We start from the raw sequence: 72,089 nt of genomic DNA on the forward strand, positions 1-72,089 counted from the left end.
AGACATGTGGCATCTCTCCTCTTGAACATCAAGCATCTGGGATCCTTGAGTATTTTTCTCTCCCTGGAGATCTCTCTCTCCCCCTTAACAACATCTGGGATCCTTGAGACTTTCTCTCCCCCTTAATACTTTTTCTCTCTTGGTGTGATCTCTCTTTCCTACAAGCTTTGATGTGATCTCTCTCTCCCCCTTTGACATCAATTTCCAAGAAGGTTTTTCCTGGAATCCGTCGAATGGGTTTGGTCCTTGAGATTCAGCACAAAGCAGAGGATAAAATTGTGATGCTTGTGGAGGACAAGATTCATTGAGTGGAGCTGGATCATAAGAAATGTAGAACAAGTGGCAAACTGTTTTTCTGATTGCAAAGTCGGTGGCACCGAGTGGCACATTTCGGTGGTACCGAAAAGATTCGGTTGGACCGAAATTTGCAAGTCGGTGAAACCGAGTTTACACAGAGAAAAACACTTGTCACCTCAGCTCACTAGTCAAGTAAGATCTCACAAAGATTTGCAATGAATTAGCTGAAGGATTTGCAAGAAATTTGATGCAGAAATATGCAGAACAAAAACAAACAGGAAAAAGTGAAAGTTTCTAGATGAAGTTTTTTTGTTTTGTTTGAGAGAGAAGGAAACACATATGCAAGGAACAAATGCAATAACTCAGAAAAGGACACAAGAGAACTTCATCTAGAATTGGGCGGTGACATAGTCACCTATGTTAGAGTATATTGACTTAGGAGTCAAGTGAGGACACTTGATCATAGGTCATACTCATCGTTTAAGCTCAAAATGGGGTTACCATTTTTCGTTTAAGCATCTTGATGTATTCACATCTTGTTGAGTTGCTTTGACTCATGTCTTGGAGTAAAGCTTCTCTAAGATGGAATGACATACCTTGGGTGGTGGTGTGGTTCTTGCTCATGTAGTTGAACTTGTGTGGGTGCTCAAGGTTGATGTAGTTCATCAAGAGTTGGGAGCACCACTTGGAGTTTGAGTTCATCTACCTACATGGGTTAGTTCTTGCAAGGAAGAGCACTTGTGTATCCAAAAATGACAATCATGAAGCTTAACATAGAATTTGTCAAAGGATATGTTTGAATGGTTTTATGCTTCCTTGTCTTCAACCACTATTGTGTAGAGTCTTGGTGATGTAGAGATTGCTCAATATATGAGTGAGTCGCAATCTCATGGAATTAGATTCAACCAAGCACCTACATGGGTTAGACAACATGCAAGGTGCAAATATATCCAAGACATAAGATAGTTATCATAAGAGATATATCATGGATTAGTCATAAGCTCATGTCTTGCATGTATCCAATGGAGTTTCTACTCCAAGTTCGAGGCATCAATGATGTTCAATTCTCCTCTCAACCTGCAAAACACTTTCTCATCAAGCGGTTTAGTGAATATATCCGCTAATTGCTTATCGGTGCGAACATGCTTAAGATTGATGTCACCCTTAGCAACATGATCTCGAATGAAATGATGACGAACTTCAATATGCTTAGTTCGAGAATGTTGTACAGGATTATGACCAATTTTGATAGCACTTTCATTGTCACAAAGTAGTGGAACATGTCTCACATAAATTCCATAATCTTTAAGAGTTTGGGTCATCCAAAGTAATTGAGCGCAACATGAACCAGCGGCAATGTATTCCGCTTCGGCGGTGGATAAGGATACCGAGTTTTGTTTCTTGGAAGACCAAGACACAAGAGATCTACCAAGAAATTGACAGGTACCCGAAGTGGACTTTCTATCAACCTTTTCTCCGGCATAATCTGAGTCGGAATAGCCAACAAGATCAAAAGAAGACCTCTTAGGATACCAAATGCCAAAATTTGGTGTATGGATTAAATATCTCACTATCCTTTTCACAGCCTTAAGATGACAATCTTTAGGAGCAGCTTGATATCGAGCACACATGCACACACTTAGCATAATATCGGGACGTGAAGCACATAGGTATAACAATGAACCAATCATAGAGCGATAAACCTTTTGATCAACAGGTTCACCATCTTTGGTCAAATCATTATGTCCACTAGTGGGCATGGGTGTAGACATACCTTTGCATTCTTTCATATTGAACTTCTTGAATAAGTCCTTGGTGTACTTTGTTTGAGAGACAAATGTACCTTACTTAGTTTGCTTGATTTGCAACCCGAGAAAGAATTTGAGTTCACTCATCATAGACATCTCAAACTTCTCTGACATTAGCTTTCCAAACTTTTCACTAAAGAGAGGGTTAGTTGAACCAAATATGATGTGATCAACATAAATTTGGCATACAAATAGTTCTCCATTAACCATTTTAGTAAAAAGAGTAGAATCAATTTTACCAATTTCAAAACCACCTGTAATGAGGAACTTGGTCAAGCATTTATACCATGCTCTAGGAGCTTGTTTAAGACCATAAAGAGCTTTGTGAAGTTTGTAAACATGATTTGGTTTCTTAGGATTGACAAAGCCGGGAGGTTGTTTGACATAAAATTCCTCCTCTATTTCTCCATTTAGAAAAGCACTTTTAATGTCCATTTGGTACAAGGTGATATTATGGTGATTAGCATAGGCAAGTAAGATGCGAATGGACTCAAGTCTAGCAACGGGAGCATATGTCTCACCATAGTCCATACCTTCGACTTGTGTGTATCCTTGGGCGACGAGACGTGCTTTGTTGCGAACCACTTGTCCATCTTCATCTTGCTTATTGCGAAACACCCATTTGGTACCAATGATGTTGTGGTTGTTGTCGGGCTTCTCAACCAATGTCCAAACTTGGTTTCTCTCAAAATTATGTAGCTCTTCATGCATAGCATTTATCCAATCCGGATCTTCCAATGCTTCTTCAAACTTCATTGGTTCAATGCTAGAGATGAATGAATAGTTTTCACAAAAGTTAGCTAAACGAGTTTTTGAGCGAGTGATTCTCCCGGTTTGTATATCATTGAGGATTTGCTCGACGGGATGATCTTTGGCAATTCTTGCTCGAACTCGTGAGAGCTTTTTCTTGGGTCTTTGTTGAACATCTTCTTCATCTTGTTCTTCTTCTTGGCCTTCTTCATTGTTGGCGTCGTCGTTCTCTTGTCGTGGTGGAGAAGGAGGTTGTTGATGTTCATCTTGACGTACTTCCTCGTTTTCTTCATCTTGGTGTGTCCCACTTGTGGATGCTTCCGTGTCGATTCTTGGTTCACCTTGTTGTGAAGTAGAAGCTTCCACTTGGACGGATGAGGTACTCTCCTTCACCTCCGTTGGACGAATTTTGCCAATGGACAAATCTTGAATTGCTTCTGAAGGGTCTTTGTCTCCTACATCAATTGGCAATTGCTCTACTTGCGAGCCATTAGATTCATCAAACTTCACATCTACCGTCTCTTCAACCTTTCGGGTGAAATTGTTGTAGACACGGTAAGTGTGAGAGTTTGAGCCATAACCAAGTAGAAAACCTTCATGAGATTTAGGAGCAAACTTTGAACGACGATGCTTATCAAGAATGTAGCACTTTGAGCCGAATACTCGAAAGTATCCAAATTGAGGCTTGTTACCGGTGAGGAGCTCGTATGCTGTCTTGCCGAGTAGCTTGTGAAGATATAAGCGATTTGTTGCGTGACAAGCTGTCTCAACCGCTTCTGCCCAAAAGTGCTTTGGCGTCTTGTATTCATCAAGCATTGTCCTTGCCATTTCGATGAGCGTCCGGTTCTTCCTCTCAACAACTCCATTTTGTTGAGGTGTGTATGTAGCCGAGAACTCGTGTGAAATCCCTTCTTCGTCAAGAAAGGTGTCCACATTTGCGTTCTTGAACTCCGTTCCGTTGTCACTCCGAACCTTCTTGATCTTCACATCAAACTGATTTTGGGCTTTCCTAGCAAAGTTTCTGAAGATCTTCTGGACCTGCGATTTGTCATTGAGGAAGAACACCCACGTAAATCTTGAAAAATCATCAACTATAACTAGACCAAAGGAATTTCCACCGAGACTCTTGTAGGCATTGGGACCAAAAAGATCCATGTGAAGCAGCTCGAGTGGCCTCCTTGTGGTCATGATGTTCTTCACAGGATGTCTTCCTCCAACCTGTTTACCTGCTTGACAAGCATTGCAAAGTCTATCCTTATAAAATATGACATCGTTAACTCCAAGGATATGATTTCCTTTAATAAGCTTGTCAAGGTTTCTCATGCCAACGTGACCTAGTCGTCTATGCCACAACCAACCTTTTGAGGATTTAGCAACAAAGCAAGTTTTAGGTTGTGCCTTTTTAGAGAAATCGACGATGTAAAGATCACCTCTACGCATACCCGTAAAGACCATTTTATGATTGTCTCGACGAAATACTTGGCAATCTACCTCAGTAAATAGGACATTCAAACCGAAATCAGCAAGTCTAGATACAGAAAGTAAGTTATAGCCAAGAGATTCAACGAGCATGACATTTTGAATGGAACTATCATGTGAGATGGCCACCTTACCAAGGCCAACCACTTTACCCTTTGAATTATCACCAAAGGTGACATATTTCCGAGGGCCGTTGTTTTCAGCAAGCTCACGAAACATCTCTTCATCTCCGGTCATATGATCAGTGCATCCACTATCAAGAACCCATTCCTTTCCTCCTGATTCATATCCCCGAAGATTTGCCATAAGACCAAAATGTCTCATTGCATTATCAAGATCGGAGTCACTATCATCATCATCATAATATTCATGTTCATCATGGTCTTGTGACTCATTATTTCCTAGAGAGGGTAATTCATTAGATAAATGATCAAAGTGGTTACTTTTATGAATTCTTATAGCTTTGAGTATGATATCATTAATGATTCCAACATCTCCTTTAGCATGCTTAAGATTGGCAAGTTCAAGAAGACATTTACCAAAACTAGGATCACTGGAGTTCATCTTACTCAAGGTAATAGATTTATGGAGAATTTCATCCAAAGTTTTCAAGGAGTGATTGGGAAACCGTTCCTCAAGAAATTTCCATATAGTATAGGCGCAATTTTGAGTAGGCAAACTAGCAATCAAATCTTTGGGCAAACCTCTAATGATGAGCTCAATAGTTCTAAGATTGCGAATCATGTCAATATCTTCATCTAGGGTAGGATGCAAGGGATCAATATGGGGTGCACAAGGGCTAGTAATATACTTGTTCAAATGATATTGATTGAAGATTACAAGCATCTCATTTTTCCACTCATGAAAATACTTTCCATCAAGAATAGGCACTCTATGTCTAAGACTCCCTAGAGTAGACACATCCATCTTCCTCCAATGGTGATTAAACCAAGGCAATGGAGACCAAAGCTCTGATACCACTTGTAGGATCTAGAAGTAGATGTGTCTAGAGGGGGGGTGATTAGACACTTAGTGCAAAAGTAGCAATTTTTAATCTTTTTAGGTTTAAGTGGAGTTTACGCACAATTTCAACACACACAATACATATCAAGCAAGCATGCAAAGAGTATATGAGCAGCGGAATATAAAACATGCAACTTGCAAGAATGTAAAGGGAAGGGTTTGGAAAGATCAAACGCAATTGGAGACACGGATGTTTTTCCCGTGGTTCGGATAGGTGGTGCTATCCTACATCCACGTTGATGGAGACTTCAACCCACGAAGGGTAACGGTTGCGCGAGTCCACACAAGGCTCCACCCAAGGGCAACGGTTGCGCGAGTCCACGAAGGGCTCCACCCATGAAGGGTCCACGAAGAAGCAACCACCCACAAAGGGTCCATGAAGAAGCAACCACCCACAAAGGGTCCACGAAGAAGCAACCTTGTCTATCCCACCATGGCCATCGCCCACGAAGGACTTGCCTCACTAGCGGTAGATCTTCACGAAGTAGGCGATCTCCTTGCCCTTACAAACTCCTTGGTTCAACTCCACAATCTTGTCGGAGGCTCCCAAGTGACACCTAGCCAATCTAGGAGACACCACTCTCCAAGAAGTAACAAATGGTGTGTAGGTAATGAACTCCTTGCTCTTGTGCTTCAAATGATAGTCTCCCCAACACTCAAGTCTCTCTCATAGGATTTGGATTTTGTGGAAAGAAGATTTGAGTGGAAAGCAACTTGGGAAGCCTAGAGATCAAGATTCTTATGGTAGGAATGGAATGTCTTGGTCTCAACACATGAGTAGGTGGTTCTCTCTCAGAACATATGAGTTGGAATGATGTGTGTGTTCTGATGGCTCTCTCACTAAATGAGAAAGAGGTGGAGGGGTATATATAGCCTCCACACAAAATCCAACCGTTACATAGTTTTCCAATCTCGGTGGGACCGAATCAATAAACTCGGTCGGACCGAAAATGTAAACCTAGTGACCGTTAGGAATTTCGGTGGGACCGACATGCAACTCGGTAGGACCGATTCGGTTAGGGTTTGGGCATAACGTAATCTCGGTGAGACCGATTACACAAACTCGGTGAGACCGAATTTGGTAATTAGCTAACCAGAGATTTGGTCAGGTAAACTCAGTGGGACCGATTTGCTCTTTCGGTGAGACCGAGTGGAACTCGGTGAGACCGAAAAGTTACAAAGGGGAAACACTGAGTTTACATTGCAATCTCGGTGGGACCGATTACACAAACTCGGTGGGACCGAGAATATTGCAATGGGTAACAGAGAGTTTGCAAGCCCATCTCGGTGAGACCGAGATCCTTATCGGTAGAACCGAATTGCTAGGGTTTGGCAGTGGCTAATGACAAGTGAAACTCGGTGGCGCCGGATATTTAGGTCATATGTGGATATGGGAAAGTAGTTGAGGATTTTGGAGCATATCATTAAGCACATGAAGCAAGAGGCTCATTAAGCAACACCTCATCCCTCCTTAATAGTATTGGCTTTTCCTATGGACTCAATGTGATCTTGGATCACTAAAATGTAAAATGAAGAGTCTTGAGCTTTTGAGCTTGAGCCAATCCTTGTCCTTAGCATAGCCAGAAGCTTTAGCCAATCCCTTGTCCTTGCATCTTGAAGGAGTTCCCACAACCTTTAGTCCATGCCACTCCATTGTTGAACTTATCTGAAACATGCTAGATAGAAGTGTTAGTCAACAAGAGATATGTTGTCATCAATTATCAAAACCACCTAGGGAGCACTTGTGCTTTCAATGTGGAAGGGGAATTGCAAACGCGATGAACCCAAGTTCTTGGGATAACAGCGGAGAGTATCATCGGGGTCTTCTAATGAATCAGGCCATCATCTGGAATGAAAGGGCTCTACGGGAGGAAGTAGTTACGAGATCCTAGTTTTAGAGTTAGCAAAATCGTTTAACCCGAATAGAAGAGATGTCAGAGTCCCAGAGTATAGGTCGAGGAATAAAAGATCCTACTACCACCCAATGGCGACGTGGGCCCGTAAGCCACACAACCATGTTAGTACAAGTTTTGCAATGACTAGACTCAACTTCGGCCAAGGAGTTTGGAAGGGGATTCCTACAGGCATTCGGCTATGATACCAACTTGTGACGCCCTCGATTTGACTGTACACTAATCATACACGCAAACGTGTATGATGAAGATCAGGGACTCACGGGAAGATATCACAACACAACTCTACAAATAAAATAAGTCATACAAGTATCATATTATAAGCCAGGGACCTCGAGGGCTCGAATACAAGAGCTCGATCATAGACGAGTCAGCTGAAGCAACAATATCTGAGTACAGACATAAGTTAAACAAGTCCGCCTTAAGAAGGCTGGCACAAACTGGGATACAGATCGAAAGAGGCGCAGGCCTCCTGCCTGGGATCCTCCTAAACTACACCTAGTCGTCGTCAGCGGGCTACACGTAGTAGTAGGCACCTCCCGAGTAGTAGCAGTCGTCATTGACAGTGGCGTCGGGCTCCTGGGCTCCATCCCCTGGTCGCAGCAATCGAGTATAGAAAGGGGGAAAAGGGGGGAACAAAGCAACCGTGAGTACTCATCCAAAGTACTCGCAAGCAAGGAGCTACACTACACATGTATGCATTGGTATCAAATGGAAAAGGGGTAACATATGTGGACTGAACTGCAGAATGCCAGAATTAAGAGGGGTATAGCTAGTCCTATCGAAGACTACGCTTCTGGTAACCTCCATCTTGCAGCAGAAGAAGAGAGTAGATGGTAAGTTCACCAAGTAACATCGCATAGCATAATCCTAACCGATGATCCTCCCCTCGTCGCCCTGTGAGAGAGCGATCACCGGTTGTATCTGTCACTTGGAAGGGTGTGTTTTATCAAGTATCCGGTTCTAGTTGTCATAAGGTCAAGGTACAACTCCAAGTTGTCCTGTTACCGAAGATCACGGCTACTCGAATAGATTAACTTCCCTGCAGGGGTGCACCACATTTCCAAACACGCTTAATCCCCTTTGTCCGGACACACTTCCAAACACGCTTAATCCCCTTTGTCCGGACACACTTTCCTGGGTCATGCCCGGCCTCAGAAGATCAACACGTCGCAGCCCTACCTAGGCACAACAGAGAGGTCAGCACGCCGGTCTAAATCCTATGATGCAGGGGTCTGGGCCCATCGCCCATTGCAGACCTGCACATTGCGAGGGCGGCCAGAGAGCAGACCTAGCAACCTCCATTACAAAGGAAGTTGCGTTACGCGGTCCAACCCGACGCGCGCCGCTCAGTCGCTAACGTCACGAAGGCTTTGACCGATACCACGACGTCGAGTGCCCATAACTGTTCCCGCATAGTTGGTTAGTGCGTATAGGCCAGTGGCAAGACTCGAATCAAATACCAAGATCTCGGTAAGCGTGTTAATTTGAAGTAACCGCGAACGCCGAGCAGGGCCAGGCCCACCTCTCACCTAGGTGGTCTCAACCTGCCATGTCGCTCCGCCACAAAGTAACAGTTGGGGGCCGTCGGGAACCCAGGCCCACCACTACCTAGATGAAACCACCTGCCCCTTCAGCCCCCACATCGGAATCACCTGCGGGTACTCTACGAGCCGACTCGACTTTAGTCACCACATGTATCACATATAATATATATAAGAATATACCCGTGATCACCTCCCAAGTGATCACGGCCTGATAGTATAGCATGGCAGACGGACAAGAATGTAGGGCCACTGATGATAAACTAGCATCCTATACTAAGCATTTAGGATTGCAGGTAAGGTATCAACAACTATAGCAACAATGACAGGCTATGCATCAGAATAGGAATAACGGAAAGCATTAACATGCTACACTACTCTAATGCAAGCAGTAGAGAGAAGAGTAGGCGATATCTGGTGATCAAGGGAGGGCTTGCCTGGTTGCTCTGGCAAGAGAGAGGGATCGTCAACACCGTAGTCGTACTGGGTAGCAGCGGCGTCGGTCTCGGTGTCTAGCGAGAGAAGAGGGGGAAGAAAAAATGAATATAATGCAAACAGATGCATAGTGATGCATGACATGACAAGTAGCGGTGCTAGGGGTGCCCTAACGCGGTATGAGGTGATGCCGGTGAAGGGGGCAAACATCCGGGAAATATCCCCGGTGTTTCGCGTTTCCAGACAGATGAACCGGAGGGGGAAAGTTGTGTGTTAGCTATGCTAGGGGTGCGTGGCGAACAAACGGGCTGTGAATCCGGATTCGTCTCGTCGTTCTGAGCAACTTTCATGTACAAAGTTTTCCCATCCGGGCTACGGTTTATTTTATATTAATTTTAAAAGATTTAAATCATTTTAGGATTTATTTAATTATTTTAAATCAACATTATCCAGAACAGTGCACGCTGACGTTAGCATGACGTCAACAGTTGACCGTTGACCTGGTCAACCTGACAGGTGGGTCCCACTTGTCAGCGACTGTTTGACTAATTAACAGGAGTTAATTAGATTAACTAGTTGTTAGGTCAATTAATCTTAATTAGTTGATTTAAACAGATTTAATTAAGTTATTAAGTTATTAATTAATTAATTTTATTTTTACTATTTATTTTTTTAATTCTTTTTTTATTAATCGTTCTCGTTTCGGGGGCGCGGGGCCCCTAGTCAGTGGCCCAGAGGGCCATAGCGGGCGCCGGTCAGCGGTCAGCGGTTCTGGGCACGGTCGCCGGGTCGCCTGGACCCAGGCACGCGCGGGCAAGTCGGCAGCCACGGCGCACGGCCAGCGGACCGGAGCGACGAACGGGAGGGCGGCGGCTGTGCGGGCAAGCGCTGCGGGCGCGTGGACGCAGCAAGTAGAAGCGGCCAGCGGCAGCAGGCGGGCGAGCCGCGGCAAGCAGCATGCAGCGGGAGAGGTGCCGCGGCAGTGGTGGGGCTTCGGCAACCACGGCCAGCGTGAGGGCACGGCCGGGGCGGCGCGTAGGAGTGGTGAGGGGAGCAAGGAAGCAGCGGCGCAACGATGATGGTGGCCGGAGGCGGCGGGGCGCGTGCGGGCGGCAAGCAACATCAGCGATGGCGGGAGACGAGCAAAGGGGCAAGCACGGGCGCGGGCAAAGCACGGCCATGACGGCCTCAGGCGCGGGAAGGTGGCGTGGAGCGGCGGACACGACGAACGTGGCACGGGCAGGTGGCTGCGGACGCGCAGCAACGGACGTGGTGCGGCGAACGACATAGAGACGGGGTGAAACGGGGATCGAGGGCGCGCTCACCGGGCCCTGTAGACGTGCAACAACGTGCTCGTGGAGGGATTGATGGCGGCATGCTCCGACGATGGGGACAGCGTCCTCGGGAGCGAGCAGATCCGTCGAAGGAGAGGGGGATGGGAGCGCGAGGTGGCGGGTGACGGAGCCGGTGAGGGAGAGTCGGGGTCGGGCAGCACAACGGGAAGGTCCGACAAATGGCGGGGCGGCGTCGGGCGACGTCAGGCGGCGAGATTGGGACGATCCCGATCTAGATCACGGGAGGCGAGGGGAACGAGCGACGTGGGGGGAGTGGGGCGTCGGTGGGTAGGGTTAGGAGTGGGGGGGGGTTAGGGGGGACCGGGGTGGGCCGGTCTGGCGGCCCATCGGCCTGCTGGGCCGAGGCCCAGATGGGGGGTTCCTTTCCTCTTTTTTTTGTTAGTTTGTTTTCTTTTTATTTATTTACTTTCCTGTTTTAAAACATTTTAATTTATTTAGGAATTTTATAAAATTGTGTCTTCTACATCATAATTATCTAGGTAATATTTAGTACAAATCAAACATTTTTATTTTAATGTTTGAAAACTTTTATTATTTAACTGTATTTTAAATTTGAATTTGAATCGGTTTTGAACTAACCCGAGATTAACTACAGTGACAGAGGTGACGTGACATTGTTAACGTGGGATTACTGTAGCATGATTACCCAGGCGTTACAACAAATGTACGGAACACATTCCCATTCGTTAAGAAATATCATTTCAAAATAGGTCACAAGATATGCACATGAAAACATGTAAGCAAAAATAAAAATACCGATGCAAGAATGAAAATGCACCATTGCAATAAGAAGTATTATTTTGCAATACACACTCAAAACCATTGTTGCAACACACTTCTCATGTGTACGCAACAAGAAAACATGTGCTTGCAACACATCCACCTAACCTTTGAAACATAAAATTTTCAAAAATTCTAGCCCAACATCCTCCACATCTCTATGATAGTCACATCACCACAGCTTGCCATAGGATAATTTTGGCTCGATGGAACTCCATACGTCACGAAGTATGATAAAGCTTGATTAATCCATCTGGAGCACCACCATGGAAGTGAGCTCCACTATGGAAGTGAGTTTATGATATCAATCTAGGGTGTCTAGGCAATGCAAGAGGAGTGGTGTAGGAAGGACACCGAAAGAGGAGGAACCAAGGTTGTCAGAATTGCGATTTTGAATCGGATCGGAGCTCTGATGGTAGGATCGCAAATCGTAGAATCTTCACTATCGGGATCGTAGAAACGTAGATTCTATGAACTAAAATCATAGAATCATAGGGGGTAGTTTGGATCGTAAAGTCGTAGAACCGTATAACAGAATCACGATTCTAACAACCTTGGGAGGAACCACTATGAAGTGGAGGAGAAGCATACCTTCATGGATAGGACAATGAGGTAGAGTTGGAGAAGAGGTTACCGGGAAAGAGATGACAAGGAACAAAGCGAAGAACTAGAATACATGGACAATCATGGTCGATTCAGTAAAGATCTAGTAGTTGGATCCGTTGGATGGCAAGAATCATTTCCATCATTAATATTATTCTTGTATTACCAATCCTCACATTGACCCATATGTTCACAACTAAAAGTTGGCATCGCTCGACCACCAACTAATTTTTTTATATACTTATATAAATTAAAAAAGCATATTCTTGATTAACCCTCCTACTATAAACCAGCATAAAACATTTTTACTAACCAAGAATATTTTTGAGATAGTCCTAAACTATTCAAAGGAAACAAGTGAACCTATGACCATCAGTTGACGTATATACTATATATCAAGGCAAATCATCTTATCCTTTATCTAAAGAAATTAATCCATAATGACATACTTGGTTGACTTGCTTCAAGGCAGCCAATACATATTCTTTTTCCTAGTAGTCTAGCAAAGAATCATCATCAATGACCTAGGGGCATTCTTGACCTCGTCATGAAGCATCGACGATAGTAATGTTGGTTAAAATTCACGAGGATCATCCTGCCACAATATCTTCTCAATCATAATGGATTTTGTATCTCAGGTGTCAAGCCATGACCAACTAAGCTATATCCAATCAATATAAGGGGCATTGAGCATTATTAGGTTGTCGCTTGAATCAACAATTCTAGGTGAGATGATAAATGGGTCACTAGAAGGTGAGGATACCAAGCATTGCAAGCATGCCAAAATCTAGAGAACTATAAAAAAAACTAAAGGTGTAGGATGCACAAGGGTTTTACATGGATTGTGGGGATGTAAGGAGATAGACAAGTTTAAATGCAACTAATGGCACGTACATCCTTTAATGGTGCAACTAAGTGTGTGCATCTCGAGGGGGGGTATAACCATCTCGATGAATATAGTGTAATGACTCGTTCCCTTTAGGTGAAAACTTGATGTTCATGCCATGAAACCCCAAATAGAAAAGGATAAAAGGTAACTCCATAAGCATAAATGTGGTTATGCAAATTGTATCAAGTTTGATGACCCTATGAGCAATAGCTAGCTGAAACATTATCCATCACATGCATTCCAACATTAATTCTTACACAACGTTCCAAAATTATATGCACAACATCATAGAGGTGCTGACATTGATACACCACAACAAGTTGTTCACATCTAACTAGCATAGGCGTACAATAATACCCATACACATGTGCTACACCGCAGATCGAGAGATGTGCATATACAATGTGCACGTATATGTCGCTGATCAAGTTTAGTGTGTCTATTCTTAGATGACGAGTTGGGAGAGTTCTTCTTTTTCATTATCCAGAAAGGGCCTCAAATCAAGTTGCTTCCGGGGTGGGGCGTTCAGTTATTCGTAGCTAGCTTCACACTTACGTCTAATTTTGCTGCTTCGTCATGACCTAAAATTGATGAGTAGCAACAAACTATCTCATGGGCATGCTCACATTGAACATTTCAATATATAAGAAATGACTTCTTCTAAATGTACCTTTGGTATCACTTGATGTTGGATGACGAGCAATGCATAATTTTTTAGCCGTCGCAAGAAACAACCTGAAAGAAACGACAAATGCATAATTGCTTTAGTTTTTCTAACAACTTTCTAAAGTTGCATGTTCAGGAAAAAATTCGGCACAAGTGCTCTTCATATTTCGGCTCTGATTTCTTACAAAATTCACCATAAAAAGCAATAATAATATGTAGTCGGTTATGCCACCTATTTGTTTTGATCGCGCACTATTAGGGCATCTATGATACGGGGATGGTTGTTCTTTTTTACTTTTGAGAATATCAGTGAAAAACTAAAAGTTTTCCAAAAACAACAATTAACAATATCCTCTTGCGATGTTAATTCATGGCGCAGAAGGATGTATGAAGAACAATACTTACTCCCATGGGACATCCCCAACAAGCATCCGGTCGCCTTCAAAGTCTTCATATAGAAATATGAAGTCGTCACTATTTGCATAATCGCCTTCTGCAGAATCCAAACTCTGATAATCTGCAGCTGCATTTACGCAATCCAATCCAAGAATTCAATATAATTGATACATAAAAACATGAAAAGACATCGCACTCATAGCAAAAGAGAGACAATACTGCACAATTCTAACATGCCATGTGTTTCCAATGAGAAATACATGTTTAAAAATAGTTTATTTAACGAGGTTTAGAAATGGCTTTTTTACCGGGTGGGGGGCGGGGGAGGAGGGGAATAGTTAAGTGTTGTGAAAGTCAATTTAATTTCCATCTAAATAAAACTCATGCTAATTTCACAACGAATTCTAACTGGAAGAGTACATTGACCTAGGGCCCCGTGAAGCCCATGGTGTTCACATGGTAGGTGAGCGATAGCCCGGTTAAGATGAATTGCCTTAGACCCAGGAGGACAAGGGCCCAATTGGCCACACGAGGTGAACGACATGGACAATGCTAACCTCCCATTTGGGCTTAATGAGCTTGTTATAAATTTGTTGAACTCTGGTCAAAGTCACAACATACTCAATATGTTACCGCCCTCATCAAAGAAATAAAAATCAAAATGGTACCTCGTTTTATCATGGAAAATGGGTTTTATTTAACGTCGTCAACCAACCGTCAAGTTTCTTTAAATCGAGGCCCTATTTTCAACGGTAGGAAAATATACAAAAAATGCGAAAGGAACTGTAAAGATTCACTAGAAGTAGAAATCCCCTCAAACATAATAAAAATTATATCTATCTCCATTGACCACCAAACCACCACTGTTGGAACAAAGCCGCCGACAAGCCTCTATCGTTGCTCCCATACCGGAGCCAGACAGACCTTGTCGATAACGGTCAGGAAGTCTTCGTGCATGTGTCCCTAAGAACCAGTGCCTCGGAGCCACAATCATCACAATTAAGCCCTTGAATCGATCTAATGAACCTAACACCAAATCTCGTCGTTGCGTATGCATGACGAGAAACCATAACCTCGCCGCTCCAAGGAGATGGCAGGAATCTACTTAAAAGCTCTGTTTAATCCGTCCCTATGGACGAACTTGAGGAGAATCAAAGCCCAGAAGACTGACTCTAAGAAGTTTCCCCATCCATTCGAGAGTCATTCATGCCAAGAAAAAAAAAGCCTACCTATCTACTGGCCGGAGCCGAGACATTAGGATTTCTTTTCGAAGAGGCAAGCAGAGAGGAGGCGAATTCATAATCTCTTTGCCGAGATCGAGGGGCAGAAGGCTTCTGTGACTAATTATATTTTTGGTTTTGCTAAAACACATCTAGATGTGCCCTAAATATTACATATCTACATCCTTTATGTCCTTCGTTTTAGACGGAGATTCATGCGTGTATTTTTTCTTTTTTCTTTTTTCTTTTTTATGTTTGATTGAGTTACTTAGATGTACACTAATTAGGATACATGATGTGTGCCCTAGATATACTATTTGAGAGCAGTATCTTGTTGGGGAAAATAATAATGGAGAGCGGTACTCACGGCAGAAGAAGTTTCTTGTCATCTTGGTGAGCGCCCGCGAGAGGGAGTCGTAGCTGCGGTGAGCTCTCAGGTTGATCTTCCTAACGATCAGGCAGCCATCCATGTGCACCTTGGCGAACATGTTTGCCTGCAGCCGCTGCGGTTCTGCGGTGACCGTACAGCTCCTCGGCGCCCCAGCCACCTCCTTATCATCATCGGCTGGCGAGGCCGCGGCGGGTATCTTCGTGTTCTTTGGGCCGTCGGCCTGCTTCACGCCGGCGTCGGGTTTTAGCACGTGCGTGGCGGTGACGAGGTGGCGCCGGGTGGTGTGCACCGGCGGCCAGCCCACAGCTGCCGAAGGCACTGAGACCACACTAGCATCGCTGCTGATGACAAAGAATTGAATGCAAATATTAGGCGCCCATGAATACGTTGTGCAGATCAGGTGCAAATGTGTGCAATAATACATGCATGAATGCAATGCAATTTACTTGCCTGTGGTTAATTATTTTCCTAGAGTATTTAAGATGAACGTGTTTGTTGATTACTTCGTCCAGATTTATTGGTCTGGGAAGCCAAGACGTTAAGACCAAAGAGGAGTACGCGGATGTTACTCCGTTTGTTTCTCTCCTTTTAATTATCTGTCACGTCATCTTTTTTACCTATGTGGCATGCACGGTCATAACTATGTTATTCTCACTATAATAGTCCAAAGGTGAAGATGCTAAAATTATAAATGAGATGACATGAATTTCATATGGTCATCTGGCCACATGGCAACAGTCTAGCACGTCCAGCCGCCCAATTATTGGGAGCAACACATCCACGGACGGACACACGAAAGTCGTTTTTATGGAAAAGACTGCACTAGTTCTCTTTCTTTCTTTCTCTCTTTTCTGTGGGAGGATGGGGGAAAGACTGCACTGCGCTGCATGCACAATCAAGCAGAGCCATGCTGCACTCATCATTGCTGCTCCCCTGCCTGGGCCGGCCTGCGCTGAATATTCTCGCTTAATTCCTTGCAGAGCAGAGGAGATCTTCTCTATGTACGTTACTCGCTAACGGTATCTATCCGACCGCGTATGGCCGGCCGGCAAAAGCATTGTGAGAATTAACCCACGTACGTCCATCAGGAGGTTATATATACATGTTTTCCCTGTATTAGAAACCCTAGATGTCAAGGACTCCATTTGGTGCACACACATATACAATGCGTACAAGAATCTATTCGCAATCATTTCTAAACGCAGTTCTAAGCACACGAGGACCTGAAAAATACTAATCAATGCGCTCTAGTGGAGTGGTAGGGGTTCAAAATGTTCATGATTGCAATCATTTGTGCCTATGTACGTAGAGAACGTGAATTAATCCCGCACTTTTCCCTCGTATATACTTGTTTGTTTAATTCATGATTGCTGAGTGCTGAAACTTACTACCTCCGTCCTGTTTAAATTGGTCCCCATTGTATTCCATGCCAAATTTTAACCATAAATTTAACTAACAAAATATTCATGCATGTCACCAAAAATTATATCATTGAAAACTATATTCAAATACGAGTCCAATGATATATTTTTTCTTGACATGTATTAACACTTCGTTAGTTAAATCTTTGATCAAAATTTGACACAAATTATAAAGAAGACCAATAAACCAGGAAGGAGGTAGTAGTTAGCATTATAAACTCATTACACGACAGGAAATCCATATTTTGACAGCTGACACATTTTTAGCTAGCTAGAGCCGTTGGATGCCATGATGGTGAAAAAACATGCAGGAGTAGGAGTGGCTGCTAAAACTGAGTAGGTAATATGCATGTAGATGCATATGCATATATGTGTGTTGCTCAATTAACTATCAGCACATAACATTTGGCTCACCTTGTCCCATATGTTGTTGCCACCGACGCCTGCGCAATGCTCCGGTCCTGCTCCGCGGCCGCCTTCTGCTGCCGGGCGGCGAGGCTCCAGGGGTGCATGAAGCCGGTCGGGCTCGGCATGAACACCGCCGCCCAGCTGCTGCTAGGCACAATGCCATGGCAATTACCAGCACGCCCTGCGCTAAGCGTGTTCGCAGTGGCGGTACCAGCGATGACCATGTCACTGCTCTGCACTCGATCGACATCGCCGCCACCTTGAGGACCGTTGTAGCGTGCCATGGCGGTGCCACCGCAGCTGGCGGCGCTGCAGTTACCTCCGGGAGACAAGGAGATGCCGAGGCTGAGGTCTAGATTGCTACCGTGGAAGCATGCGCCACTAGAGCTCGCTTCCTTCGCCACCTTCATGCCGGTGGCTGCAGTGGCAGCGGTGCTCTCTTGCCTACCAAGAGGAGGAGGCGTCTCAAACGATATAAGATTCATCATGGCGGTGGAGCAAACTAACCAACGAAGACAGACAGATGGTAGCTAGAAGCAAATGAGATTGATGAGACAGAGGCAACAGATGTGAGAAGAAGAGCGGCGAGCTGAGTGAGTGAGTTGGTGAGCAGAAAGATGGTGTTATGGGTGGAGGAGAGAATTAATATGTCGGGAGAATATAAGAGATGGTGCAGTGGTAGTGGTTGATATGGTATGGATAGATAGATGGTGTACATATATGTAGGCAGATATATAGAGGTGCAAGCTATGGCTAGGGAGAAGGGCGGGGCAATGATTTCATACAAGATTTTGTAAAAAGATGGGAGTATCATGTGCAAGAGATATGATCAATGCCATATCTATGTACCCATGCTAGTGTAGTAGTAGTTTCATGATGTTGTTTTGTGTACCTAGATGTATAGCCATCACATGCACTTCTTAGAGCGGACTTTGTGCACCAGCTGAGTGCCTAAAGTAGTATCGAGTACTTTGAAAATATAATGTTTTAAGCATTTACAAAAACATTGCCCTAAAAGGAAACAAAATAAAAGAAATAAAACAAACTATGTCAAAAAAAACGTACATAAACTACACATTTTAGAATATGGAAAAACAAGCATATAATAGTGGAATTTGGGAAATAATATAATTTGCACACTTATTGTGTAGAACTTATGTGTATACATTTCTCATACTCAAGGTTGTTCAAACAACAAAGCCACATTAATCATCTCTCGCCACATTGAAGATAAATACCACCACAATTATGTCACAACTCACAGAAAAACCACCACTTTACAAAATGGCAGAATGAGTCGAGCGTTATCGTTGACAGTGGCAAAAAATGTTGACCAAAATTTCGAGTCACATTTTGATGTGGCAAATTGCTCACGTGACAAAGGGATACAAAACATTGACTGACGGCCGTTTAAAAAATGTGGGTCCCACTCGTTAGTCATCTTCTTTCTCTCTTTGACGGTTTGACCACTCCCTTCCCGTGGCAACTAACAAATGTTGACTCCTGCGTTGGCTGCACCTCGGCGTCCACCATGACGACGTCACCAAAGTGGTTGGCCTTGGGCGACGCCTCAGTGGTCGCATCATGGTTGGCCATGGGTGGCGCCTCAGGTCAAGGGCAGCGCCTCGGCAGTGTCGTGGCTAGCTATGTCAGGCTGGGCCTGGACATCCATGGGTAGGAAGGCATTGCCGCCGTGGTAGGATTCCTTGGGCGTCAGGGTGTGTCTGCGCCGTGGTCGGCCGCCTTGGGCGCCTCCGCCTCGACATCTAGGGGCAGGGCGTCGGCGGGGAGACAAAATTTCACGCTTGGTGCCAAGGGTGGGCGAGGAGGGGGCGATGGGGGAGGACATGGAGCAACCAGTCTCGCGCTTGGTGCCGGTGGCAGGCGAAGAGGGGACGATAGGGGAGGAGATGGAGCAGTTGGAGGAGGCGATGGTCATGGAGGTCCGGGGGGATTGGGGATCTGGAGGTAGAGGGATTCACTAGGGTTTCTTCTTTTAAGTTGCCACTGCCCATTTTAACATCCACCAGTCAATGTTTTGTATTACCTTTGTCCCGATGGCGATTTACCATGTCAAAACGAGATTCAGATTTTGGCAGTGTTTCTCGCCACTGTTAACTATAGCATTTTTTCTGACATGTTTTGTAAAGTGGTGGTTTTCTGTGAGTTAACGATTATGATGATTCTATGCATTTTACTCGGATAGATTGCACCTCACGGCGATGGTGTTGTCGCGAGTGTGCGCGCATACACACACATATAACCTATGCACACACACACACGCACATGAAAAAAAAATGAACAAAGAGGAAAGGAAAATCATGACTGATTAAACAGGAAAAATCAACCTAATTAATAGCAAAATGTTCTAAAAAACTAATAGCAAAAATGTTTAAGAAACTCTGGATACGCAATGTTAAAACTGTGAACCTACAATACTATAGATACATTTCTGTTTTTTTTAATGCATATATTTGAAATACACAATCCGTCCCAGTTTGCCTTTGCATACATGCATGTATGTAACCCGCAAAAAAAAACATGCATGTATGTCCTCTGAGACAAGTCATTCTATGGAGGATCTAACCTTGTATTTTTCTTGTTTGGCATGGATGTGCGGCTGGCTAGCTGGTGCATGGTGGGGATGAGACCATCATCTCCTCCACCATGCACGGTGCAGTACTTGCTGTCCGCTCCCTTTAATTATTGCTTCGCAACCCTACTTTGCATGCACCGGGAAATTCCAAAAGGAACACGTACAACACCCCCCCCCCCCCCCGCCCCCACACACACACACACAACATAATACGCACTAGCTAGCCGCATCAACTTCAAATCACCGCCTACCAAGAACATATCATTCTACTACAAAAACAAAAAATAACTCCTCTTTTTAAAGGAAAAATATATATACTCCCAATATAGTAACTGTAGTTGGCCGATGGTTCTTGATGCTCGAACCCCCAATATGCATGCATGCATGCATCCACGCAAGTTTGTCTTGTCATGCTTAATCCTGCAGTAATCTGATTGCGATCTTATATGAAAATATTGTTCTAGGTTCTCGAAGATCAATTGTCCTTTGTGATCCTTGGTTTGGATACGGTGCAGTGATTATTGCACGTGTTCCTTTTGGTTACTTAATTCTTGAGATGAGATTTGATTAGGATGAGATCTTTGCCTCCAAACACGGCCGGTCGGTATCTGCCTAAATTACACTTTATCTTGTGAAAAGAATCGTGGCAGGAATAATCAAGATTTAGAGGATATATGGAGATCGAAACTGCTGCAAATCATACAGCTAGGAGGTATACGTTGTGCCATCTGAAACAAGGATAATCACCGCTTTCATGTTTTTTTTTCAGAAAGGCCGAAGGCTATTAAATAAAACAAAATCTTATAAGAACTTCCTTACAAGAAGAATAAAAAATTACAGGCAGTCTTTGAAGATATGAGCATTGTCCTCCTTCTGCATCCACTTGCGATGCGTGACGCGGCATGAGAAATACTCGTTGACACCTCTCGGCCTCCATCTCATCGGAGCAACCTTGTCGAAACTCAGAAGTTTGTAGAAGGATTGGTCAGGATGTTCTCAATGTAAATCAGAAGACACTGGCAATCCCAAACTGAAAGAATTGCCGTAAAGGAGAATCCAACACCAAAGAGGGCGAGAAGATAATGCCAACTCCAGCCGGAGAGAGAAGGTGGACACAAACCTCACAAGTTACCCGACGGAGCCATATCTTGCCGAGCTTCATCGGGCAAAAATGGAAATGTAGAACAAAAACAAGTGCAATGTCATCCCCTTTGTAGGTTTGTCACTGTCGTGAACAAAAGCTAACCTCGCTAGACTGAGTGTCCGACAATCTTCACCATCCCGCAACTCGTTGATGTCACTCCGAGGAACAACATTGATATAGAGAAAGTCTAGAAACCATTATTCGCATTGTCGACGCTGCCCCAACTTCACCGATGAAGACAAACTCCAAGATCCTACGAGACACTGACCGGGAAACTCGACTAGGGGTTCCTCCATCCTCCCGCTGCCGCAATGGCAGACGGGTGCCAGGGGAACCCGCGACGCCGTCGATGGGTAGAGGGGACAAGCTAGTCGTCTCCTGATCACCTCCTCTCTAGCAAACCCTAGGAAAACATTTCATTCAGCTCTGCATGTCTTATTTATGCTCCTTATCATGTTACTGTGGTGTTCATGCATTGTGCTACGACTCACAACTGAAAGCACTGCAAGGTGAATCATCTTTATATAGCAAATGATGATTATTTTTCATTATCATGGTTTAATCAAATACTCCCTTTATTCACAAATATAAGATGTTCTACCTTTTTATGAATCAGATGTATATAGATGCATTTTAATTTGTTGATTCATTCATTTCAGTCCGTATGTAATTTATAATATCCAAAACATCTTGTGTTCACGAACAGAGGGTGTAATATTTCACCATTCGATTCTATATAGTTAAGCATTCACAAAGCCATGCTGCTATAGCTAGCCGTGGATCGGGGCACCTATACGATCACCGATCTACCCCTAGCAAAATGGGGAGAAAGGATTTAGGTCTCTGCCTGCTAGTCCAGCTCACTCGGTCACTCCATGAATCAATGATGCATGCACGTACGCACGCACATTCGTGTGGTGCCCTATGTTATGTAGAACTATGGATTGACACGACGACACAGTTAAAGGGGCGTCGAGCATGCAATCACCTGGATTCGAGACGGTCGTGTCAAAATGATGCCAGTTGAGCCATGATAATCCTAAGCTACCTAGAAAGGCACAAACATGCACAGGCATACGTGTGCATTTCACGCTGCATCAGGCTAGCCCTACCCACTCGTCTAGCCAAACATGGACGGGCAATCCTACTTTGTGGACGGTCACTGTGTCTGCCCACTGCTACGAAATGGCTTAACATTTTTATCCGAAAAGGACTTGGATCTAGCAATATAGATAAATTTAAAAAAATACATCAAGATCATCCATGGATGCATTGGCTCGAGGGCACCCCCACCATTTAAAATTTTTAGAGTCTGCTGGGTAGGCATTCTCAAGAAATGGTTGCTCTAGGACGACAAGGTGATAACCTAATTTCAGTACATTATATTAATATTATGTTGGCCAGCAAGAAAATATGTTGGTGAATTATTAGTGGTAGTTGTAGTAGCGGCTTGGAATTTCGGAAGGTTGTCTGAGACTAAAATAAAGCAGATCCGGACCGTCCGACACATTTTTGCCTTGGTTGTGAGATTTCGCGTGGAATAAGGGGGTGGTGCAAGAGGTGCTAAAGCTTGTCTTTGTCGATGATATTGATGTGTTTAGGCACATCTTGTCATTATCCCACTCTGGTCATCAGAAGTTCCACACTAAGCACAATACCCATAGCCGTAGGTCCCTATGAAATTTCACTCTGGTTATTTCAACCGGTCGTGTCCACAGAAGTTGGATTATAAAGTATGTATTAAATTTCACTTTGGTACCTGTAATTTGAGTTTGTGACCTTGTATATAAAAATGAAGGGAGTAGCATCGATCTTCATAATCGTATACACCTCTGGCGATCGTGATCATTTGGAAGCATAATTTTAGTCAACAAACGTCTGGTCAAGAAACTACTTCTCGAGGCGCCGAGAAGCGTACATGCATGAACCTGGTTAATTATGGGCATGCATTGATCACAACTGGGAACTCTAATCTCTTGCTGATAACGATGATGATAATGCCAAATCTTTCTGCTATCATGGAAAACACATGAACTAGTTAAAGCTTGAGTCACGCATGCGTACTTAACCATGAGCAAAATTTGAAGAGGATGTACACAGCACCTGGGTAATTAACTTCATGTCCCGTTTTAAGCTAATTGAGCCAGAGATGAGAGGATGATGATGAGTGAGCCTATTAACGAGGCGACATGCGTACAAGAAAACATGATGATGATCACTTTGTTTTCCTTTCCTCGCCACCTTTTGTGACCCCCTTTTTTCTCTCCTTTGTTTTGTTCCTTTTATCGTCTTTCTCGCCTGCCTTACTTTCTTAATGTTGCAGATCCAAAGGACAAAAGCTGGGCCATTAGGGCATGCATTAGGCTATGATAAAAGGGTAAAGCCAGAAATTAGACAAAAAGGTGGCATAAAGGCTAGCCTTTCTGTATTAATGTGCTACTATTTGGAGTAGTAGTATTTGCACATGTTCACCGTCGCCAAGTAATGGTTTTATGCAGGCTTTTATCCCATTTTGCACTGCGTGCATACTCCTCTATCGTCGAATGTCCTAATAGGACCCTTCGCATAATTAAAAATGTTTGAAAGTTGCTACTAAAAGTAATCAAAGGCCACGGCAAAAATAAAAGGAGTAAATTGCAGTTTGCCGCAACTAATTAAGTTGCTCACACTGAGGTTTTTTAGCGTGCTCCCTCTTACCTCCCCTTTTCACATGAGGTAAGAGTATAAAATTAATCTGAGCCGTTGAGGAGGGGTAAGAGGGAGCATGTTAAAATTGCTTGCACTACTATATAGGTTCTATCCACATAATCTCTAGAGTTAGAGAAAAATATTTTGGCATGACACAGGCAAAAAGGTGACTTTAACTCGCTGGAAACATGTTTACCAAAAGCTAGCTAGCTATCCCATGTGAAACGCTAAGAGACCTTTTACGGTACATCAAACTATTTTGGGCCGTTTATTTTTATGATCCAATGGCCCAGAAGTCGTAATACTACACCAGAATTCGGGTAGTATATTTCGGCCTCAGGGGCATTTTGGGTAGTTCATGGTCATAAACACCCGCAGCAGCAGGCTCTATCCAGAATTAAGACGAAGGGGAGATTTGGAATTCCATGTCATCTCTTCTCCAGCGTCGCATCTTCTCGGCACTACAATGGGCGGGTTACAGCCAGCGTCGTCTGGCGCCCTGCCATTGCCGTCCTTCGCCCGCACCCATGCAACACCATGTATTGACCTCTCACGCCTCCCCTTCCCTCGCCGCCCCTATCCGTTCCTCCATCGTGTTCATCTCCCCACCACCATCTCCCTGCACAGCAGCTCGGCGACCTCGGTCCAGCCGTCGCCGGGGGCATGGACACATGCACGTACTAGGGGGAAAACCGATGTGCAGTCTGTGTGGGGAAAAGAAGAGAAGGCAAGAAGACGAAGGTGCTACTAGTCATGCAGACGAGGGATCCGCCGGTTCTAGGTTCAAGGCAGCGCCCTGTATGCAGGGTACTCTTGGACTCGTTCTTGGGCCTTGGCGCGACGGTAGGCAGGGATGTGCAACTGGTGGGGGAAGGCGGCGGGATGACCGACGAAGGACATACAACTGCACCGGCGGAAGGAACTTCGTTAGTGCGTCATACAGCTGCGACTATCTCAGTTAACTAACTAGATTAATTATTAGGATAATGAAGGAGAAATTTAATCCTGTTGGGAAATTACCGATCTATCCTCAAACAAATTCTAAGCTGAATTGTGCTAGCCATTGGATCAACTCAATACCACCCATTATATCCGGTAGTATGATGTACCGTAAAAACTCTCAACGCTAAACCTTAAGCGTCTTGAGCCCTATCAATAAATTCCTATCTGTACAGAAACCAGCCAAAAGGTGACATGGAAACTCTAGTGCCAGCGCCTCGTCCTGCAGGAAGTATACCTCCAGGCAGCTGAAGGTGGACATACGGCCGGAGAAGACGTGTACCTGTGTTTGGAGGCATGGATGTATGGAGCATGCAGCTAGGCCATATCCCAAGTTTCCAACCCCACAGCAGCAGCACACACAAACGCACAAGCGAAAGAGAAAGGCGAAAGGCATGTTTGGCATCATTGCGGTGTTTAGATCCGGAAGAGACGCTAGTCGGGTCGGCCTACTTTTCTTTTTGCCACCCCCGCCGTGCATTGCTTTAGCTCCAAGTGGCACCGTATAGTCTTGCATGCACTACAAAATTCCTGGTGCATATACGTACGTATATCCCAATCTTATTTGTGTGCATTTCCGTCCGTGCTCTGTGTATATGAAACAAAACACAGCTAATTAGTCTCAAGATGTTATGTTGGCTTATTAGTCTCTCCGAGGTGCTTATAGGGATAAGGTGTGCGTTCATAAGGATTGTATGCTTATGTATGTGAGCGACTTTGATTGTACTGTGTTAAAAAAATATGAAACAAAATATAGCTAATTAGTCATGAAAACACGAGGCGTATCATTCGAACTTAGCTAGGTTTATGAGTTAACTAAACAAGGAATACCGCCTCTCAACTCTGAAGAGAAGAGTCGGTGTATCGGTGTTTACGTGACTTGTAACTTGATCTTTATTATATGAATGAGACATGTACTAATATGAAAAGAAAACTCTGAAGAGAAGGAAGGGCGTGTGGCAGAAAACATGTGACATGCATGCTCTATAAACCAATACGGCAATACGTACATGCTTTTGTCCATCATCAACAATTTTGCATTGTCTTTAATATATGTGCGTACTCTAGAAAAACAATACATGCTTTTGTCCATCAATCAATAATTTGCATCGTCTTTAATATATGATACGCACGTTCTGTGTATTCTAGAAAAAAAATACTATTTGCATCGTGCAAAGCTTCGAAGACGATGCACAGGGGTACAAATATACATACACATATACCATATATAGTGCGATCTACGTTCGATCTTAATCACCACGTACGGCCCTACTTCACGACCGGCCGGGACGCGCGCACGGGCCACCGAGATCCACCGCTCATCATCACAGCTCCACACAACCCAACCCTCTACTCTAGCTAGCCAGGCTCCAGCTGCCACCAGAAAAGAAGAACCGGGCCGGGCGAGCTTTTGCCCCGTGCGGCGTACTACGTCTTTCGGGCAGCTGCTGCATCTCCTCCGCCTCGCAATCGCTCCCAAAACTGGCGGTCACCACTCACCACGGCTCCTGATCTGATCATGGCCGCCTTGACTGCCCTACCGGTTCCATTCCATGCATGGGGTCCTTTGAATTCCAGTTTCAATTCGTGGCAGCCTTTCTTCCCTTGGCCTGCACTGGCCGCGGGAGGGGAAAGGCCCACGGATTCAGATCAGATCTGTGTGTTTCTGATGATGACGGCGAGATTATACATACATGATACGTACATCCGGGCAGACCAAGGATGCATCCACCTTGCCCCTGCTGGTGCCAGAAATTTCTTATTTTCTCTGTTCAAAATTAGTTGGCGCTCAAACAGATGTGTTCATTCCAACTTCGTCCGGTGATACAAACAGCCTCAACAGAGCAAAACTCAATGGAAGAAATCATATGAAAATTAGTAGGGGCTCGTTCGGTTTGGAGGAATTGAGTAATTGACTTGCCTTATTCCTACGCGTAAAAATAAGCTTTGAGTAGATGTGTAGTTTTCTCCAAAAATACAAAAAATGAATATTATTCCTATGAAATTCCTGTACGCATTTCCTACAAACTGAATGCATATATAGGAAATTTTCCTATGAAATCCTTGTTCCTATGTTTTTCTTATAAAAATCCTCCAAACCTAATGAGGCCTAGGATGTGAGCAGTTTCCAAAAGTTTTTATAGTCCGTGTGTATATGAAAGGGCAATGATGGTATAGTAGGTAACATTCTGAACCCTGCATAGAATTCTGAACCTGGGTGAGCATGCGACTTGAGTCCTGCCACCAATGAAAGCACCGATTGACTAACCTCACACAACAATGATTGGAAAATACTGGACTTATAGCTAGACAGAAGAAGAAAAGGGGACGGTTGAATTGGTTCACGTATGTTGGTATGGTACAGACAGACTTCTCAACAGAACTGAATTGAGAAATATATTCTGGTTTCTGCTCTTGAAAAGGTGAGAAATATATGATTTTCCTTTTGCTGATCATCTCTTTCTAATGTTCATGAACCCGCTAGACTCTGGATTGATTGTAGTAGCTCTCTAGAGGTTTCCGGAAGCTGTAAAGAAAACAATTGATCTTGTTATGGGAACCAGAAAATGATGATGGTGAATCTGTACTTAAGCACCCTACTTTCCTTTGTAACCTGTGTATATCGCCCATTTATTTGCTGGATCTCGTTTTTCTTCTCTTTTTTCACTGCTGGATGCCTGGATCTTGTTCTTAGCATGATGATGTTGTGCAAACTCATCTTAAGTGAGGTAGAGTAATTGATTTTGTTGGCCATGTTACGGTACCTGTGTTCAATGCGCTCAAAGTCGAATTTAAGTAATATGCCATCCTCTCTATACAACATGATCTTTTTTTAGATGTATACAACATGCATTTGAAAACTCTTGGAAGATAGGCTTTTGTCCCGTTTTATGAACTGTCAAACCAAGAAGGAGCTTAGGATGAAACCCCACACGGCCAAGCTAGATACATGGTGCTCATGAGCACATCTAACAAAGTTACGAACAAAGCAAGCACACAAAGGATAAAAAGGAGAAATGACGCATGACCCCACTGAAGCCCTCGCCCGCTAAAACGTTCGTTAAGATCTATATCATTTGATGATGCCATGTGAATCGCTATGTGAAGTGTATGGCTAACCAGATAACGAAGCAGACTACTATGAGACAAAAGATCATCTTTCTAAAGAGATTTGATTTAAAATTCTTATATGTCCAAGATCAACACAGAAATTTGTTCAAAGGTTTTCCCTTTGTCTATGTCAACAAACTATTTGAAATACCTCGACTTATTTAGAACCAGTCCAGAGTCAAATAGCAATGATTTGAGGCACTTCGATTAATATAGGACTTCTGGCCCTAAAGGGAGAACGAGGGAAACGGATCCTCAATTCAAAGTGGGTAAACAAAGTTCCATATATTGAAGCCGCTACATGTACTATGTGAATGGTGCACAATTACTTTAGCATCGGAGGAGTAGCCACCGCTCTACCTTATAGATGGAAGGTTAACTGTTTAGATTTATGTGATCATTTTTTACACAGGGTTGTTGAATATTAACAACTTATTACATAGAAACCATTTTTTCAAAGCAAGTTGAACATGTAAATTTATTAGTGGAGAAGAAGCCCACCACATGGAACTGCCGTGAGATTGCCGCAAGTGCGCAGAACCGCCCTGACTGTCGCACCAGCGCTCCACCAAGGCACGGCTTGATTGTCAAGGCCAAGGAAAATTGGGAGACAATGGAGAACATTGTGGAAATACAATCAAACTAGGTTAAATGCAACTGAACGCAGTAGCAACATTCCCTTGAACACTAAACTGTTATAAGCAGATTAGGTGCAATTTGAGCAGCATTACCAATATTTACTTGAATGCCTCAAGTAGAACAGAACAAACAAACAAGCATAACTAGCCACACATCAATGAAAGGTGATTTTGCATAGGCAAAAGTTATACATCATTCATAGATGATCCAGAAAATTCCAGCACTTGTAGATAACAATCTCAAGAAAGTGCTAAAACAGGACAACTGCAGATATGTCAACCTCCACCATGAGAAACGGTCTACAGTAAAGAACTACAGAAGTAGATTATACTGCAGCCAGCTGCCATCTTTACTTAACACTCGTTCAAGCATGGGGAAATATACTGGCTAAAGCAAAAACAAAACTCATGAGTTCCATCTAGCGAAGGAAATGGTCTGTGCATGCTTCAACTGCCTCAAGCCAGGATCGCCTGCCCAGGGGCGCCGTTTAGCAATGGGGCCATGGACACCAAGCAGCTGCACAAGAGTTGGAAGAAGAATCAGTACGAGACTGTGTGAGATAAATGTTACAAGTATAAGAACCAACAATAGACAAGCAATTCAATATGAAAGTACATGGAACGAAAATATACCAGCAAACAATACATAGAATTATACAAGTTCAGAATATGATGCAAGAGAACTATGACAAGCAGTATATAGGAATATAAAGATAGTTATTAAAAAAAACATATGGTCATTCAGGTTTAACTTGATATTAACCCTTAAGTAAGCATCATGTTAACATGGAACAAATTTGACCAACTTAGTACCACTGATAGATTATTATTAGGAATCAGAATATTTATATTATGATACACACAACAATAAACTGGAGCTCAGACTTGACTGTAACAAGCAGTAAAAATGTGGAATGGAATTAAGCAACCAACATTACATTTTAAGTTTTGCGAATTGTATAGTCTAGTAGAACAGAACTGAAGCAAACATTAAGATGTTTCAGTGGGAAAAAATGTATCACCTTAGCATTGACACCATCAGGCACGATTCTTCCCTCACTCTTGTACTTGATGTAATCAGCCTTGTTGAACTTGGTAAAGCCCCTGGAAAATCAAGTGCAGATTAGCAATGCTTCAATCTAGTCATCTCATAGAATTTCCGACTTTCCATAACACAATGAAACAACCAGTATAATTTGATAAGACAGGTGACATACCACTTCCTGCTGCAAATGATCTTTTGACGGCCAGGGAACTTGAACTTGGCACGGCGGAGGGCTTCATCAGCATGAACAGCATTGCTCTCCTTGCAGCGCACAGATAGGAGTACTTGGCCAATGTCCACACGAGCACAGGTACCCAGAGGCTTCCCAAAAGCACCCCTCATTCCAGTCTGGAGCCTATCAGCCCCGGCACATGAAAGCATCTTGTTGATACGAAGGACATGGTATGGATGGACCCTGACCCTCAGGTGGAACGCATCCTTTCCAGCATTCTTCGTCATGTACTTGTTGCAAGCAATACGGGCAGCCTCAAGAGCCTCGCTAGAGACATTCTCCTTTTCCCAGCTGACCAGGTGGACGCAGGAGGGGAACTCATCCACTCCCTTCTTCTTCATCCCAACATCATAGATCCTGATCTTCGGGTCAGGTACACCACGACAGTACCTTGACTTGGGGTATGGCTTGTTTTTTATCTGGCGGTAGCACCTAGCAGGTCCTGATCAGAGGAACAAAGCACCAAAATTATTAGAAACCAAATACACATGGAGGGGTCTCAATTATCAGCATTGAATCAGGAAACAAAAATTTGAATAATAGAAGAGGTAAAGCTCATATCAATCAACAAAATACATTAGCTAGGTGCAATCAGAGAGGAACAAGTCAACTTGAATGACACCTCAGAAATGCTTTCACTAACCAAAACTTCTCAGAAAATCAGCACACAGTTTATAATATGTAAGGTGGCAGCAGAAATAGAAAATATTGCAGTCATGGCTTTCCATGAAAGCAGCACAGGTAGAAATTTACTTCTTACATAACCCAAAGGGAAAGTTGTGGCTGTGTGGCCAAATTTAAATCATACAAAGATTCTCTACAAATTACAGTGAACCTACAGCCTTAACCAATGAAATGTATACAGAAGGTAATAGTTAATACCAACATTAACACAAATCAAGCAACAAAAATGGAATGGGGTGACATAGATAAACACCATCATATACTCCACAACAATAATTCTGGTTTTAACGAAGTCCACAGAAAATGATGTGGATCCTAATAAACAGACAGTGTACAACTAACATTTTTTAGTAACAACATCATACGTCACATCTGAAACCTATAAACACATTAACATATTATTACAACAAGACCCATGCAAGAAAAATCAGAGGTATTGCAGAGTAGCATGGTTACAAATTGGCAATCACAATATACACATGAAACAGAAATGATTAGGAGAGTAAAATTCCCTGGAAACCATGCCAAACGAACAGCTTTTAGACAATACTGTTGCCCTAGTTCTGAAGAGGTTAGAGCTCAACATTAACACGATATTGATGATAGCAAAAAAGATTTGTATAGACAACAGCCGATCAAAGCCACACAATCTACATCATACAACACGGGGAAAAACTCTAGGACCAGAGCATCAACTTACCTACAAGGTGTCAAATGCAAATAGAACCAGCATTGCCAAGTCTAAAGGGAATAACCACGGCATCCATCCAATTTTACCCGAAACGCATAGGCGCAGAGATGCCAAACACCGAAAACTCGACAGCGGTGGGCAGAGACGTAACCCTAACATGATACCATCTCAAGGGAACTCGCGCGCGTCGACATCTCACACAGGGCTAGACCGCTAGATCAGGCAAGACCAAGGCACGGGAGACAAAACCCTACCTCACAGCCGCGTCCACACATCGCACGGATCGAAACGTAGCGAGATTATTACAAGAAAAGGGAGGTAGGGAACGGAGATGGGACGGATCGAGCGATCTTACGTCTCCCCATGGCGAAGGCGGTGGCGATGCGACGCAGGCGGGAGAGGAGGAGGCGACGGCGGCGGCGAGAGGAAACACAGGAGCAGTAGGGTTGGAGCCGGGGAGGGCTTATATGCGGATGGACGTGGGGTGGCGTGGCTTCCGCGGTGGACCTGGGGCCCCACGCCTCGTTTGGCTGGGCCGGGTAACGTGTTAAAAAAGACCTGTTTACGGGCCCAGTGACCAGAGTAATTTAATCCTCTCCTGGTGACCAAGGAGCAACTAGTCGAGCGCTCCTACCAGGTGCGGCAGCGGATTTCCGCGTGCCATGAGGCAAACAAGTTTTTTTAGCGTTTTCGTGCTCCCCTCTCGTTAGGGTTTTCGGCTCCTCTCGGCGGCGGCGATCGATCGCGCCACCGTAGAGTCCCTCGCTCCCCTCTCCTTCCCTCTTTGCCGACGCTAGGGGCTCTACGGACCTCTAGACTGGCGGGGGCAAGGTTGTTTTAGGGACCATACCGCCCGCGGAACCAAATCCCTCGGGCAAGGGAAGATGGAGAAAGCTACTTCGGGATCGGGTAGCGGCGTGACAGATCTGGAAGCCATGATGGACGAGCTGGGCCTGAAGGAGGACGAACTCCAGGATGTGGTGATCGAGGACGATGAGTTGCCAGTCGAGGCGACCCGTTGGATGGCCATCGCTAGGGTTCATACTAAGAAGACCTATAGTCAATATTGGTTTTACAGAAATATGCGGGTGGCTTGGGACTTGGCAAAAGAAGTGAAGATTAGGCCGCTTGAAGATAACCTGTACACAATGCAATTTGAGTGCTTAGGTGACTGGGAGTGCGTGATGGAGGATGGTCCATGGAGTTTCAAGGGTAAAGCAGTGGTGTTGGAGGCATACGACGGGTTCACAAAACCGTCAACCATTGAGCTAAACAAGGTTGACATGTGGATTCAGATTCATGATTTTCCGGATGGTTTCTTCTCAAAAATCAAGGCCTTGGCGTCAACAGTGGGAGAGTTCATCTATGCTGAGCCACGGTCCCAAGATTTTGAGGGCAATTTTGCACGGGTGCGGGTGAAGGTTGATGTAACAAAGCCTCTCAAGAATGTTGTTTCATTGGTGGTGAAGAAGAAAGATGCTATACATAGGGAAATATACAAGGTGAAGTATGAACGTCTCCCTGACTGGTGCGCCGTGTGCGGATACATGGGTCACCTGTTCAAAGAGTGTGGGGATGGAGTTCACGATCCAAAGGCATTGGTTTTTAAAGATCTGAAAGCATCATGGTTCAGGGGCCCGGGCAGTGGACCTGGAGAAGGAAGAACCAATGGTGACAACTCTGGAAATAGGACTGGCCGAGGAGGTGGACGGGGTTCTGGCCGTGCGGGAAGAGGAAGGGGTCGTGCAAACGACCATAATATGTCAGCCACCAGTGAGAAGGATGGGACGCAGGAGAGGGACACATATATGGAGGAAGGAGACAGAAACAGAAAGAGGGGGGCTGTAGTGGCGGATCCTGTCCTGCTGCTACCAGCACCCGTGGACAACTCAATCAACCCTGCTGCGTCGTCCTCCATCGAAATCCCACCGAGTCCGTCATCCAAGCAAGAGGCAAAGAGGAACAAGACCAACTCCATATCCAGTGAGAAAAACAGCGGAAAGAACACAGCTACGAGCAAGAACAATGATGCGCGTTTGGCGGGCCTCCCAGTGGGGTCGCGCCTAGCGCAATGAGTCTACTCTGCTGGAACTGCCGCGGGGCTGGCAAACCCGCCGCAGTTCAAGAGCTTCGTGAACTAATGAAGCAATATGCCCCCTCTGTATTATGCATTCTTGAGACTCATATAGAGGGATCCAGAGTTGAGAATATGGCTGGTTCTTTAGGTTTTAATAAAAGTTATGCTGTTAGTAGTTCGGGAAGGAGTGGTGGTTTAGGAATTTTCTGGAATGATGAAATAAAGCTTGAAGTTGTTGGCTATTCTCAGTATCACATTGATGCAATTATTGATGAACTTGTAGATGTTAAAACGAGGGTGACTTTTGTCTATGGTGAAGCACAGGTCAGTGAAAGATACAAAACCTGGGATATGCTCAGGGGAATCGTTGGCTCAAGCGATATACCCTGGCTAGTCCTAGGCGACTTCAATGAGGTGTTGCACGCTCACGAACATGACGGTGTAGGGAGCAGAAGCCAAGCACAGATGGCGGCTTTCAGGGATGCTTTAGATACATGTGGCCTCGCGGACACTGGATATATTGGCACGGACTGGACGTTTGAGAGAAAGGTAACAGGCGGAACATATACACGTGTCCGTCTGGACAGAGGGGTTGCCAACCCGGCCTGGACGATTGCTTTCCCGTCAGCAACATTGGAGCATGGAACAGCGGCCTCGAGTGACCACGCCCCGCTCATCGTGAGCTACGTGCATGGCGCATGCAGCCGGGTCCCGCGCTCGTTTAAATATGAGGTGGCGTGGGAACGGGACCCGACTCTGTCCCCTGTTATCCAACACGCATGGCAGAGTAGCGCGGGAGATTCGGTGAGGGAGATAAGCGACAAGATGCATTCATTAGCACAGGACCTTGGCCAGTGGGACCGTAGCCACTTCGGGAATGTGCGACGTGAGATTCAGCAGCTAAAGGCACAACTACAAGAGTTATGAGCGATCCCAAACAGATTCGGGCCAAATCATTGGGAGATTAAATTAATTGATAGATTGACCGAGCTTTATCACAGAGAAGAGATACTTTGGAGGCAACGTGCCCGGTTGGAGTGGCTGATGCATGGCGATAAAAATACACATTTCTTTCATCTCCGGGCAAGTAGAAGAAGGAGAAAAAACCAAATAAAGTCCCTCCAGCGTCCGGATGGCCAGGTCACGGAAAATGTTATAGAGATGGAGAACATGACCACAGCCTTCTATCAAAATCTCTATACATCAGAGGGGGTACACGATATGGAGCAGGTATTGAGTACGGTCCCAACAAAAGTAACTCAAGCTATGAATGACATGTTAAATGCCCCATATACAAGCAAGGAGGTGAAAACGGCTCTGTTTCAGATGTACCCAATGAAAGCACCTGGTCCCGACGGATACCCAGCGCATTTTTTCCAACACCATTGGGACATTTGTGGGGATGAGGTTACCAAGGCGGTCCTGAGGATAGTGGAGGGTACGGAGTCGGCGGAGTGTATAAATGACACAATTTTGGTACTCATACCAAAGGTAAAAAAATCCAACCCTACTATCTCAGTTTCGCCCAATCAGTCTATGTAATGTCTTGTACAAGATTGCTTCCAAGGTTATATCTAACAGGCTCAAGGTAGTTCTACCTGAAATAATATCAGAGGAGCAATCAGCTTTTGTTCCCGGCAGGCTGATTACAGACAACATCATCACAGCGTATGAATGTTTACATTTTATGAAGAGGAACAAGGCCAAGAAACATCAGTCGTGTGCTCTCAAACTTGATATGATGAAAGCTTATAATAGGGTGGAGTGGTCTTATCTGAGAGCCATAATGTTAAAGATTGGTTTCACAAACAGGTGGGTTGATATTGTAATGAGCTTGGTCACCACAGTCAAGTTCTCTGTTTTGTTCAATGGGAAGAAGTTACAACAATTTATTCCATCAAGAGGAATCAGACAAGGGGACCCAATCTCTCCATATTTGTTTTTGTTGGCAGCGGAGGGCCTTTCGTGCCTGTTAAAATCTAAAAGTGAGTCATCCAACCTGGGTGGACTACAGGTAGCCCCTACGGCGCCACCGGTAAGCCATCTTCTATTCGCTGATGACAGCCTGCTGTTTTTCAAAGCAAACAATGTGGGGGCAACTGAGGTGCACCATGTCTTGGACACTTATTGCCAAGCGACTGGGCAGCGCATCAACTACTCCAAATCTTCAATCTATTTCAGTAAGGGGGTTCCTGATGCGGTCAGACAGGAGATCAAAGATACACTCCACGTTCCCAATGAAACACTAAACGAGAAGTACTTGGGTATGCCATCAGACATAGGAAGCTCAAAGAACGGTGCCTTCAAATATCTCAAGGACCGACTCTGGAGCAAGGTTCAAGGATGGATTGAACGTACTATGTCCTCGGCTGGTAAGGAAGTTCTTGTCAAAGCTGTTGCGCAGGCTGTCCCCGTATTTTCCATGTCATGCTTCAAATTACCTAGAGGCTTATGTGAACACTTGAATATGCTCATTCGAAAGTTTTGGTGGGGTGCAAAGGATGGAAAACGTAAACCACACTGGGTCTCCTGGAAAACGATGACACAACCCAAGGGAATGGGAGGTCTGGGTTTCAAAGATTTTGAACTTTTCAACTTATCCATGCTCGCCAGGCAGGCGTGGCGCTTGTTGCAAGACCCAGAGTCGTTGAGTGCTCGAGTATTGAAAAGTGTATACTACCCGTCTTCCGATATACTCCAGGCTGAATTGGGCAGCCATTCGAGCCAGGTATGGCGGGCCATCATAGAGGGAAGGGATGTTCTTAAGCAAGGATTGATAAAGAGAATTGGCAATGGAGCAGACACAAACATATGGACCGATAACTGGCTACCCAGAGAGGAGATGATGCGTCCCTACGGGAGTATCTCGCCAAATTCACCAACACATGTGTCAGAGCTCATAACTACTGTGACCGCATCATGGAATAGACAGCTTGTCCAACAAACTTTCATGCCTATGGATGCTACAGTTATCCTCGGTATGCCAATATGCACTCGAAACATCATAGATTTTTGGGCTTGGTTTCATGAGAAAAATGGTACTTTCAGTGTTAAATCAGCCTATAAGATGCTAGTAGCCATCAGAAACAGGAGAGAAGCGTGGTTGGAAGAAATCCCGGGTCCTTCCAGCTCGAGGGCCGAAGAAGGTGCCTGGAAAACATTGTGGAAAACGGAAGTACCGGGCAAGGTACGGATGTTTCTTTGGAGACTATCTAAGCAATCGCTACCGACCAATGACGTCCGTGCTCATCGCCACATGACTGACTCGCCGCAGTGCGGTCTATGTGGAGTTTGGGATTCCTGGCGTCACTCACTGATCGAGTGCACCTCCTCTAGGAGCGTGTGGGCTCTTATTGATGAGGAAATCACGCATAAAATAATAGCTACAGTTGAGCCACAAGCAAAGCAATGGTTATTTACGTTGATGGAGTTGTTATCACGTGATGAATTTGCACTTGTATCGGTGGCATTATGGTCTATATGGCACGCAGGCGCAAGGCAATACACGAAGCTATTTTCCAGTCGCTCCAGGCGACCCATGATTTCATCACACGGTACATGGCTGAGCTTGGCATAGTCAAGGAGAAGATGCAGCAAACTGTGGTAAGGAGTGTTACTGCAAGACAGATACACACCCGACCTCGTAAGCCACCGCCGGGACACTACAAAATCCATGTGGACGGCGGAGTGCTAGGAACCAGGGGAGGTTCGGCGGCAGCGATATGCAGAGATGAACATGGGAACTATATGGGTAGCTCCGCACTTGTCGTTCAAGGAATCACAGATCCACCAACTCTAGAAGCAATGGCGTGTCGAGAGGCCTTGGCTCTAGCAGAAGACCTGGGAATCCAAAGCTTCGTGGTCGCCTCCGATTGTCAACAAGTGGTCTCGGATATCAACATCGGAGCAAGAGGAACTTATGGAGCAATTATCAGAGAGATAAACCTTAGATCATCACCTTTTATTTGTAATTTTGTTTTCGAGAGTCGTGCTATTAATGTAGAAGCACACCGCCTAGCCAAGTTTTCTTTTACGAGAGGACCGGGTCGCCATGTATGGCTTGGTGCACCCCATGACCTCAGATGTATCCCACACCATGTGGATTTTCATGAATAAACCTGGTTTTCACCCCTCAAAAAAAAAGTTAACGAGCGCTCCTTCGGGAGCATCGCAACGATCAGCGCCATTTGGCGCGCTCTCAGCCATTCGCCATGTGTTGCGCTCTGGACGCTTCCTTCGGATTTTGTTTTTTTTTCGCACACGTTTTCGGCTTTTTAAACGGGTTTTTTCCCGGGTTTTTTGACGTTTTGGTTTTTCCCCGGTCTTTCTTAGCTTTTCGATCAAAAAAATTGAAAAAAAAATATTTTTTGCGCGAAAAAAATGCGTTTTCTTTTATTTTCCTTTCGCGAAAGTCACGGTTTTTCTTCCGCGAGAGGCACGGTTGTGCTTTACGAGAGTCACGGCCATGACTTTCGGAAACAAAAAAAATATACGTTTTCGGTTTTTTTTCTTTCGCGAGTCACGGTTTTACTTCCGCGAGAGGCACGGTTGTGCTTTTGCAAGAGTCACGGCCGTGCCTCTCGGAAAAGGGAAAAACAAAACGTGTTTTCTGTTTTTTTTTCTTTCGTGAGAGTCACGGTTTTGCTTCCGTGAGAGGCACGGTTGTGCTTTCGCGAAAGTCACGACCGTGCCTCTAGGAAAGGAAAAAACAAAACACATTTTCTGTTTTTTTCCGTGAGAGTCACGGTTTTGCTTCCGCGAGAGGCACGGTTGTGCTTTCGCGAAAGTCACGGCCGTGCCTCTAGGGGAAAAAATACGTGTTTTCTGTTTTTTTTTCTTTTGCGAGAGTCACGGTTTTGCTTTCGCGAGAGGCACGGTTGTGCCTTCGCGAGAGTCACGGCCGTGCCTCTCGGAAACGAAAAAAAACACGTTTTCTGTTTTTTCTTCTTCCACGAGAGTCACGGTTTTGTTTTCACGAGAGGCACGGTTGTGATTTCGCGAGAGGCACGGGCGTGCCTCTTTTGGAAAGGGAAAAACCGTGCTCCATGTTCGGTTTTTTCACCCGGTTTTTTTCGTCTGATTTTTTCGTGAAAAAAAAAGTTCGTCAAAACCTATCAACATGAGATCTAGTTTTGAGGATCTCGACGCGAGGAATCCAGTGGTAAAAACGGTTCGAGATTTGGATGCACGGTTTAAGAGATAAAACGTTTTGAATAAACGAATCTATGAAAAAAGGGAAAACTCCCAAGTTGCGACAAGTGGCGCGCTACATGTGCGCCACTTGTCGCAACCTGGGAAAGTGGAGTGTTCTTTGCAATGAGTACTCCTTAATTAGTGATTTCGTGGTGACCAGGACAAAACCCAACAGAATTAACATGACACATGTCGCCTGCAAATGGCTAATGACGTTTGCAACCCATATCAAAATTCAGTTTTGCTAAAGCACATCTAGATGTGCATAAGTATTGCACATCTAAGTCCTAAGTCATTGATCTTACATATTTATTTTTAAATTTCCACCCTCAACGGATAGCTCGAGATGATCAATCTTGAAGTGAGAAGAGAAGGATTGCCTCAGTCCAAGACGCGGAACAACAGAGTTTTCTTTTGGAGAAACACTATTATTATGGGGCTGTACACGCGGTAGAAAAATTACGCCAATCTGTTAAGATATGGTATGCGACAAGTGAATATTTGAAACAAGAAATAAATTCAAATTTTCGGATAACAGATCCTTCTAATCCAGTCTATTTAATGTCTTTTTCAGGAGCCAGAGGAAATACATCTCAAGTACACCAATTAGTAGGTATGAGAGGATTAATGTAACAAATTTCTCTTATTCTCGTTTGTTCCTCCTTTTAGATAAATACTTAAAAATCCCCTTACAATAACAAATCCAATTTAGAAGAGACTTCCTTCCCGTGTTGGGAAAACTTTTCTTAGGGGTGAAGATCTCGGCAAGATATGAAGTTCTTGAAGAATGAAAAAAACCAATCTTCTTTTTAGTATTTTAGACTAAATTCTTTTGTTCCTCGATGCTCAATTAAACCCTCTTTTTTTAAGATGGAATCGTCCTCACAAGTTCCACATCCCTAAGATTTTTCACATCCGCTGATAATTTTTGAGATATCAAGTGCTTTTGCATCCTTGATTTAGGGCTAGTTCTTTTGGCGGCTTAAAAATTAAGCCGCCTCCTCCCTAGTTTTTGTCATAAGCCCCCTTCCTTATTTATTGGGGCTTCTGAACTAGTTATGGGATTACTAATCTAGAAGCCTCCATGAATTTTGGGAGCGGCTTATTTTTTAAGCTGGGGAGAAGCAGCTTATTTTTTAAGCCGCCCAAAAGAACTGGCCCTTAGAAAGGAGATGTTCAGGGTTGTTGGTGTTTCATATGCCGAAATTGTTGCCTCTATGAAAAGTATTCCCTTCATTTCACAATGTAGTGCATCCCCGTTTTTCAAGAACTAAGTTTGACCATACATTTAATCAACGAGACCGACTGCGAATTCAGTGATATATTTTTTGCCCCCGCTGCAGTCGGTTTCGTTGGTTAAATTTATGGTCAAATTTAAATCTCGAAAAGCATGATTACATTATATTGTGAAATGAAGGGAGTACTGGATTTGCTTCCAAGGATGGCATGCGAATAAACATTAAGACTGGCACATCTTTGCTCAGGACAACTTTGTTGACTGACTAGTTCGATGGATTTTCTTTGAATCAAAGGCCCTGAACTGGTTCAAAGGAATAGGAAAAAACACATGAATTCCGATAAAGATGGTCAACTCAAAGTCAAACCCCAAACATTCCCTGAAGTTCAAAAGTCACTATCAATGAATTCCCGAGTATAAGGGGGTGTTTGTTTCCAGGGACTTCTTTGTATAGGGACTAAAAAAAGTCCCTTTTAAAGACTTTTTTACCAAACGGGAGGGACTTTTTAGGAACTAAACTAGACATTTGGGACTAATTGAAGAAGACTCTCAAGGAGAGTCTTTTTTGGGACTTTTTGGAACTTTTCTAACAATGCCCCTCCATGCATTTAATGGCCCGCCACCCTATGGTGTTGTTTGATTGTTATTTTTCTATATACTAGGGGCAATATGGTCATTTAATCTCTATTCCTAATGGAGCAGTTGGTAGTCTCACTTTCAGGGTTTTTTTCGTCCCACCACTTTCGTCCGGGTTTTTTTCGTAGGTTAACCGTCGTAGATTTTTTTCGTCGCCTCCCCCACTTCATCGGTTTATTTTCACTTCACCCGCTCACACAACGAAAAAACTGAACGGATCAGAACTTTCCATACTGACGCAAATTATTTAGTAATGTCTTTATGTAAAAGAATCAATCACAATCAATCTCTAAAGATCAAATCTGAATTAATTAATCTTCATAACGTTTGTTTCCTTCCGAATCACGTCCATAACTTTCTTTCCTTATTTGGGCAGAAACGGTTTGGTAGCAGAGATTAGGAAGCTTCCTATGAATGTAGTAATAGGAAGTATTCTTTTTCTTGATGATTCGTTTCCATGCATGATGATAGTAAATTAAGCCAACATTCACCACTATTTATCAACGTCATCAATCGTATCCATTCCTACCAGTTTTAAGGGAATCTGCTCGCTATGTCTTTTTTAAAGGGATCCGCTCGCTAAGTCGTCGTCGCACGTTATTTTCACAAGCAATTCCCCTAAAAAAAGGCGTGGGTATTGGTAGTTGAACGCCCGCTAGGTTTTTCGCCTGTCCCATCCTCGCGCTGTGCCGCCGCCACCCACCGAATTTCCAGCCGCCCGAGCCCGTTAACTTCGCCAGCCATCGGGTCGACTGCCCCCGCCCCAAACCCCCATCCCGAGCACTAGCTATCGCCACCACTTGGTAGTCTCGCTTCCAGGTTTTTTTGTCCCACCACTTTCGTCCGGTTTTTTTCGTAGGTTAACCGTCGTAGATTTTTTTCGTCGCCTCCCCCACTTCATCGGTTTATTTTCACTTCACCCTCTCACACAACGAAAAAAATGAACGGATCAGAACTTTCCATACTGACGCAAATTATTTAGTAATGTCTTTATGTAAAAGAATCAATCACAATCAATCTCTAAAGATCAAATCTAAATTAATTAATCTTCATAACGTTTGTTTCCTTCCGAATCACGTCCATAACTTTCCTTCCTTGTTTGGGCAGAAACGGTTTGATAGCAGAGATTAGGAAGCTTCCTATGAGTGTAGTAATAGGAAGTATTCTTTTTCTTGATGATTCGTTTCCATGCATGATAATAGTAAATTAGGCCAACATTCACCACTATTTATCAACGTCATCAATCGTATCCATTCCTACCAGTTTTAAGGGAATCTGCTCGCTATGTCTTTTTTAAGGGGATCCGCTCGCTAAGTCGTCGTCGCATGTTATTTTCACAAGCAATTCCCCTAAAAAAGGCGTGGGTATTGGTAGTTGAACGCCCGCTAGGTTTTCCGCCTGTCCCATCCTCGCGTTGTGCCGCCGCCACCCGCCGAATTTTCAGCCGCCCGAGCCCGTTAACTTCGCCAGCCATCGGGTCGACTGCCCCCGCCCCAAACCCCCATCCCCGAGCACTAGCTATCACCACGTTGCCACCCCAAGCTCCACGCCACCGGGAACGAATCAAGAGCCATCCCGACACCGCCGTCGCCGGCCCAGCACCTCCAGCCTTACATGGACAGCTTCAATGTGCAGTCTCCCTTGCTGCCTCACCTTCTGCCAGCGCATGCAGCGGCGGGGTTGGACGCGTGCGTGCTTGCTAGCTTGCTCTCCGTGCGTACGTACTTGCTCTGCGTGCGTCCCACCGGCCAATGCGCATGATGCGTGTGTGCCTGCTTTTCTGTATGTGTATGCCAGCGTGATGCGTGTGTGCGTTGCTGTGTGTGTATGATATAGATGGCCCGAGTGTGTGCATGTTGTGCTCTGCTCTCTGCTGATCTATGTGTTGCTGTTCCTGCTATATGTTCATGCCATACAAATGAAATTTCTGTTAATCTTCTGTCATGTTGAGTTGGTTCTCTCTGTCTTCTGAGGGGGTGAATGCAAAGCAGTCTATTAAGCCAGGCACTATTGCTGAGCTAAATTGACAAAAAAATATTGATAGCCATAGTTGTAGTTTAAGTAGTAGCGAGTTGTCTGATATGTATAAAGAGCCCGTTGCAACTGAGCCCGTTGCTAATTGACAAAAAAGGTCGCCAGTGTCACTTGATATGTATGAGAATATTAAATGTATTATTAACATGATTAATATTGAACTCTTAAAGTTAATATGGCCCCGTTGCAACGCACGGGTGTTCTTCTAGTAACCTCTAGAAAGAGACTAGTGACTTTTTAGTCTCTGCAAACAAACAAGGATGGACTTTTTAGGGACTAGAGACCTTTTAGTTGGGACTAGAAAAAGTCCTAGGACTTATGAACCAAACAGGGCCTAAGATGTGCATGCTTTGGCAAAGTCTCCAGCCCCATAAATATTACTCCCTCCATTCCAAAATACAGTGCGCCCGCGCTTCCCGAGGTCCAACTTTAACCATAAATTTAACCAACGAGACCAACTACAGCGGAAGAAAAATTATATAATTGAAAACTTCTTTCGAGTACGAATTCACTGATATAATTTTTGCTCCCACCGCAATCGGTCTTGGTAGTTAAATTTACGATCAAAATTAAAGCACGTGGATAGAGGAAGCACTACATTGTGGAATGGAGGGAGTAGTTCATGTGTGATGCGTAAATCAATAACTCTAAATGCGTAGTAATTTGAAAAGGAGGTGCAAGTGAATTGTAAAATTCACGTGTTTCTTGTCCTTTAAAATAGAGATCAAAGGAAACTTGCTTCATATTTCCTTCTGTTCCATTTGTTTGAACCAAAATGCAGAGGATTCTAGCCTTTTCATCCCGCGATCACGGGATCTCGAGCAGGGATTCCAAACTCCCCCTGCCAAAACTTCACGTGCGAAAGACCACTCAATGCCATTACTGGTGGGCTCAGTTTCATTTGGAACATTTCCCTAAAAAAGTTTCATTTGGAACAGGTCTAAATGTGCACAAATTTGAATAGGTGTGACGACCAGCATCTAGCAATCTCTACAGCAAAAAATTCTATACACTCCACGGGTACTCGACTATTGAAATTGCACAGGCAATTGTTTAGTGATCAGTATCCTCTATTTCAAGAGCTACCACTACAAAATTAGTACTGCTAGATCAGATGGAGATCCATGAAAAGGATGAAACTCATGACATGCACTACTAGCTTTCACCAGAACCAAAAATACAAAAAAGAAATCAGCTGCATGAAATGCTGGAGAAGATCATAGTACAACTGTCAGCATGGATTCCTTTTTCCTTTTGTTTGGCAAGGCCAACATGGATTCTTCGGAGCAGATCAGTAGAATCATTGTGAACATCAGGCTTAGATACAATAACCAAGTGAAGAGAAAACGACTGCAGACCAAGCAATAACGCCCATTTCTCTTGCCGATCCCATATCATAGCTGGCACTACCAAAAATGAGGATTGCAGTCTTGTGCATACAGCTTCTGGTATTAGCGGAACCAATAAAGTACAAAAACAACACGTTAGAATTCAATGACTCGAGGTAGTATGGAGAAGATGAGGGATGGCTTACAGTGAACTGCTCTCTGCTATGTACAGACAGAAGAATCTTATGGGCCACTAAATGGCAGGTTCGGTATGTGTTCCGGGCATTGTTGCTTTATCTGTGTCATCAACGAGTCGGCGGAATCGTGCCGCGAGTTCTTGGTAAAACTTCATATCTGATGGACTTACTCGGTCGATTGCCGACTTGAAGTGTGTAGTTGCTACTTCTGGGATGTCAAAGTTCTCCTGGTGGAAATGCAAATAGTCTATCAGCAAGCTTCTAGTGAAAATACATCTACTCATCATGTACCAGAATGGGCAAAGAGCAGGTAGCATACATCAAGAGCAGCTACAGCGGCTTCCCTGCAGACGAGCTTTATGTCAGCACCGGTGTAGCCTTCTGTGAGTCTAGCGAGTTCGTTTAGATTAACATCGTGACTGCAGGGAATGCTGCGTGTATGAATCCGGAAAATATCTTCACGGTCAGCTTCATCTGGTGGCTGAACATCAAGCAGTCTATCGAAACGACCTAGTGCATACATCATTCATTTAGTTGAACCAACATAATACAGAAAGCATTTCATATGTAACCCAAGCAAGGAACAAAGGCCATAAAATACATGTGCATAGTCCGTGTAGTTAAGATGGATGACCTGGTCTCAGAAGTGCAATGTCGATTTTGTCAGGACGATTCGTAGCTGCAATAACAGTGACACCAATCTTTTGGTCCAAACCTGTTGCAATCAGAGTAATTATAAATGGCTAAAACCTAACCAGCAAAGATATTTAACATGAGTCCAAATCGTAGGTTATCAGCATTTCCAACTAAGAATGGAAAGACAAGCAAATAGCACAGAACCAAGTAACTAATAACACAGTAAGATACCAGGGCCTCAATTTTGACTAGTAATTACCGTTAGCCCATTAATGTTAGGTGCTCAGTTATGTGAACACCTTGGGTGCAGCAATAACATCCATTTTAATGTATGTAACCTAGGCTTCTTATATAAGATTATTCTGTTACTTGTATCAAGAATGAACCACATGTGTGGAATCAACCAGTAGAACCTAAAGAAATCGTAGAGACGTCAGATCTAATCTAATTTGCATGCTTGACTGCTTGGTTTGTGTAGCGACGGCCTAATAATCACAAGAGTAACCTACTCCCAAAGGAAGTAGGGAAATCAACCAACAGTCCCTAAGGAAGTACTAAGGCTTACCATCCATTTCCTGTAGCAGCTGACTGAGTACCCTATCAGCAACAGATATGCCATTATTTCCATGGCCACGAGTTACTGCAAGCCCATCTATTTCATCAAAAAATAATATTGCAGGCGCATTATCCTTCGCCTTCGCAAATAATGATCTCACTGCCTTCTCAGAGTCACCGACCCATTTGCTGAAAAGCTCAGGACCCTTAACTGCAAGGAAATTCATTTTTGCTTCAGAAGCTACGGCGCGAGCCATCAATGTCTTACTGCAACCTGGTGGTCCAATCATTAACAATCCTCTAGGAGGGCGGATCCCTAAGCGTTCAAATGCGTCTGGGCATTTCTGTGGCAACTGGATGGCTTCAATTAACTGCTTCTTAATCCTGGCTTGACCACCAACATCCTCCCATTGTACCTTCGGAAGCTCTAGCATTACCTGTACAGGAAATGATGGGAGGTATCATCATTGTGCTATGTTCTACAGATCACACATATTTTACTGATGTTGATGTTTATTTCTCACAAGATAATAACACATCACAGAGCATCTCAACCAACCAAATCAAGAGCACCTAACATTAAACTGGATCATTATAACAGAACTTCATATCATCCTGAACTGTGCATGTTTTAGTCTAGTTTTCACTTCTCGTCGGTTGGAATTCATGACGCGGATATTGACACAAACATATGAAAAGAAAAAGGGAAAAAAAAGAGAGAGAAGAAATGTTTCTTACAAGATAAGAACTATTATGAAAGAAACCACAGCAAGTAATAAGAGAAGAAATCTGAAAAAAGAAACACTAAATGAACATATAAGGTGCGTAAAAATGATACCTCACGCATTGCACTTGGTCTAACTTTCATTTTAGCTTGTTCAAAGTCATCTTTAATCACCAACAATAGCAACTCATCTTTCTTATCATTCAGCTCGCTACTTTCTATGATATCACCTCTATTGGTCCAGCTATAATCCTCCGTTGACATGGTTAACTTTGAGAGAGATGATGATAATGAGCTTATTTCATAACCCAAAAGGCCATCAATTTCTTGAATATTAGTCTTTTCTGCATGTGTGGCACGATCACCAAGTGGTTGAGTTGAACTTTCTTTTACACTGATATAACGGCGAAGAGCACTCAATGCAGCCTCGTTGCAGAGTGCAGCTAGATCAGCACCCACGAATCCATGAGTGGCAAAAGCAAGGCACTCAACTTCCTCACTAGTGAGAGAGTGGTGAACTCCACTTAGAAGGAGGTGAAGTATGTCCAGCCTCTGTCCTGGAGATGGTACTCCTGCAAGTGAGCCATTTTACAGACAACGAATTAATCAACTATGAGTTACTTAACAATTTATCAACTGGACAACCGTGTTATTTCAACATTAGGCTTGTCATTGATAATAGTCAGCTTGCATTTGATGCCATCTATAAGCGCATGGCCAACCTCAGTTTACCCTAAGTTATGAAAACAGCTGCTGAAGTGACACAAGTAACAGTATATACAGGGGCATAACGTCTCTTAAGTAGCACAAAGTACTTAGAATGCAAGATAATTGTCATTTCACCCCAAACAGATCATGTTACCACCAAAAAGAATCCTAGATGATTCGGCACATATACTGGTACTGGTTTTAGTTGCACACAATACCTTAAAAGAGAAAAACACTGACCTAGAATAGATATAAAGCTGCGGTATATGAAAAACATCAGAGATCTACCTATTTCAATTTCTTGATCGAATCTTCCTGGGCGCAGTAATGCACGATCAATACTTTCAGGCCGATTTGTAGCAGCAATCAGGATAACACGATCATTACGGCCAATCTCATCCATCAGTTTTAACAGAGTGGCAATCATTCTAAGAGATAACTCCTCGCCTCCATCCTTCCTGGCTGGAGCAATCGCGTCCAATTCATCAATAAATATCTAATATCAATGAAGGTACATATTATCAATCCTCAATATTGTTATAATTAAGAGATAACATACTTCCTCATTGTAATATAGAGAAACCATTGGTAATTAAGTAACTCAATCCATAGGCATAAATAATCAGCAGCTATTGTTAATTAGACCATTCATAAGTCCTCATCATAGTATAGAGAAACCATTTGTAATTACATACTTCATTCAATCCATAAACGTTGATAATCAGCAGCTATTACTAATTTTGATCAGTAATGACAGCTATTACCCAAAATCTACTTCATAAGAGATTTTTGTTTTTTATCTTCTTCAAATAAAATAACAGTGTTAAATCGATTTTAAAATGGTAACTTCACTTAAAATGTAAAACAAAAATTGTAAAGGATGAGGTTCCTCCAAAGATGGATATCCAGTAAAATGCATATAGGCATGTTGAATACTTTTATCAAACCTTTATTTTCATTTTGAACACTAAGGGATAAACATTTGAGAATAGGAATCATTTTAACTCAGATTCCAGAAGTCATGAACAAAAGATTGCTCATTTTTCTACCCATGATACAGGGTGAGGGAGATAATGTTAAGAAATTATGACATTAGCCTCCTAAAAAGGTACTTCCTCCATCCGGAATTGCTCCGTCCAGATGTATCTAGCACTGAAATACGTTTAGATACATCTGTTTGAGCGTCATCTAATTCCGGGCGGAGGTAGTAGTATATTAGAAGTAAGTTTCAAGTGCAGTTGACATGACAATAAAAAGAAGTGGTTGGCCATTAGAAGAAAATCTAACCACAGCAGGTGCAGCTTGCTTAGCTGAAGTGAAAGCATCATACAATGCTTGTTCACTTTCACCGTGATACTGACTAATGATCTCTGGTCCATTGATTGTAAAAAGATTGGCTCCCAGATCATAGGCACATGAAGAAGCAAGAGAGGTTTTCCCTGTTCCAGGTGGACCATAAAGAAGAATACCTTTATACCTGCAATGAACCAACAGTATATTCTTAACTAACAAATAAATGTGTGTGCAATTTAGCAGGGACAAGTTCACACTATACCTTGGTAAATCATGCAAACCATTCCTCGGCAGACTAATTTGATCTGCCAGCGAAAATGAAATCATTTCTTTTACTTTTGCTGATACTTCAGATAACCCACCAAGCCTTTGGTTAGGATTGGTATCTTCATTTCCTGTATCAGCACACACGGAATATTCTGGTGGGAGCCCTAGCTTATCTGACCCAAACTCCTTTGAAGATGACAAATCAGAAAGGTGCACTTTTGTGGTTCTGTTGACAAGGAACAAAGCAGGGGTTTCAACCAATTTACCAGAGACCTCTGCATTAGACATTGAATTGTTTTTCTCATGCACTACATCCAGGGCAGAACCATCTGTTTCTGCACGCAAAACTACAAACATAGATAGTTTCCCGCACATTGGGAGAGGAACGTAGTTTCCTTTCAGTAAGTGCCTACCACTGAGCCACCGTGATGCAGAAGTCTGCAGCAAGTCATTTATTTTATCATCTGCCAATACTGATTTTGCAGTGGCTTGATCCAAGCACAATGAAGAACCACTGTAAGATGCACCGTGATGGGATTCATTTCTGCATGGAGAAGTTGAAGGAATCCTTTTAGGTGACTCCATAACCATCACATTTCTTACAGGATGGCAATCAGACTCTGACTTATTATGGCTGCATGGTGCAACTTTTGGTGGAACTAGACTAAGGTAGAGATCGCTGCATTTTATCACCCTCAAAAACTCACCACCATCAGTTTGTTTTGGGGCTTGAGATGTATATAGGGGGCTAATTAACAAAGGACGACCTACTACAGGGTATCCCAGCGTGCAGGCAAGGTCCCAAGAGAGCTTGATGCCATTCTTTTGAACCTGATAAGAGTGACCATCCAATCAAAAACTTTTATAGTTTCGTATTCGCGACAATTATACACGAAGGGAAGAAAGATAACAAAGGCACGTACCTCACATGAAGGGAAAACTTTGGCAGTCACAAAGTTCACCCCAGCTTCATTAGAGATGAGATCATTGTCCACATCAAGATCAAAGAATCTGGTGCACTCCTCAAATAAGCTATCAAGTGGGAATTCATCTAAACTGTTACTACTTGAAGAAATGAGTGACACCTAAGAACAAGGAGACAGAGCTCAGCTGACTTGAACAAAACAACAGATAGACACTGGTAAGCTAAAGTTTTATCTTCATTGGAACCCATGGGAAGCTCGAATGTCAGTTCTACAACCAGGGTATCATAATCCACTGTATGTGTTAATCTTGTTTTCAGCAACAAGCTGTAAATATGATGCTTTGTGGCAGTATTGAAAAACAGTGTGGATCAATCAGCACATATTCAATTGAGCAGATAGAACATCAAGGGGCCACTGTGAGATACATCTACACAGTCAAAGGTCGGCTCACAATCGAAATTTCAATAGCAAGAACTGATGTTACATGGAGCATGGATTGAAGTGTAAAGTCTAGTAAACTAGTTCGGTGCAGAAAGAAATCCTAATTTTGAGGAGCATACAGAGACGAGACACCCATGCCGCAGCCCGGAGCTGGCCATGGCGTCCCCGGAGAGCCAGAGCCTCCCCTCGCCACCACGAATCCCGCCCCTGGAGACCACATCGAAGACGGTGCCGGTGAAACAACCGGCGCCTCCGCGGGGTACGAGCGCCGGGTACCGCGCCGCTGCCGCTGCAGCGGTGGACGGGAGGTCCAGGATGCAGCCGCCGGTGCCTTCACGGGCGCGAGAGAGGGGGGTACGAGGTGACGGCTGCGGGGACACCGACGGCTTCTGCTTCTTCTTGCCCTTCGAAGACATGGCGGCGGTTCCGGCGAGCTTTTGGGGTTAGCTAGGGTATAAGAATGGGAATTTTATTATGTCTCGAGAGAAGTCCATATTAGTACCTCCTTCAAGTCCATATTTACCCTCCCCTGTTGTGGAGCGTCGCCAAATAGGATTTGATCATAAGAAACTTTCAAATTGGAGTTAAATTGAACTAAATTTGCTTAAGAGCAACTCCGACGCGCCACCCGAACGAAAGGCGGTTTGTTCGTTTGGGTCGGCCCGACGGACATTCATGTCCGCTTTCATATTTGGGTCGGCGCTTGCGTCCAACGCTGACCCGACTCATTCCTAAGGTGGCGTGAAAAAAAAACATAAATATTTTAAAAATAGAAAACATTAATTAAACATTAATGCCGGCCACAAAGGCTGGCGAGAATCCACGAGTCCACATTACATTAAGTACAAACATTTAATTAAGCTAAAAATTAGGAGGCGCGCTGTCTTAGGCGTCCTCGTCCTCGTCATCGGAGCCGGTGAGATCGACGAGTGTTGGCGCCGGGCCAGCCCACCGGAACGCCGTCTCCCAGGCTACGGCGACGTCGTCCGCCGGTGGCTGTACCGCCGCTAGCTGGCTGCGCCACCACGGGCACAACGTTTCTCCTCCTCCTCCGCCTCAGCATCGCGCTCCAGCTGCTCGAGTCGCTCGCCCTCGTGGCGCTCCCCCGCGAGCATGTGCTGCCGTCATTGCTCCAGGTACATCTCCTCCTGGGCCGGCATCACCCCAAACCAGACAGGCGGCAAGCTGACCCACTCGCACACGTACCCGTCCCATGTGTAACACTTGGGCTTGACGGGGATCGGCGCCGGCTCAGGGGATGGTCGGGCCAGTGGCGAGATGACGCGGTCGCCGGCAGTGGAGAGCGCCATGGCCTCTGACAACCGCGCCTGGTACGCCTCCTCCTCCTCCTTGCGCCGCTCCTCCTCCTCGTTTTCACGGAGGACAGCCGCCAGCGCCGCCTGGTAGGTGGCCTCCGCCTCCTGGTCGTCGCCGTGCACGACGAGGGACCGCGGGTTGCCAGCTTCCACATCATGGACGCCATGATGGCACTGCTCCTCGTGCTCCAACGCGAACCAGACCTCCCACTCGGGAGAGTCTGATGCGTAGACTGGGTTGAGGCGTTGCTGCGGTGTAAGCTGTTGCCGGCGGCGTCGCACCTCCTCCGCGTGCGCCGCGCCGGTCGCGGCTCTGCCGGCACTGGGATCCTCTCGGGATCCAAGTGCCAGTCTTGCGGCAGCGTGACATCGGGGTAGGGGAGGAGGACGGGGTGCTCTTAGTGCCACTTCGCCTGATGCACTGGGACGCTGATGCGCTGAAGTGGTCGGCGGGAAGACGCCGGTGGAGGCGAGGGGAGCGCGCGCAGGGCCGACGGGGGCCTTTCCCTTGTTCTTGCCAGAGAAGAACCCCATGGATGGTTAGGGTTGACGCCGATGGGGGAGCAGAGGGTGGCTAGATGGGGACAGGGCGGAAGAGGATGAGGACGGGCCCCTCAGATTGACAAAGGACGCCCCGCAGTCGCTGACGCATGGGCCCACGGGCGTCCCGTGTCATTAATAAAGACGCGGGTGGTAGTTGGCCCGTCGTCACATGGGGACGCGGCAGACACCAAGAGGACGCGCACGTGTCTGTTTCGCATCCGCGCCGACGCATTTCAGCCAAATTTAGGCTGAAAATGGGTTCGCCCGGACGCGATATGAAAATGACCCGGCGCGTTGGGCCATCATTTCTTTCCGCGGCGATTCAAACAGACAGCTGCGGACGAAATGGGTCGCCACACGGTGGAGTTGCTCTAAAAGATCAAAACAGTAATGTTGGCCTTGCGGGGCATCTATCATGCCATGGATGCTCCTTCTATAGGTGGTGGCTCTGCACCGAGACGAGAATCCACGCCACATGGCCATTGCCTTGATTGGGGGAGGGGGGGTGTGGCACGTATGTCACGTAGGTCATGACCACAGTTGGCTGATGACGATCTCTACCGAAGTGAGATCAACCCATCTCAAGGTTGTGTTATGTACAGTTTCTAAAGTTAAAAGGTGAAACTTGAACCTAATCAAAGTTGAGGGTTGTAAGTTAAACCTTAAGGCAAATTAAAGGGGGTAACATGGACTTCTCTCTTCTTATTTTGTCTTTATATTTATTTATGTGAAAACTGGTGAAGAAATGTTCAAGCTAAGATCCTCCGTATGTTACGGGCATCTCCAACTCCTTCCATCAAATCGAACACCCATAACGTTTAGTGGACACGTCCATCGTATTCACAAATGCTCACCCCTGTTTTTTTCTATCTCTGGAGCACTTAAAATAATTAAAGATAAATATCATCCTATATTCATAATCATGTTGTGCAAATATTCCATCAAATTTGAAATCAACTTATTCACACATCCTTTTAGTTCTCACTACGAAGCGCTCACAAATGCTCAACCAGATCATACTAAAGTTGTTTATGAATTGCTCGATGCCAAATCTGTTGATGCATTCGAATAAAAAATCCTCAAACATCGCCAGATTCTGCTCTGGAAGTTCAATAGGATCACCCATGCACTCAAATTCCAAATAGTGGCAAGCTCTATCACCCTCATCCTCTATAATAATGTTATGCATGGTCACACGAGTTGTCAGCACCTTTCACAACGTCTTTGCATCCCATATTTTTGCTGATTGTCGAACAACTGCAAAACAGGATTGGAGCACTCCAAATGCTCTCTCCACATCCTTTCTAGCTTATTCTCGTCTTTGGGAAAAGTAATATATTTTCTCACCCCATTGGCTCAGAGATGAAGGTCGGTGAAGGATGAATAGAATCACAAAGATTATAGCCGAGTTGTAGTCATGGCCATTGATGGCATAGTTACACAAAGGAGTTTGTCCCGTACACAACCTTGCAAACTTGGGGAGCATTGCAACAGGTTGATGTCATTGTGAGACCCGGATATTCGAAAGAGAGAGTGTCAAATCCAGAGGTCTTGTGATGAAGCTGCTTCAAGAATGATGGTGGGCTTCTTGTAACGGCCCTGATATTGCCCTTGTAGAACATATGTGCAATCCAGGGATCCAAGCATACCTAGCAACCCTCTAGCTTTCGACGATGCCCTTAGCCATGCGATGTATTGGGCAGTTGGTTTCTCTCAAGTACTCTGGTACAAACACCTTGACCACTGCGGGAGAAAATTTGAGCATGGCTTTGAGGCATGTGCTTTCAGAAATCCAGAGGTACTCGTCCACGAACCTGCAGTCGTACCATAGGCAAGCATCATTATGGTAAGTTACCTTTTGGCAACCAGAGAAGCCAATGGTTCCAAAAGCATCCTTATTTCAAGATGAAGTAGTCATCATAAGGCCGTACACTAATGTAGAGGCGATCGAACACAGTTCGGCTCATCTGAATCAATAGCGAAAAAAGGACCCGAAAATTGCATCGGGGACAAACTAGTCGTCCATCAGCATCATATGCCCACTGCCCTTTGTCTATTCATCAGACGATGCCCCCTTGATTGATCCCTAGAAATTGATAAGATACTCCTCCGCACGTTGGGAATATTCAATGACTACACGCATTATCGCATTTCATCCTCATATTCGTCCTCATCTAAGGAGCACGAATCCATGAAGTTGGCGTAGAAGTACCCCCATGGTCGAATCCATCATGTTTACTTCCTAGTAAACAATAAAAACATGAATAAATTCGGCTATGGTACATGGTCGAACACTTGCCGATGCGTGTTCCTGGCCATGGACAACAATGCGCAAGGGAAGGATGGTACCTGGGCAGCGCCCGAACCAGGGGTGGAAGGGAGGCATATGCAAGTTGGGGTTGGTGCCTGAGTGGAGTGACGGGGGTCCAACAAGGCATGGGTTGTGAAATAGTGGTACAAGAGTGGCATCAATCTCGGACTACACAGATACATGAGAAGGTCGGAGGGAAGGAGTGACAAAAGCGGGGCTTCGGGCGAGGTTTTTGGTTGGGTCCGGGTTGTCGGACGCCTATGGGGTAAAGGTCCGGATGCCCACTAACCCCCCCTCCATTTTACTTCTAGTGTACAAAATTGTGGTGTGTGGACGGTCCGAGGACGTTTGATGCACGACATTGGTGGGCACAAAGTGTCAGGACCGCACGTTCCGGACGTTTAGCGAAGTTTTGATGGACGACGTTGGAGCAATGCCCTAAAATGCATCGGTTCATGATTCTTGTTAATCATGTTAATCAACAATGAAAAATAGAACCTGAAATGGACCGCATAATGACGCATCAGAGAAATAAAAGGTGTGTTTGTGAAATAGATAGGACTGCATGAAAAGAAATTGCTAAAGCCGAAGGTCTAGTTGCAAAGGAAAAACATGAATCTTAGAGAAATGACGTCCCTGACAATTTGGGACATCCAAACTTAGGTCATCTCCCCTCAAAATGATTGCATACGTCTGAACATAGCTATCCGTGCGTAGTTTGCTAGCCAACACGATACCTCATCGGTCAATGGGCCAGTTCGAATGACTGAAATCTTGTAAACCGGACGCAAACTAGGGTGGCTTTGCGGGCGTCTGGATCGCTACCACGTACGTGTCCGCCACCCCGGACCCACCTATAAACCTCTCATGTGCCCTCTCCCGTGTGAAGCGATCACCGCACATTCATGTTGGTCTAGAGCGCAAGCGCCGCATTCATGCCGGCCCAAAGTGGTCGTGACCTCTCGCTAAAGCTGGCATTGAAGCGGTGCGCCGGCCGAGAGCACCACCTGCGCCGTGTCCAAGTCTCCGTGCATGTTAATGCCGGAATGGACGGTATTGGATGACTATCTAATGCATTCAAAATGACCGTTGTCCGCTTGCCGACATTAAATAGGCGCAACGTACGAGATACCCACGCTGTCGCCCGCATTGCCACAAACCGCCACTTGGGCTAGACGACACCCACTATTTAAACGCAGCCTCACCTAGCACCATCTGCATGACAAACTGGTACGTCCCAAACATCTCTACTATTCCAAACACATTTGCTCTTGTTTTGGACTCTAATTTGCATGATTTGAACGGAACTAACCCGGACTGGCGTTGTTTTCAGCAGAATTGCCATGGTGTTGTTTTTGTGTAGAAATAAAAGTTCTCGGATTTTGAGCTGAAAATTTAAAGAGAATATTTTCAGAATATATAAAAAATACTGGTGAAGTGAATTACCAGACGGGAGCTGATACGTCCATTTTGCATCATGCTTTTATATTGATATTTATTGCATTATGGGCTGCTATTACACATTATGTCACAATACTTATGCCTATTCTCTCTTATTTTACAAGGTTTACATGAAGAGGGGGAATGCCGGCAGCTGGAATTCTGGGCTGGAAAAGGAGCAAATATTAGAGCCATGTTATGCACATCTCCAAAAGTCCTCAAACTTCACGGGAGCATGTTTCAGAATATATAAAAGATATTGGGTGAAAGAAGTACCAGAGGGGGGGCACCCATCGTCCACAAGGGTGGGTGATGACCCACAAATATAGGGGATCTATCATAGTCCTTTCGATAAGTAAGAGTGTCGAACCCAACGAGGAGCAGAAGGAAATGATAAGCAGTTTTCAGCAAGGTATTCTCTGCAAGTACTGAAAAAAGTGGTAACAGATAGTTTTGTGATAAGATAGATTGTAACGAGCAACAAGTAACAAAAGTAAATAAAGTGCAGTAAGGTGGCCCAATCCTTTTGTAGCAAAGGACAAGCCGGAACAAACTCTTATAATAGGAAAAGCGCTCCCGAGGACACATGGGAATATCGTCAAGCTAGTTTTCATCACGTTCATATGATTCGCGTTCGATACTTTGATAATTTGATATGTGGGTGGACCGGTGCTTGGGTGTTGTTCTTACTTGAACAAGCATCCCACTTATGATTAACCTCTATTGCAAGCATCCGCAACTACAACAAAAGCATTAAGGTAAACCTAACCATAGCATGAAACATGTGGATCCAAATCAGCCCCTTACGAAGCAACGCATAAACTAGGGTTTAAGATTCTGTCACTCTAGCAACCCATCATCTACTTATTACTTCCCAATGCCTTCCTCTAGGCCCAAATAATGGTGAAGTGTTATGTAGTCGACGTTCACATAACACCACTAGAGGCTAGACAACATACATCTTATCAAAATATCAAACGAATACCAAATTCACATGACTACTCATAGCAAGACTTCTCCCTTGTCCTCAGGAACGAACGTAATTACTCACAAAGCATATTCATGTTCATAATCAGAGGGGTAATAAATATGCATATAGGATCTGAACATATGATCTTCCACTAATTAAACCAACTAGCATCAACTACAAAGAGTAATCAACACTACTAGCAACCTACTAGCACCAATCCCGGACTCTGAGACAAGAATTGGATACAAGAGATGAACTAGGGTTTGGAGATGAGATGGTGCTGGTGAAGATGTTGATGGAGATTGCCCTCTCCCGATGAGAGGAGCATTGGTGATGACGATGGTGATGATTTCCCCCTCCGGGAGGGAAGTTTTCCCGGCAGAACAGCTCTGCCGGAGCTCTAGATTGGATCTGCCAAGGTTCCTCGCCTCACGGCGGCGGAGTCTCATCCCGAAAAGTTCCTCCCTATTTTTTTCTCATCGAAAGACCTCATATAGGAGAAGATGGGCATCAGAGAGCCACCAGGGGGCCCACGAGGTAGGGGGGCGCCCTAGGGGGGGGGCGCCCCCCACCCTCTTGAGAAGGGTGTGGGCCCCCTGGCCTTCATCTTTGGCGTGGACTTTTCTTTATTTCTTTTAAAACGTTCTGTGGATTTTCAGGACTTTTGGAGTTGCGCAGAATAGGTCTTTAATATTTGCTCCTTTTCCAGACCAGAATTCCAGCTGCCGGCATTCTCCCTCTTTATGTAAACCTTTTAAAATAAGAGAAAATAGCCATAAGTGTTGTGACATAAAGTGAAATAACAGTCCATAATGCGGTAAATATCAATATAAAAGCATGATGCAAAATGGACGTATCAACTCCCCCAAGCTTAGACCTCGCTTGTCCTCAAGCGAAAAGCCGATAACAATAAATATGTCCTCATGTTTCGAGGTAGAGGCGTCGACAAAAATAAAATACGGACATGAAGGTATCATGATTATTCTCATACCAGCAACATATATAGATTTTGTCATATGATTACTTATGTTCAAGTGATGATCTATTCACAATGCAAAAGTATAAATCATAAACCTTATTGGGCTCCGACAAACTATAATCTTAGTCATTGAAGCAATTGCAATTTATCATAACAACGGAAAGAGTCTATGTCAGAGCTAAAAAGCAAGTCCACATACTCAACTATCATTTAGTCCTCCATAGTTCCTAACACTCATGCGATACTTGTGGTTACGGAGTTTTAATCGGACACAGAGAAAGATAGGGGCTTATAGTTTTGCCCCACAACCTATTACCTTAAGGGTAATGTCAACAATAATGGTTCATGCTCCCCTACATCCAATTAGATATATATATATATATATCATGTTCTTTCCAACATGCTGAGCTTGCCAAAGGATAAAATGAAAAAGAAAAGTTGAAGATCACCATGACTCTTACATAAGGTAGAAGATAATAATAAAGGATAGGCCCTTCGCAGAGGGAAGCAGAGGTTGCCATGCGCTTTTATGGTTGGATATATGCAGTCCGTCGCTTTATATTGCCCCTTGTGATATGAACCTTTATTATGCAGTCCGTCGCTTTTATTACTTCCACATCACAAGATCGTATAAAGCTTATTTCTCCCACACCAATCAATCATACATATTTAGAGCAATTTTTATTGCTTTGCACCGATGACAACTTACTTGAAGGATCTTACTCAATCCATAGGTAGATATGGTGGACTCTCATGGCAAAACTGGTTTAATGGTATTTGGAAGCACAAGTAGTATTTCTACTTGGTGCTGAGAATTTGGCTAGCATGAGGGGGAAAGGCAAACTCAACAAGTTAGAGGATCCATGACAACATACTTTATCTCAGATATAAGAAAGACATAACTCATTACGTTGTCTTCCTTGTCCAACATCAACTCTTTAGCATGTCATATTTTAATGAGTGCTCCCAATCATAAAAGATGTCAATGATAATATATCTATATGTGAAAACCTCTCTTTCCTTATTACTTCCTATTAATTGCAACAATGACCAAAGCTATGTCTGCCAACTCCCAAAAACTTTTAATCATCATACTCTTTCTATGTGAAGTCATTACTATCAATAAGATCAATATGAACTTTTTGTTTCTTTTTATTCTTTTTCTCTTTTCTTTTATTCACCCAAGATCATGGCAAAATAATCAAGCCCTTGACTCAACACTAATCTTTATTATATATAGCTCACGGACTCGATTACATAGAGAGATCATAAAGAAAAACCCAGAACTAGATCATGCCATAAACTTTATTCTACTAGATCAAGATACTACTAATAGGATTGAACTAAGAAAAATGGTAAGGATAAGAGTTGTGATTGTGATACGATACCGGGGCACCTCCCCCAAGCTTGGCAGTTGCCAAGGGGAGTGCCCATACCCAGATACTCAATTCTTCTTTGTTGGAGGAGACGGCGGAGGTGTTGTTGATGATGCGGGCTTGTCATCCATCTTCCAAGGCATAGGTTCACCATCATAGAAAGATGACCGAGTCTCCGGAATCCTCAAATCTACAGCCAAACTCATTCTTTTGAATCTATATTCATACTCACAGTTTTGGTTTTAAAGGTCATAGACTTGGGCTTGGAGGTGCTCGATCTTCTCATATAGCTTGAATATGGCTTCCTCGGTGTTCTTGGCATTTGGCTTGTAATTGTTAGTGATCGAGCATCGTGTGGCTGGCATTGATTCCATGCTCCACCATCCCCTGGCACTTGAAAACTTGTTGCTCCAATGCTTCGAGCCTCGTCTCTATGCTTCTGGTCCCCTTTGGTTCCTCTTCCTCGCGGATGTGTAGCAACTCATCACGCAACTCAATGGTTTGAGGGTGTCGCAGCACCTCCGCGAGGTAAGGGTTGATGACCTTCTCGAAGAACTTGTCCTTGGTGGCACTTGGGGCCGTCATGATAACCTAGATATGTCAGAAAAACAGCTCGAAACAAAAACAGAGGACGTTTGCGTGATACGAGAGTCAAAACCTTCGGGAGAATATATAATGAATTTTTACCGACCAAAATACGTAACGTGCAAGAAAACGGAGTCCGGGAGGCACACGAGGTGCTCACGAGGTAGGGGGGCGCGCCTAGGGGGGTAGGGTGCGCCCACCACCCTCCTAGGGCCCTCGTGTCCTTCCTGGACTGCTACTTATTTTTCTATTTTTCTAAATATTCCAAAACGGAGAAATATTGCCTTAAAATTTGTTTTGGAGTCGGTTTACTTACCGTACCACATACCTATTCCTTTTCGGAGTCTGAAACGTTCCGGAAAGTGTCTCTTATGTATTCCTCCGGGGTTACGGTTTCAATAATATTGGTTTCAACATTTATGGGATTACTTGAGATATAATGTTTAATTCTTTGACCGTTTACCACCTTAGGATTTGTGCCTTCGAAGTTGTTGATCTTTATGGCACCAGAACGATAGACCTCCTCGATAACATAGGGGCCTTCCCATTTAGAGAGAAGTTTTCCTGCAAAAAATCTTAAACGAGAGTTGTATAGCAATACATAATCACCTACATTAAACTCACGCTTTTGTATCCTTTTGTCATGCCATCTTTTAACTTTTTCTTTAAACAACTTGGCATTTTCATAAGCTTGGGTTCTCCATTCATCAAGTGAGCTAATATCAAATAACCTATTTTCACCGGCAAGTTAAAAATCATAGTTGAGCTCTTTAATAGCCCAATATGCCTTATGTTCTAGTTCGAGAGGTAAGTGACATGCTTTTCCATAAACCATTTTATGTGGAGACATACCCATAGGATTTTTGTATGCAGTTCTATAAGCCCATAATGCATCATCAAGTTTCTTAGACCAATTCTTTCTAGACCTATTAACAGTCTTTTGCAAAATTAATTTGAGCTCTCTATTACTCAACTCTACTTGACCACTAGACTGTGGGTGATAAGGAGATGCAATTCTATGATTAACATCATATTTAGCAAGCATTTTATAGAAAGCACCATGAATAAAGTGTGAACCTGTTGGGTAACGTTGCAGAAAACAAAAAAAATTCTCTATGTTTCACCAAGATCTATCTATGGAGTCATCTAGCAACGAGAGGGGAGTGCATCTACATACCCTTGTAGATCGCGAGCGGAAGCGTTCAAGAGAACGTGGATGATGGAGTCGTACTCGCCGTGATCCAAATCACCGATGACCAAGTGTCGAACGGACGGCACCTCCGCGTTCAACACATGTACGGAGCGGATGACGTCTCCTCCTTCTTGATCCAGCAAGGGGGAAGGAGAGGTTGACGGAGATCCAGCAGCACGACGGCGTGGTGGTGGATGCAGCAGTGATCACAGCAGGGCTTCGCCGAGCTTCTGCGAGAGGGAGAGGTGTAGCAGGGGAGAGGGAGGCGCCAAGACTTGGGGTGTTCCTGCCCTCCCTCCCCCCTTTATATAGGCCCCCTAGGGGGTGCGCCGGCCCTAGGAGATGGGATCTCCTAGGGGGGCGGCCAAGGGGGTGGAGTACCCCCCAAGGCAAGTGGAGGCGCCCCCTTCCCTAGGGTTCCCAACCCTAGGCGCATGGGGGGGGGCCAAGGGGGGGCGCACCAGCCCACCAGGGGCTGGTTCCCCTCCCCACTTCAGCCCATGGGGCCCTCCGGGATGGGTGGCCCCACCCGGTGGACCCTCGGGACCCATCCGGTGGTCCCGGTACAATACCGGTGACCCTGAATCTTTCCCGATGGCCGAAACTGCACTTCCTATATATAATTCTTCACCTCCGGACCATTCCGGAACTCCTCGTGACGTCCAGGATCTCATCCGGGACTCCGAACAACTTTCGGATTACTGCATACTAATATCTCTACAACCCTAGCGTCACCGAACCTTAAGTGTGTAGACCCTACGGGTTCGGGAGACATGTAGACATGACCGAGACGGCTCTCCGGCCAATAACCAACAGCGGGATCTGGATACCCATGTTTGGCTCCCACATGCTCCTCGATGATCTCATCGGATGAACCACGATGTCGAGGATTCAAGCAACCCCGTATACAATTCCCTTTGTCAATCGGTATGTTACTTGCCCGAGATTCGATCGTCGGTATCCCAATACCTCGTTCAATCTCGTTACCGGCAAGTCACTTTACTCGTACCGTAATGCATGATCCCGTGACCAAACACTTGGTTACTTTTGAGCTCATTATGATGATGCATTACCGAGTGGGCCCGGAGATACCTCTCCGTCATACGGAGTGACAAATCCCAGTCTTGATCCGTGTCAACCCAACAGACACTTTTGGAGATACCCGTAGTATACCTTTATAGTCACCCAGTTACGTTGTAACGTTTGGTACACCCAAAGAACTCCTACGGTATCCGGGAGTTACACGATCTCATGGTCTAAGGAAAAAAAACTTGACATTGGAAAAACTCTAGCAAACGAACTATACGATCTTGTGCTATGTTTAGGATTGAGTCTTGTCCATCACATCATTCTTCTAATGATGTGATCTCGTTATCAATGACATCCAATGTCCATAGTTAGGAAACCATGACTATCTGTTGATCAACGAGCTAGTCAACTAGAGGCTTACTAGGGACATGTTGGTGTCTATGTATTCACACATGTATTACGATTTCCGGATAACACAATTATAACATGAATAAAAGACAATTATTCATGAACAAGGAAATATAATAATAATCCTTTTATTATTGCCTCTAGGGCATATTTCCAACAGTCTCCCACTTGCACTAGAGTCAATAATCTAGTTACATTGTGATGAATCGAACACCCATAGAGTTCTGGTGTTGATCATGTTTTGCCCTAGGGAGAGGTTTAGTCAACGGATCTGCGACATTCAGATCCGTATGTACTTTACAAATATCTATGTCTCCATCTTGAACATTTTCACGAATGGAGTTGAAGCGACGCTTGATGTGCCTGGTCTTCTTGTGAAACCTGGGCTCCTTGGCAAGTGCAATAGCTCCAGTGTTGTCACAGAAGAGTTTGATCGGCCCCGACGCATTGGGTATGACTCCTAGGTCGGTGATGAACTCCTTCACCCAAATTGCTTCATATGCTGCCTCCGAGGCTGCCATGTACTCCGCTTCACATGTAGATCCTGCCATGACGCTCTGCTTGCAGCTGCACCAGCTTACTGCCCCACCATTCAACATATACACATATCCGGTTTGTGACTTAGAGTCATCCAGATCTGTGTCGAAGCTAGCATCGACGTAACCCTTTACGACGAGCTCTTCGTCACCTCCATAAATGAGAAACATGTCCTTAGTCCTTTTCAGGTACTTCAGGATATTCTTGACCGTTGTCCAGTGTTCCTTGCCGGGATTACTTTGGTACCTTCCTACCAAACTTACGGCAAGGTTTACATCAGGTCTGGTACACAGCATGGCATACATAATAGACCCTATGGCTGAGGCATAGGGGATGACACTCATCTCTTCTATATCTTCTGCCATGGTCGGACATTGAGCTGAGCTCAATTTCACACCTTGCAACACAGGCAAGAACCCCTTCTTAGACTGATCCATATTGAACTTCTTCAATATCTTATCAAGGTATGTGCTTTGTGAAAGACCTATGAGGCGTCTTGATCTATCTCTATAGATCTTGATGCCTAATATATAAGCAGCTTCTCCAAGGTCCTTCATTGAAAAACTCTTATTCAAGTAGGCCTTAATGCTGTCCAAAAGTTCTATATCATTTCCCATCAAAAGTATGTCATCTACATATAATATGAGAAATGCTACAGAGCTCCCACTCACTTTCTTGTAAACGTAGGCTTCTCCATAAGTCTGCATAAACCCAAACACTTTGATCATCTCATCAAAGTGAATGTTCCAACTCCGAGATGCTTGCATCAACCCATAAATGGATCGCTGGAGCTTGCATACCTTGTTAGCATTCTTAGGGTCGACAAAACCTTCCGGCTGCATCATATACAGTTCTTCCTTAAGATAACCGTTAAGGAATGCCGTTTTGACGTCCATTTGCCATATCTCATAATCATAGCATGCGGCAATTGCTAACATGATTCAGACGGACTTCAGCTTTGCTACGGGAGAGAAAGTCTCATCGTAGTCAACCCCTTGAACTTGTCGATAACCCTTAGCGACAAGCCTAGCTTTATAGATGGTCACATTACCATCCGAGTCTGTCTTCTTCTTAAAGATCCATTTATTTTCTATGGCTCGCCGATCATCGGGCAAGTCAGTCAAAGTCCATACTTCATTTTCATACATGGATCCTATCTCGGATTTCATGGCTTCCAGCCATTTTGAAAGTGCAACTATCCCAAGGTGGTTTTGGTAATTCATAACAACATATAGCTCATTGAGCTAATGCTATTCCAAGATGACTATTTCAGGAAAGCTCAATGATTGGCATGGCATGGATGTGAAAGTGGAACCCTCAAAATGCTAAGGACAAAGGAGTGGCTCAAGCTCAAAAGCTCAAGACTCTTCATTTTATATTTTAGTGATCCAAGATCACATTGAGTCTTTAGGAAAAGCCAATACTATCAAGGAGGGATGGGGTGTTGCTTAATGAGCCTCTTGCTTCATGTGCTTAGTGATATGCTCCAAAACCCTCAACTACTTTCCCATATCCACATATGACCTAAACCCTAAGCCAAACTCGGTCCTACCGATTCTTTCTATCCGGCGCCACCGAGTTTCACTTGTCATAAGCCACTGCCAAACCCTAGCAATTCGGTTCCACCGATAGGGATCTCGGTCTCACCGAGATGGGATTGCAAACTCTCTGTTTCCCTTTCGTAACTTTTTGGTCTCACCGAAAGAGCGAATCGGTCCCACCGAGATTGCAGTGTAAACTCTCCGTTTCCTTTTTGTAACTTTTCGGTCTCACCAAAAGAGCAAATCGGTCCCACCGAGTTTACCTGACGAACTCTCTGGTTAGCTTATTACCAAACTCGGTCTCACCGAGTTTGTGTAATCGGTCTCACCGAGATTACGTTATGCCCAAACCCTAACCATATCGGTCCTACCGAGTTGCATGTCAGTCCCACCGAAAATCTCTAACGGTCACTAGGTTTACCTTTTCGGTCCGACCGAGTTTGTTGATTCGGTCCCACCGAGATTGGAAAACTGTGTGTAACGGTTGGATTTTGTGTGGAGGCTATATATACCCCTCCACCTCCTCTTCATTCGTGGAGAGAGGCATCAGAACACATACACAATTCCAACTCATATGTTTTGAGAGAGAACCACCTACTCATGTGTTGAGACCAAGATATTCCATTCCTACCATATGAATCTTGATCTCTAGCCTTCCCCAAGTTGCTTTCCACTCAAATCTTCTTTCCACAAAATCCAAATCCTATGAGAGAGAGTTGAGTGTTGGGGAGACTATCATTTGAAGCACAAGAGCAAGGAGTTCATCATCAACACACCATTTGTTACTTCTTGGAGAGTGGTGTCTCCTAGATTGGCTAGATGTCACTTGGGAGCCTCCGACAAGATTGTGGAGTTGAACCAAGGAGTTTGTAAGGGCAAGGAGATCGCCTACTTCGTGAAGATCTACCGCTAGTGAGGCAAGTCCTTCGTGGGCGATGGCCATGGTGGGATAGACAAGGTTGCTACTTCGTGGACCCTTCGTGGGTGGAGCCCTCCGTGGACTCGCGCGACCGTTACCCTTCGTGGGTTGAAGTCTCCATCAACGTGGATGTAGGATAGCACCACCTATCCGAACCACGGGAAAAACATCCGTGTCTCCAATTGCGTTTGAATTCTCCAAACCCTTCCCTTTACATTCTTGCAAGTTGCATGCTTTACTTTCCGCTGCCAATATACTCTTTGCATGCTTGCTTGAATTGTGTGATGATTGATTGACTTGTCCTACAATAGCTAAAATCTGCCAAGAACTAAAATTGGGAAAAGGTTAAGTTTTTATTTGGTCAAGTAGTCTAATCACCCCCCTCTAGACATACTTTCGATCCTACAAGTGGTATCAGAGCTTTGGTCTCCATTTGCTTTGATCTCCATAGCTTTTGGTGGTCATAGCCTTGGTTTCACAACCTAGGAGAGTATGGCGTCTAGCGAGGGAAATTATCACCGTAGAGGTCCTTACTTTGATGGTACTAATTTTGCTAGTTGGAAGCATAAAATGAAAATGCATATTCTTGGACATAACCCCGCCGTTTGGGCTATTGTGTGTGTTGGTTTGCAAGGTGACTTCTTTGATGGGAAAGAACCAAACCGTGAAGCTACCGCGGATGAGTTGAAGATGTTGCAATACAATGCTCAAGCTTGTGATATTCTCTTCAACGGATTGTGCCCCGAAGAATTCAACAAAATCAGCCGTCTTGAGAATGCAAAGGAAATTTGGGACACTTTGATTGATATGCACGAAGGTACCGACTCCGTCAAGGAATCCAAGTTGGATGTGCTTCAAAGTCAACTTGACAAGTTCAAAATGAAGGATGGTGAAGGTGTCGCTGAAATGTACTCTAGGCTTGCTCTCATCACAAATGAGATTGCCGGCTTAGGAAGTGAAGAGATGACCGATAGATTCATCATCAAGAAGATTCTAAGAGCCTTGGATGGAAAATATGATACCGTGTGCACATTGATCCAAATGATGCCCAATTACAAAGATCTCAAGCCAACGGAGGTGATTGGAAGAATTGTTGCTCATGAGATGTCACTTAAGGATAAAGAGGAACTTCACAACAAATCAAGTGGTGCCTACAAAGCCTCATGTGAAGCCCCTACATCATCAAGTGAGAAACAAAACTTCAATGAAGAATTGAGCTTAATGGTGAAGAACTTCAACAAGTTCTACAAGAGTAGAAGCAAAGATAGAAGCTTCAAGTCAAGGTCCTACAATGACAAAAGATCTTCTAGTCGAGAGCGAAACTACTATAGTTGTGGAAGACCCGGACACTATTCCAATGAGTGTACGGCTCCCTACAAGAGAAGAGAAGATTCTCCAAAAAGAAGAAGCAAAGAATCACCACCAAGAGAGAGAAGGAGTAGAGATGATCGTTATGAACGAAGATACTCATGGAGAAGCAAGGATTCGGAAAGGAAGGAAAAATCATCAAGGAGCTACACAAAACGAAGACATCAAGCTCATGTTGGTGAATGGGTATCCGGCTCCGAATCCGACAGCCACTCCGAGAGAAGTTATCACTCCGACTCCGAAGATACTCAAGATGAAGGTGTTGCCGGTCTAGCACTTGTGTCAACCAACTCCTACGACATATTTGACTCACCAAATGAAGGAATTGGAAGATGCTTCATGGCCAAAGGTCCTAAGGTAACACACCCCGAGTATGTTGATTTCAATAGTGATGAAGATGACTTGTTAGGTGATGATTTGCTTGTTGACAACTCTAGTGATGAATACTATGATGAAACGTCAATTAATCATGCTAAAACGAATGACAATGATAAGGAGAAGATTGAGGCTCTAACTAAAGAACTAAACACTCTTAAGTTAGCTCATGAAACTATCTTCGAAGATCATCGAGAACTTTTAAGAGCTCATGAGAAATTACGCTTTGAAAAGCTCAATCTTGAGCAAGAGCATGAGTTATTAAAAGCAATCAATGATGATCTCCGCAAGAAAAGTTCTTCTTACATTGCCAAGCGTTTACTCTTATCCACTTACATGCCTCAAGTCAAGTCTAGTAACAAGAACAAGAAAGATTCTTCCTCTAGCAGTAACAATGATCATGCTAAATCCAATATTGTTGCTTCTAGTAGTTCTCTTGATTCCACTAATGATTCTCTTAGCCAAGGTACACTTGAGCAAGAAAATAGCTTATTGAAGGGAATTATAGAGAAAGGAGTGTACAAAAGCCTTGCCGGGAGTAAGCAATTCGAGGAAATTGTGCGCAAGCAAGGAATGCACCGGAAGAATCAAGGTGTTGGTTTTGAACGAAAGTTCAATGCCAATGGAGTTGAGTGGGAAGAAGATCAATACCCCAAGACAAAGTTTGTTCCTCAACAATAGAAGTATGATACTTCTTTCAAGGGGACACAAGCTCAAGATGATCTTCCACCACAAGACTACAAGCAAAAAGGCAAGGACAAGCTTCAAGAGGAAATTGATGCATTTGAAGAAGCTCCTAAGACCTTAGTCAAGTGGATTCCCAAGACTACTTCAAGTTCCACTTCATCAAGTACGACTACAACTCCAAGGATTCCCATCAAGATGGTGTGGATCCAAAAGAAGAAGAACTAGAGAGTTCTTGAGGATGACTCCGCCAACATACTTCACTCTTATCATTTTGGCAAGAACAAGTGCAATCAACTTCCACATCTTGCACTAGTTCAAGGAGTCACAAACCCTCTTGTTGGTAAGACAAGGGACAAGGTAATCTAAAAGTTTTCATGGACATCATCTTGTGTGTGCATCACTCTATGTCTATGGATATCCTTGTTTGTTCCTTGCGGGAGTAACCCATGTAGGTATTGAAAGTGCAATTCACTCAAATGGATAGCTCCAAGTGATCTACATCAACATTGAGCATCCACATCTTCAACATGTACATGAAGTCATCATCGACAAAACCCGTGGTTAGTTCATCCCTCTAAGGGGGGATATCACATCTAGGGGGAGCTTTACTCTAAGACTTGAGCTAAAGCAACTCTAAAGATGTGAACACAACAATGCTTTATGTAAAAGTGGTAACCCCACTTGAGCTTAAACGATGAGTATGACCTATGATCAAGTGTTCTCACTTGACTCCTAAGTCAATATACTCATATATAGATGACCTTGTCATCGCAAATTGCTTGATAGATGCTAGAATTGGTTGTGCATGCCTTGTCACATATTTCATTTGCCATCTTATTGTGTGAGCATGCTGGTTGCGTATTTTACTCATTCAAGGACATCCACTTGTTGTTTTGATTGTTTGGTTTTATTTCCTTTTTCCAAGTGGATGGACAAGAATGCCTAAGAACCTCCTCTAGCTATCTATGCTTTTCTCGTCTCAAACTCTATTCATGCTACATCACAAAATTTGATCAAGTCAGATTCGAACCACTCTGTGTGAGGAGCGCTCGGAGTCCCCGATTCGTCATAGACTTAAACTTCCAAAACCTCTTTATGATTCTCGGTCTGACCGATACCCTACTTTCGGTCCTACCGAGATCATTAAGTTGATCTAGGTTTTCGATCTCGGTGCAACCGATTTGAACCATTCGGTCACACCGAGTTGCAACAACTGTATACAGTTTTGCATCTCGGTGCCACCGAGTTGTTCCACTCGGTCACACCGACAGGGTCGGGCTATATATAGTCACGGGCAAAAATTTGGAAATTTCTCCGAACCCCTTCGCCCGCGCGATAGCCTGCTCTGCCAACTTGGTCTCCGGATCGTCTCCTCGCCGCCAGCCGCCTCCAGTCGCTGGTCTCCGTCGCCGTCAACGGAAATTCAACCCCGCCGTTGCCGCCGTAGCGAGTCTCCGCCGAACTAGGGTATGGACTCGATCTTTGTGCTATTCCCCAATCCGATTCTTAGCACATTGTGATCATCATGATTCTTGCCACGTTTGTTAAACTTCTATCCAGCCAATGAACTCGTAGATTATGTTTAATTCGAAAATTTTAGGGTTAGGTTTCCGCCGAAACCATCTCGGACCCACCGAGTTGAAAAACTCGGTCCCACCAATTTGGCTTATGCCATTGCACAAGTGAGACTCAGTCTGACCGAAAATTACTTATCGGTGTGACAGATTTTGGAACTCTGTGAAACCCTAGCAGTCTCGGTGCCACCGAACTGTGACTCGGTCTGACCGAGTTCACTAGTTTAGGTGCCAAAACTGCTTCGGTATCACCGAGTTTAGAAATCGGTAGATCCGAGATGCTTTCAGTGGGAAACTAAAACTAAGTTTTTGAATTATTCTTTTGCAAAAATATCTGCATTTTGTGATGCTTATCCACTCTATCTCATCTATAACCTATTCACAGGGTCAGCAGTCAGAGTTTGCATCATGTCAGACCAAAGTGATAGCCAGAACTTGTTAGAGCAGCAAGTGCAGATGAGTGAGGGCACTAGTCCCTCAAGTTCCTCAGATGATGGCAGCAGGAGCACCCCTAGCAATCTGCCTAAAGCTGCCACAAGACAGAGAAAGAAGAGAACCTCAGACTTAGAAGATGAGGATTATGTGGCAGAAGAGGAAGCAACTTCCAAGAGAGTTGTGCTCAAGAAAGAGTATGGCTCAGCTGCAGCCATCAAGCCAGGAATGCACAAAAAGGCACCTACTAGGAGAGTTCCTACCTCCAAGCCTAGGAAGGCTGTTCCTGAGGAAACTATGAAACTCACTATGGAATCTGAAGAGGAAGAAATTGGCCAGGACAAGAAAAAGAAGAGGGCCAGAACTACCACTACCAAAGTTGTTGGCAAGCCTTCCATGAGGAGAGATTCTTCTGATGAGGATGAAGAAGAAGAGGCGTCTGCACCAGCTACAGCCTTAGTTCCACCAGCTCCAGCGTCCACTTCAGCCTCGACTCCGACCATGTCTACAGAAGGCTTCGTCCTTGGAGTGCTCCGGACTCCACCACCACCTGAAGATCAAGCCTGAGTGTCGACTTAGCACTATGCATTTTCTAGGAACTTTTTGGTAACTTGTTGCCAAAGGGGGAGAAAATGTATAGATCATAGGCTTCGAGAGAGAGTGTTGCTTTTATTCTCTCTTGTTTTATTTGGTGGTTTTTCGAACTTTGTTTGCTTTTGTGTGAGATACTATGTCATTGCTCGTGAGACATTGATGATCATGTGTTTGATCATAAGCTACACTTAATGTTTGCTTAATATTATCATCTTATCTATCTTATGTGATCATTCACTATTCTTGGTGATGAGTGCATGTATTTCATTCTTATCATTTTAAGCGCTCCACCAAGATGTATGTGACATGGAAGAGCAACCCATGACTCTAACTCTTTGTGCATTTGCAGTCCAAAGCAAATTTTAAATATGCACAAATTTAGGGGGGAGCTCTTACTTGTCACATACTTCTCAAAGCAACGATATATTTCATGCTTATTATCATTTGTTGAAGCTTTGATCTATATGTTGTCATCAATTACCAAAAAGGGGGAGATTGAAAGTGCAACTATCCCTAGGTGGTTTTGGTAATTCATAACAACATATAGCTCATTGAGCTAATGCTATTCCAAGATGACTATTTCAGGAAAGCTCAATGATTGGCATGGCATGGATGTGAAAGTGGAACCCTCAAAATGCTAAGGACAAAGGATTGGCTCAAGCTCAAAAGCTCAAGACTCTTCATTTTATATTTTAGTGATCCAAGATCACATTGAGTCTTTAGGAAAAGCCAATACTATCAAGGAGGGATGGGGTGTTGCTTAATGAGCCTCTTGCTTCATGTGCTTAGTGATATGCTCCAAAACCCTCAACTACTTTCCCATATCCACATATGACCTAAACCCTAAGCCAAACTCGGTCCTACCGATTCTTTCTATCCGGCGCCACCGAGTTTCACTTGTCATAAGCCACTGCCAAACCCTAGCAATTCGGTTCCACCGATAGGGATCTCGGTCTCACCGAGATGGGATTGCAAACTCTCTGTTTCCCTTTCGTAACTTTTTGGTCTCACCGAAAGAGCGAATCGGTCCCACCGAGATTGCAGTGTAAACTCTCCGTTTCCTTTTTGTAACTTTTCGGTCTCACCAAAAGAGCAAATCGGTCCCACCGAGTTTACCTGACGAACTCTCTGGTTAGCTTATTACCAAACTCGGTCTCACCGAGTTTGTGTAATCGGTCTCACCGAGATTACGTTATGCCCAAACCCTAACCATATCGGTCCTACCGAGTTGCATGTCAGTCCCACCGAAAATCTCTAACGGTCACTAGGTTTACCTTTTCGGTCCGACCGAGTTTGTTGATTCGGTCCCACCGAGATTGGAAAACTGTGTGTAACGGTTGGATTTTGTGTGGAGGCTATATATACCCCTCCACCTCCTCTTCATTCGTGGAGAGAGGCCATCAGAACACATACACAATTCCAACTCATATGTTCTGAGAGAGAACCACCTACTCATGTGTTGAGACCAAGATATTCCATTCCTACCATATGAATCTTGATCTCTAGCCTTCCCCAAGTTGCTTTCCACTCAAATCTTCTTTCCACAAAATCCAAATCCTATGAGAGAGAGTTGAGTGTTGGGGAGACTATCATTTGAAGCACAAGAGCAAGGAGTTCATCATCAACACACCATTTGTTACTTCTTGGAGAGTGGTGTCTCCTAGATTGGCTAGGTGTCACTTGGGAGCCTCCGACAAGATTGTGGAGTTGAACCAAGGAGTTTGTAAGGGCAAGGAGATCGCCTACTTCGTGAAGATCTACCGCTAGTGAGGCAAATCCTTCGTGGGCGATGGCCATGGTGGGATAGACAAGGTTGCTACTTCGTGGACCCTTCGTGGGTGGAGCCCTCCGTGGACTCGCGCGACCGTTGCCCTTCGTGGGTTGAAGTCTCCATCAACGTGGATGTAGGATAGCACCACCTATCCGAACCACGGGAAAAACATCCGTGTCTCCAATTGCGTTTGAATTCTCCAAACCCTTCCCTTTACATTCTTGCAAGTTGCATGCTTTACTTTTCGCTGCCAATATACTCTTTGCATGCTTGCTTGAATTGTGTGATGATTGCTTGACTTGTCCTACAATAGCTAAAATCTGCCAAGAACTAAAATTGGGAAAAGTTTAAGTTTTTATTTGGTCAAGTAGTCTAATCACCCCCTCTAGACATACTTTTGATCCTACACATTTGTCGGAATCCGGGCCCGCCATCTCTTCTTCATAGTTCGAAGTTCACCGTTGTCTAACAACATGATTTCCAAGACAGGGTTGCCGTACCACTCTGGTGCAGAACGTGTCCTTGTGGACCTATGAAGTTCAGTAGCAACTTGATCTGAAGTTTCATGATCATCATCATTAACTTCCTCTCTAGTCGGTGCAGGCACCTTAGGAACAATTTCCTGAGTTGCGCCACTTTCCGGTTCAAGAGGTAATACTTCATCAAGTTCTACTTTCCTCCCAC

General features: G+C 44.3%; 2 protein-coding genes and 1 pseudogene across 2 annotated transcripts; all 3 read right to left on the reverse strand.

Moving 5' to 3' along the window:
• Positions 1 to 13,083: 13,083 nt before the first annotated feature.
• On the reverse strand, positions 13,084 to 18,129 carry LOC125553649 (annotated as a pseudogene).
• Positions 18,130 to 28,727: 10,598 nt separating this feature from the next.
• Positions 28,728 to 31,694, reverse strand: LOC125553650 (60S ribosomal protein L10-like). Its single transcript, XM_048717403.1, has 4 exons — positions 31,562 to 31,694; positions 29,772 to 30,273; positions 29,577 to 29,658; positions 28,728 to 29,071 (listed from the first exon to the last, which is right to left on the reverse strand). Exons 1-4 carry the CDS (start codon positions 31,569 to 31,571, stop codon positions 28,961 to 28,963), a joined length of 705 nt encoding a protein of 234 aa, XP_048573360.1. The 5' UTR covers positions 31,572 to 31,694; the 3' UTR covers positions 28,728 to 28,960.
• An 11,720-nt stretch (positions 31,695 to 43,414) lies between these two features.
• Positions 43,415 to 49,926, reverse strand: LOC125550949 (calmodulin-interacting protein 111-like). Its single transcript, XM_048714084.1, has 11 exons — positions 49,578 to 49,926; positions 49,015 to 49,176; positions 48,087 to 48,922; positions 47,819 to 48,008; positions 46,820 to 47,027; positions 45,938 to 46,395; positions 45,110 to 45,536; positions 44,543 to 44,623; positions 44,228 to 44,418; positions 43,918 to 44,135; positions 43,415 to 43,828 (listed from the first exon to the last, which is right to left on the reverse strand). The coding sequence occupies exons 1-10, from the start codon at positions 49,872 to 49,874 to the stop codon at positions 43,965 to 43,967; spliced, it is 3,021 nt and encodes a 1,006-aa protein (XP_048570041.1). The 5' UTR covers positions 49,875 to 49,926; the 3' UTR covers positions 43,415 to 43,828; positions 43,918 to 43,964.
• Positions 49,927 to 72,089: the final 22,163 nt, after the last annotated feature.

This window comes from Triticum urartu, chromosome 4 (genome assembly GCF_003073215.2).
Source record: "Triticum urartu cultivar G1812 chromosome 4, Tu2.1, whole genome shotgun sequence".
Classification (NCBI taxonomy): Eukaryota; Viridiplantae; Streptophyta; class Magnoliopsida; order Poales; family Poaceae; genus Triticum; species Triticum urartu.

Coding starts and splice junctions, on each gene's coding strand:
- LOC125550949 (XM_048714084.1), bottom strand. CDS start 49,874: ATGTCTTCGAAGGGCAAGAAGAAGCAGAAGCCGTCGGTGTCCCCGCAG. Junction 49,177..49,577: donor GGCATGGGTGTCTCGTCTCT/GTATGCTCCTCA, acceptor CCTTGTTCTTAG/GTGTCACTCATTTCTTCAAG. Junction 44,419..44,542: donor CATTGCACTTCTGAGACCAG/GTCATCCATCTT, acceptor TGTATGCACTAG/GTCGTTTCGATAGACTGCTT.
- LOC125553650 (XM_048717403.1), bottom strand. Junction 29,659..29,771: donor ATCATTTGCAGCAGGAAGTG/GTATGTCACCTG, acceptor TTGATTTTCCAG/GGGCTTTACCAAGTTCAACA. Junction 29,072..29,576: donor CTGATGGTGTCAATGCTAAG/GTGATACATTTT, acceptor ACTCTTGTGCAG/CTGCTTGGTGTCCATGGCCC.